At 44.8% G+C, this 72089-nt stretch overlaps 2 protein-coding genes across 3 annotated transcripts in view; both read right to left on the reverse strand.

Moving 5' to 3' along the window:
• Positions 1–5414: 5414 nt before the first annotated feature.
• tmem237a (transmembrane protein 237a) lies at positions 5415–54345 on the reverse strand. 2 transcript variants are annotated; one of them, XM_031806330.1, is made up of 11 exons: positions 53859–54342; positions 51075–51149; positions 33715–33873; positions 19009–19105; positions 18675–18829; positions 16880–17006; positions 16598–16789; positions 14065–14138; positions 13847–13934; positions 5806–5927; positions 5415–5641 (listed from the first exon to the last, which is right to left on the reverse strand). In XM_031806330.1, the coding sequence occupies exons 1-11, from the start codon at positions 53890–53892 to the stop codon at positions 5571–5573; spliced, it is 1194 nt and encodes a 397-aa protein (XP_031662190.1). In that variant the 5' UTR covers positions 53893–54342; the 3' UTR covers positions 5415–5570. The 2 variants fall into 2 exon arrangements, with proteins under 2 accessions (XP_031662190.1, XP_031662191.1); XM_031806331.1 differs by having other exon boundaries at positions 5421–5641; positions 33715–33849; positions 53859–54345.
• A 16577-nt stretch (positions 54346–70922) lies between these two features.
• The window catches only part of mpp4a (MAGUK p55 scaffold protein 4a), a 54479-nt gene continuing 53312 nt past the window's right edge, over positions 70923–72089 (reverse strand). Inside the window, exon 21 of the mRNA XM_031806225.1 lies at positions 70923–71144. Within this exon, the coding sequence (XP_031662085.1) occupies positions 70959–71144 (186 nt within the window). The 3' untranslated portion in view covers positions 70923–70958. The remainder of the gene's footprint in view (positions 71145–72089) is intronic.

The following is a 72089-nucleotide window of genomic DNA, read 5'->3' on the forward strand; positions in this document are numbered from 1 at the left end:
GCAGGTAGCCTAGCGGTTAGAGCATTGGGCGGCAGGTAGCCTAGCGGTTAGAGCGTCGGGCGGCAGGTAGCCTAGCGGTTAGAGCGTCGGGCGGCAGGTAGCCTAGCGGTTAGAGCGTCGGGCGGCAGGTAGCCTAGCGGTTAGAGCGTCGGGCGGCAGGTAGCCTAGCGGTTAGAGCGTCGGGCGGCAGGTAGCCTAGCGGTTAGAGCGTCGGGCGGCAGGTAGCCTAGCGGTTAGAGCGTCGGGCGGCAGGTAGCCTAGCGGTTAGAGCGTCGGGCGGCAGGTAGCCTAGCGGTTAGAGCGTCGGGCGGCAGGTAGCCTAGCGGTTAGAGCGTCGGGCGGCAGGTAGCCTAGCGGTTAGAGCGTCGGGCGGCAGGTAGCCTAGCGGTTAGAGCGTCGGGTGGCAGGTAGCCTAGCGGTTAGAGCGTCGGGTGGCAGGTAGCCTAGCGGTTAGAGCGTCGGGCGGCAGTTAGCCTAGCGGTTAGAGCGTTGGGCGGCAGGTAGCCTAGCGGTTAGAGAGTCCCTTTAGAAGGCCTGGTTATACACCTGCTGGAGCTCGTTCCCCATTATCCCTTTAGAAGGCCTGGAAACACCTGCACACCCATCCCAGACCAGTCCCACAGAGCCCAGGTACAGATCCACTGTGTTAAAGACAGCCTCTGGCCAGTCCCACAGAGCCCAGGTACAGATCCACTGTGTTAAAGACAGCCTCTGGCCAGTCCCACAGAGCCCAGGTACAGATCCACTGTGTTAAAGACAGCCTCTGACCAGTCCCACGGAGCCCAGGTTCATATGCTCCTCGATGTTATTAATTATCCCAGACACTGGAAGGGAACTGCTCCTCGGTGTTATTAATTATCCCAGACACTGGAAGGGAACTACTCCTCGATGTTATTAATTATCCCAGACACTGGAAGGGAACTACTCCTCGATGTTATTAATTATCCCAGACACTGGAAGGGAACTACTCCTAGATGTTAATAATTATCCCAGACACTGGAAGGGAACTACTCCTAGATGTTAATAATTATCCCAGACACTGGAAGGGAACTACTCCTCTGTGTTATTAATTATCCCAGACGTGTCTGACAGACCCATTAGAAGGGCATGGTTAGCCACATCTGTTGATTCATCCAGCTGCAGTGTGTAATGGCCGTTTTCACTGATGCGCTCTGATGTCTGGCGTGTTATGACCTCAGACATGTCCTGGATTCTCCTCCTCATGGTGTTCTCAGACATGTCCTGGATTCTCCTCCGCATGGTGTCCCGAGACATGTCCTGGATTCTCCTCATGGTGTCCTCAGACATGTCCTGGATTCTCCTCATGGTGTCCTCAGACATGTCCTGGATTCTCCTCATGGTGTCCTCAGACATGTCCTGGATTCTGGATTCTCCTCATGGTGTCCTCAGACATGTCCTGGATTCTGGATTCTCCTCATGGTGTCCTCAGACATGTCCTGGATTCTGGATTCTCCTCATGGTGTCCTCAGACATGTTCTGGATTCTCCTCATGGTGTCCTCAGACATTCAGACATGTCCTGGATTCTCCTCCTCATGGTGTCCTCAGACATGTCCTGGATCCTCCTCATGGTGTCCTCAGACATGTCCTGGATTCTCCTCCTCATTGTGTCCCCAGACATGTCCTGGATTCTCCTCCTCATGGTGTCCTCATGGTGTCCTCAGACATGTCCTGGATTCTCCTCCTCGTGGTGTCCCCAGACATGTCCTGGATTCTCCTCCTCGTGGTGTCCTCAGACATGTCCTGGATTCTCCTCCTCGTGGTGTTCTCAGACATGTCCTGGATTCTCCTCATGGTGTTCTCAGACATGTCCTGGATTCTCCTCCTCATGGTGTTCCCAGACATGTCCTGGATTCTCCTCCTCATGGTGTCCTCAGACATGTCCTGGATTCTCCTCCTCATGGTGTCCTCAGACATGTCCTGGATTCTCCTCCTCATGGTGTCCCCAGACATGTCCTGGATTCTCCTCCTCATGGTGTCCTCAGACATGTCCTGGATTTTCCTCATGGTGTCCTCAGACATGTCCTGGATTCTCCTCCTCATGGTGTCCTCAGACATGTCCTGGATTCTCCTCATGGTGTGCTCAGACATATCCTGGATTCTCCTCCTCATGGTGTCCTCAGACATGTCCTGGATTCTCCTCCTCGTGGTGTCCCCAGACATGTGCTGGATTCTCCTCCTCGTGGTGTCCTCAGACATGTCCTGGATTCTCCTCCTCATGGAGGACCTCCACTACACTACTTTGATACTGAACATGGGATCATCATGTACTTCACTGCGGTATCAGACGATCCCACTAGAGGTCTGTTCCATCAACCTTATACAGCGTGAACCTCCACTACACTACTGTGATACTGAACATGGGATCATCATGTACTTCACTGCGGTATCAGACGATCCCACTAGAGGTCTGTTCCATCAACCTTATACAGCGTGAACCTCCACTACACTACTGTGATACTGAACATGGGATCATCAAGTATTTCACTGCAGTATCAGACGATGCCACTAGAGGTCTGTTCCATCAACCTTATACAGCGTGAACCTCCACTACACTACTGTGATACTGAACATGGGATCATCATGTACTTCACTGCGGTATCAGACGATCCCACTAGAGGTCTGTTCCATCAACCTTATACAGCGTGATTCTCCACTACACTACTGTGATACTGAACATGGGATCATCATGTACTTCACTGCGGTATCAGACGATCCCACTAGAGGTCTGTTCCATCAACCTTATACAGCGTGAACCTCCACTACACTACTGTGATACTGAACATGGGATATTCAAGTATTTCACTGCGGTTTCAGACGATCCCACTAGAGGTCTGTTCCATCAACCTTATACAGCGTGAACCTCCACTACACTACTGTGATACTGAACATGGGATCATCATGTACTTCACTGCGGTATCAGACGATCCCACTAGAGGTCTGCTCCATCAACCTTATACAGCGTGAACCTCCACTACACTACTGTGATACTGAACATGGGATCATCAAGTATTTCACTGCGCTATCAGACGATGCCACTAGAGGTCTGTTCCATCAACCTTATACAGCGTGAACCTCCACTACACTACTGTGATACTGAACAAGGGATCATCATGTACTTCACTGCGGTATCAGACGATGCCACTAGAGGTCTGTTCCATCAACCTTATACAGCGTGAACCTCCACTACACTACTTTGATACTGAACATGAGATCATCATGTACTTCACTGCAGTATCAGACGATCCCACTAGAGGTCTGCTCCATCAACCTTATACAGCGTGAACCTCCACTACACTACTGTGATACTGAACATGGGATCATCATGTACTTCACTGCGGTATCAGACGATCCCACTAGAGGTCTGCTCCATCAACCTTATACAGCGTGAACCTCCACTACACTACTTTGATACTGAACATGGGATCATCATGTACTTCACTGCAGTATCAGACGATGCCACTAGAGGTCTGTTCCATCAACCTTATACAGCGTGAACCTCCACTACACTACTGTGATACTGAACATGGGATCATCAAGTATTTCACTGCAGTATCAGACGATGCCACTAGAGGTCTGTTCCATCAACCTTATACAGCGTGATTCTCCACTACACTACTGTGATACTGAACATGGGATCATCATGTACTTCACTGCGGTATCAGACGATCCCACTAGAGGTCTGTTCCATCAACCTTATACAGCGTGAACCTCCACTACACTACTGTGATACTGAACATGGGATATTCAAGTATTTCACTGCGGTTTCAGACGATCCCACTAGAGGTCTGTTCCATCAACCTTATACAGCGTGAACCTCCACTACACTACTGTGATACTGAACATGGGATCATCATGTACTTCACTGCGGTATCAGACGATCCCACTAGAGGTCTGCTCCATCAACCTTATACAGCGTGAACCTCCACTACACTACTGTGATACTGAACATGGGATCATCATGTACTTCACTGCGGTATCAGACGATCCCACTAGAGGTCTGCTCCATCAACCTTATACAGCGTGAACCTCCACTACACTACTTTGATACTGAACATGGGATCATCATGTACTTCACTGCAGTATCAGACGATGCCACTAGAGGTCTGCTCCATCAACCTTATACAGCGTGAACCTCCACTACACTACTGTGATACTGAACATGGGATCATCATGTACTTCACTGCGGTATCAGACGATCCCACTAGAGGTCTGCTCCATCAACCTTATACAGCGTGAACCTCCACTACACTACTGTGATACTGAACATGGGATCATCATGTACTTCACTGCGGTATCAGACGATCCCACTAGAGGTCTGCTCCATCAACCTTATACAGCGTGAACCTCCACTACACTACTTTGATACTGAACATGGGATCATCATGTACTTCACTGCAGTATCAGACGATGCCACTAGAGGTCTGCTCCATCAACCTTATACAGCGTGAACCTCCACTACACTACTGTGATACTGAACATGGGATCATCATGTACTTCACTGCGGTATCAGACGATCCCACTAGAGGTCTGTTCCATCAACCTTATACAGCGTGAACCTCCACTACACTACTGTGATACTGAACATGGGATCATCATGTACTTCACTGCGGTATCAGACGATCCCACTAGAGGTCTGCTCCATCAACCTTATACAGCGTGAACCTCCACTACACTACTGTGATACTGAACATGGGATCATCATGTACTTCACTGCGGTATCAGACGATCCCACTAGAGGTCTGTTCCATCAACCTTATACAGCGTGAATCTCCACTACACTACTTTGATACTGAACATGAGATCATCATGTACTTCACTGCGGTATCAGACGATCCCACTAGAGGTCTGCTCCATCAACCTTATACAGCGTGAACCTCCACTACACTACTGTGATACTGAACATGGGATCATCAAGTATTTCACTGCGGTATCAGACGATGCCACTAGAGGTCTGTTCCATCAACCTTATACAGCGTGAACCTCCACTACACTACTGTGATACTGAACAAGGGATCATCATGTACTTCACTGCGGTATCAGACGATGCCACTAGAGGTCTGTTCCATCAACCTTATACAGCGTGAACCTCCACTACACTACTGTGATACTGAACATGGGATCATCATGTACTTTACTGCGGTATCAGACGATGCCACTAGAGGTCTGCTCCATCAACCTTATACAGCGTGAACCTCCACTACACTACTGTGATACTGAACATGGGATCATCATGTACTTCACTGCGGTATCAGACGATCCCACTAGAGGTCTGTTCCATCAACCTTATACAGCGTGAACCTCCACTACACTACTGTGATACTGAACATGGGATCATCATGTACTTCACTGCAGTATCAGACGATGCCACTAGAGGGCAGCAGTAAACAGAAAGTTATTTTGATCCCCTTTTTATTTCATGTTTAAATGACATTGTGGAATGAATCTCTATCATGTATCACACATAATACAAAACAAAAAGAACACACTTTTTTAAAAATTATTTTTTCCCAACTGCTTTGGAACCAAATAGAACGTAACGGACTGAGTTTCAGGCTGAAAGATCTGGGTTATCGTCATGTCTTGGGTAGAGGTCTTCAACTGCCATCGCCATTAAAAACTCTGTCGACACAAGACACGGGAATAATTGTCACTCGGGAATAGTTGATAGTTATGAACCAGACCGTTAGACATTTGTAATTAGTGCTAGTTATTATGATAATTAACTAGTTATTGTGGTTAATGATAATTCACATGACAACTTGAGTTGAGTATAAAGCTCTCACCTTCGGTGTAGTCCATGTCTGGTCGCGTTGAGACGAAGGCCCAGGCCAGACCCACTAACAGGGCTATCACCAGGTTGACCACAATCCAGGGCTGGAGGATTTGGTGCTCTGAACCAGGGGGCCTGGAGGGAGGGAGAGAGACCGGAGGGGGTTAGAGAGAAGAGGAGAGAGAGAGACAGAAGTAATATCTACCTCACTTGCTTTGACAATATTAACATATGTTTCCCATGCCAATAAAGCCTCTTGAAATGAATTGAATTGAGAGAGAAGGAGGGGCGCTGGGGGACAGAGACAACACAAAGCTCAGACTCAAGACAGTTTCCTGCAGGTAATTAAGATTGTCCTAGCTACAGATGGAAGATGACGTAACAGGTGACCCATGATGAGTGCTTGTGTCCACACGTCCTGTTGTATGTCTCCAATCTCCTGTACTCAGCTGTTCTGCTTTAAATAATGTCTCTGTTGTACCTTGTGCTCTTTGTTATGTATATATATATATATATACACAGTGTTGATTACGCTTGTTGTTGCTGTTTTCTTTTTATTTCCAAAGGGAAGGGAAGTCTGAAGCTCCAGTATTAGTAACCCAATAGCAGACTACAGCCATGTGTCTGGGGTAACAGTCTCCAGTATTAGTAACCCAATAGCAGACTACAGCCATGTGTCTGGGGTAACAGTCTCCAGTATTAGTAACCCAATAGCAGACTACAGCCATGTGTCTGGGGTAACAGTCTTCAGTATTAGTAACCCAATAGCAGACTACAGCCATGTGTCTGGGGTAACAGTCTTCAGTATTAGTAACCCAATAGCAGACTACAGCCATGTGTCTGGGGTAACAGTCTCCAGTATTAGTAACCCAATAGCAGACTACAGCCATGTGTCTGGGGTAACAGTCTCCAGTATTAGTAACCCAATAGCAGACTACAGCCATGTGTCTGGGGTAACAGTCTTCAGTATTAGTAACCCAATAGCAGACTACAGCCATGTGTCTGGGGTAACAGTCTTCAGTATTAGTAACCCAATAGCAGACTACAGCCATGTGTCTGGGGTAACAGTCTTCAGTATTAGTAACCCAATAGCAGACTACAGCCATGTGTCTGGGGTAACAGTCTCCAGTATTAGTAACCCAATAGCAGACTACAGCCATGTGTCTGGGGTAACAGTCTTCAGTATTAGTAACCCAATAGCAGACTACAGCCATGTGTCTGGGGTAACAGTCTTCAGTATTAGTAACCCAATAGCAGACTACAGCCATGTGTCTGGGGTAACAGTCTCCAGTATTAGTAACCCAATAGCAGACTACAGCCATGTGTCTGGGGTAACAGTCTCCAGTATTAGTAACCCAATAGCAGACTACAGCCATGTGTCTGGGGTAACAGTCTTCAGTATTAGTAACCCAATAGCAGACTACAGCCATGTGTCTGGGGTAACAGTCTTCAGTATTAGTAACCCAATAGCAGACTACAGCCATGTGTCTGGGGTAACAGTCTTCAGTATTAGTAACCCAATAGCAGACTACAGCCATGTGTCTGGGGTAACAGTCTCCAGTATTAGTAACCCAATAGCAGACTACAGCCATGTGTCTGAGGTAACAGTCTTCAGTATTAGTAACCCAATAGCAGACTACAGCCATGTGTCTGGGGTAACAGTCTTCAGTATTAGTAACCCAATAGCAGACTACAGCCATGTGTCTGGGGTAACAGTCTCCAGTATTAGTAACCCAATAGCAGACTACAGCCATGTGTCTGGGGTAACAGTCTCCAGTATTAGTAACCCAATAGCAGACTACAGCCATGTGTCTGGGGTAACAGTCTCCAGTATTAGTAACCCAATAGCAGACTACAGCCATGTGTCTGGGGTAACAGTCTTCAGTATTAGTAACCCAATAGCAGACTACAGCCATGTGTCTGGGGTAACAGTCTTCGTAACCCAATAGCAGACTACAGCCATGTGTCTGGGGTAACAGTCTCCAGTATTAGTAACCCAATAGCAGACTACAGCCATGTGTCTGGGGTAACAGTCTTCAGTATTAGTAACCCAATAGCAGACTACAGCCATGTGTCTGGGGTAACAGTCTCCAGTATTAGTAACCCAATAGCAGACTACAGCCATGTGTCTGGGGTAACAGTCTTCAGTATTAGTAACCCAATAGCAGACTACAGCCATGTGTCTGGGGTAACAGTCTTCAGTATTAGTAACCATAAGATAGCAGACTACAGCCATGTGTCTGGGGTAACAGTCTTCAGTATTAGTAACCCAATAGCAGACTACAGCCATGTGTCTGGGGTAACAGTCTTCAGTATTAGTAACCCAATAGCAGACTACAGCCATGTGTCTGGGGTAACAGTCTTCAGTATTAGTAACCCAATAGCAGACTACAGCCATGTGTCTGGGGTAACAGTATTCAGTATTAGTAACCCAATAGCAGACTACAGCCATGTGTCTGGGGTAACAGTCTTCAGTATTAGTAACCCAATAGCAGACTACAGCCATGTGTCTGGGTTAACAGTCTCCAGTATTAGTAACCCAATAGCAGACTACAGCCATGTGTCTGGGGTAACAGTCTTCAGTATTAGTAACCCAATAGCAGACTACAGCCATGTGTCTGGGGTAACAGTCTTCAGTATTAGTAACCCAATAGCAGACTACAGCCATGTGTCTGGGGTAACAGTCTCCAGTATTAGTAACCCAATAGCAGACTACAGCCATGTGTCTGGGGTAACAGTCTCCAGTATTAGTAACCCAATAGCAGACTACAGCCATGTGTCTGGGGTAACAGTCTCCAGTATTAGTAACCCAATAGCAGACTACAGCCATGTGTCTGGGGTAACAGTCTTCAGTATTAGTAACCCAATAGCAGACTACAGCCATGTGTCTGGGGGTAACAGTCTTCAGTATTAGTAACCCAATAGCAGACTACAGCCATGTGTCTGGGGTAACAGTCTTCAGTATTAGTAACCCAATAGCAGACTACAGCCATGTGTCTGGGGTAACAGTCTTCAGTATTAGTAACCCAATAGCAGACTACAGCCATGTGTCAGGGGTAACAGTCTTCAGTATTAGTAACCCAATAGCAGACTACAGCCATGTGTCTGGGGTAACAGTCTTCGTAACCCAATAGCAGACTACAGCCATGTGTCTGGGGTAACAGTCTCCAGTATTAGTAACCCAATAGCAGACTACAGCCATGTGTCTGGGGTAACAGTCTTCAGTATTAGTAACCCAATAGCAGACTACAGCCATGTGTCTGGGGTAACAGTCTCCAGTATTAGTAACCCAATAGCAGACTACAGCCATGTGTCTGGGGTAACAGTCTTCAGTATTAGTAACCCAATAGCAGACTACAGCCATGTGTCTGGGGTAACAGTCTTCAGTATTAGTAACCCAATAGCAGACTACAGCCATGTGTCTGGGGTAACAGTATTCAGTATTAGTAACCCAATAGCAGACTACAGCCATGTGTCTGGGGTAACAGTCTTCAGTATTAGTAACCCAATAGCAGACTACAGCCATGTGTCTGGGTTAACAGTCTCCAGTATTAGTAACCCAATAGCAGACTACAGCCATGTGTCTGGGGTAACAGTCTTCAGTATTAGTAACCCAATAGCAGACTACAGCCATGTGTCTGGGGTAACAGTCTTCAGTATTAGTAACCCAATAGCAGACTACAGCCATGTGTCTGGGGTAACAGTCTCCAGTATTAGTAACCCAATAGCAGACTACAGCCATGTGTCTGGGGTAACAGTCTTCAGTATTAGTAACCCAATAGCAGACTACAGCCATGTGTCTGGGGTAACAGTCTTCAGTATTAGTAACCCAATAGCAGACTACAGCCATGTGTCTGGGGTAACAGTCTCCAGTATTAGTAACCCAATAGCAGACTACAGCCATGTGTCTGGGGTAACAGTCTTCAGTATTAGTAACCCAATAGCAGACTACAGCCATGTGTCTGGGGTAACAGTATTCAGTATTAGTAACCCAATAGCAGACTACAGCCATGTGTCTGGGGTAACAGTCTTCAGTATTAGTAACCCAATAGCAGACTACAGCCATGTGTCTGGGTTAACAGTCTCCAGTATTAGTAACCCAATAGCAGACTACAGCCATGTGTCTGGGGTAACAGTCTTCAGTATTAGTAACCCAATAGCAGACTACAGCCATGTGTCTGGGGTAACAGTCTTCAGTATTAGTAACCCAATAGCAGACTACAGCCATGTGTCTGGGGTAACAGTATTCAGTATTAGTAACCCAATAGCAGACTACAGCCATGTGTCTGGGGTAACAGTCTTCAGTATTAGTAACCCAATAGCAGACTACAGCCATGTGTCTGGGTTAACAGTCTCCAGTATTAGTAACCCAATAGCAGACTACAGCCATGTGTCTGGGGTAACAGTCTTCAGTATTAGTAACCCAATAGCAGACTACAGCCATGTGTCTGGGGTAACAGTCTTCAGTATTAGTAACCCAATAGCAGACTACAGCCATGTGTCTGGGGTAACAGTCTCCAGTATTAGTAACCCAATAGCAGACTACAGCCATGTGTCTGGGGTAACAGTCTTCAGTATTAGTAACCCAATAGCAGACTACAGCCATGTGTCTGGGGTAACAGTCTTCAGTATTAGTAACCCAATAGCAGACTACAGCCATGTGTCTGGGGTAACAGTCTCCAGTATTAGTAACCCAATAGCAGACTACAGCCATGTGTCTGGGGTAACAGTCTTCAGTATTAGTAACCCAATAGCAGACTACAGCCATGTGTCTGGGGTAACAGTATTCAGTATTAGTAACCCAATAGCAGACTACAGCCATGTGTCTGGGGTAACAGTCTTCAGTATTAGTAACCCAATAGCAGACTACAGCCATGTGTCTGGGTTAACAGTCTCCAGTATTAGTAACCCAATAGCAGACTACAGCCATGTGTCTGGGGTAACAGTCTTCAGTATTAGTAACCCAATAGCAGACTACAGCCATGTGTCTGGGGTAACAGTCTTCAGTATTAGTAACCCAATAGCAGACTACAGCCATGTGTCTGGGGTAACAGTCTCCAGTATTAGTAACCCAATAGCAGACTACAGCCATGTGTCTGGGGTAACAGTCTTCAGTATTAGTAACCCAATAGCAGACTACAGCCATGTGTCTGGGGTAACAGTCTTCAGTATTAGTAACCCAATAGCAGACTACAGCCATGTGTCTGGGTTAACAGTCTCCAGTATTAGTAACCCAATAGCAGACTACAGCCATGTGTCTGGGGTAACAGTCTTCAGTATTAGTAACCCAATAGCAGACTACAGCCATGTGTCTGGGGTAACAGTCTTCAGTATTAGTAACCCAATAGCAGACTACAGCCATGTGTCTGGGGTAACAGTCTCCAGTATTAGTAACCCAATAGCAGACTACAGCCATGTGTCTGGGGTAACAGTCTTCAGTATTAGTAACCCAATAGCAGACTACAGCCATGTGTCTGGGGTAACAGTCTTCAGTATTAGTAACCCGATAGCAGACTACAGCCATGTGTCTGGGGTAACAGTCTTCAGTATTAGTAACCCGATAGCAGACTACAGCCATGTGTCTGGGGTAACAGTCTCCAGTATTAGTAACCCAATAGCAGACTACAGCCATGTGTCTGGGGTAACAGTCTTCAGTATTAGTAACCCAATAGCAGACTACAGCCATGTGTCTGGGGTAACAGTCTTCGTAACCCAATAGCAGACTACAGCCATGTGTCTGGGGTAACAGTCTCCAGTATTAGTAACCCAATAGCAGACTACAGCCATGTGTCTGGGTTAACAGTCTCCAGTATTAGTAACCCAATAGCAGACTACAGCCATGTGTCTGGGGTAACAGTCTCCAGTATTAGTAACCCAATAGCAGACTGCAGCCATGTGTCTGGGGTAACAGTCTCCAGTATTAGTAACCCAATAGCAGACTACAGCCATGTGTCTGGGGTAACAGTCTTCAGTATTAGTAACCCAATAGCAGACTACAGCCATGTGTCTGGGGTAACAGTCTTCAGTATTAGTAACCCAATAGCAGACTACAGCCATGTGTCTGAGGTAACAGTCTTCAGTATTAGTAACCCGATAGCAGACTACAGCCATGTGTCTGGGGTAACAGTCTTCAGTATTAGTAACCCAATAGCAGACTACAGCCATGTGTCAGGGGTAACAGTCTTCAGTATTAGTAACCCAATAGCAGACTACAGCCATGTGTCTGGGGTAACAGTCTTCAGTATTAGTAACCCAATAGCAGACTACAGCCATGTGTCTGGGGTAACAGTCTTCAGTATTAGTAACCCAATAGCAGACTGTTACCCCAGACACATGGCTGTAGTCTGCTATTGGGTTACTAATACTGAAGACTGTTACCTCAGACACATGGCTGTAGTCTGCTATCGGGTTACTAATACTGGAGACTGTTAACCCAGACACATGGCTGTAGTCTGCTATTGGGTTACTAATACTGGAGACTGTTAACCCAGACACATGGCTGTAGTCTGCTATTGGGTTACTAATACTGAAGACTGTTACCCCAGACACATGGCTGTAGTCTGCTATTGGGTTACTAATACTGAAGACTGTTACCCCCAGACACATGGCTGTAGTCTTCAGTATTAGTAACCCGATAGCAGACTACAGCCATGTGTCTGGGGTAACAGTCTTCAGTATTAGTAACCCAATAGCAGACTACAGCCATGTGTCTGGGGTAACAGTCTTCAGTATTAGTAACCCAATAGCAGACTACAGCCATGTGTCTGGGGTAACAGTCTTCGTAACCCAATAGCAGACTACAGCCATGTGTCTGCGGTAACAGTCTCCAGTATTAGCAACCCAATAGCAGACTACAGCCATGTGTCTGGGGTAACAGTCTTCAGTATTAGTAACCCAATAGCAGACTACAGCCATGTGTCAGGGGTAACAGTCTCCAGTATTAGTAACCCGATAGCAGACTACAGCCATGTGTCTGGGGTAACAGTCTTCAGTATTAGTAACCCAATAGCAGACTACAGCCATGTGTCTGGGGTAACAGTCTTCAGTATTAGTAACCCAATAGCAGACTACAGCCATGTGTCTGGGGTAACAGTCTGCAGTATTAGTAACCCAATAGCAGACTACAGCCATGTGTCAGGGGTAACAGTCTTCAGTATTAGTAACCCAATAGCAGACTACAGCCATGTGTCTGGGGTAACAGTCTTCAGTATTAGTAACCCAATAGCAGACTACAGCCATGTGTCTGGGGTAACAGTCTTCAGTATTAGTAACCCAATAGCAGACTACAGCCATGTGTCTGGGGTAACAGTCTTCAGTATTAGTAACCCAATAGCAGACTACAGCCATGTGTCTGGGGTAACAGTCTTCAGTATTAGTAACCCAATAGCAGACTACAGCCATGTGTCAGGGGTAACAGTCTTCAGTATTAGTAACCCAATAGCAGACTACAGCCATGTGTCTGGGGTAACAGTCTTCAGTATTAGTAACCCAATAGCAGACTACAGCCATGTGTCTGGGGTAACAGTCTTCAGTATTAGTAACCCAATAGCAGACTACAGCCATGTGTCTGGGGTAACAGTCTTCAGTATTAGTAACCCAATAGCAGACTACAGCCATGTGTCTGGGGTAACAGTCTTCAGTATTAGTAACCCAATAGCAGACTACAGCCATGTGTCTGGGGTAACAGTCTTCAGTATTAGTAACCCAATAGCAGACTACAGCCATGTGTCTGGGGTAACAGTCTTCAGTATTAGTAACCCAATAGCAGACTACAGCCATGTGTCTGGGGTAACAGTCTTCAGTATTAGTAACCCAATAGCAGACTACAGCCATGTGTCAGGGGTAACAGTCTTCAGTATTAGTAACCCAATAGCAGACTACAGCCATGTGTCAGGGGTAACAGTCGCATAGATAATAATACCTGCATCCCAATTAGGACCCTATTCCCTTTGGAATTGTGCACTATGTAAGGGATAGGTTGCTATGGGTCCTGGTCACTATATAGGGATAGGTTGCCATTGTAGACCTCCACCACAGAGCTGTGCAGTGCTCACCACAGGGTCTCGTTGGCAGTGGGGTAGAGGTTAATACGATCGCTGGTCATCTGCTGACTGAGGGACAGGATGAGCGCTGTAAAGTACACTGGAAACACCAGAGAAGGAAGGAGAAAACATCATATCTCACAGAATATGTTTTGTCTTTGTCTATTACGTGGTTAACTAACAGAAGAGGCTACAGATGTTGTAATGAACTAGTAAGGAGAGGAACCTACAGAAGGAGGCCAGAGCAGCCGGGTCCAGAGTGAGGAATCCCCTTAGAGCCATGGAGGCCTTCGCCAGGTTCACCCTGCAACACAGAGCATGGAGATCAGACAGGAGCAGCTAGACTACAGGAACAGTATAGAAACTAGACTACAGGAACAGTATAGAAACTAGACTACAGGAACAGTATAGAAACTAGACTACAGGAACAGTGTAGAAACTAGACTACAGGAACAGTAAGAACTAGACTACAGGAACAGTATAGAAACTAGACTACAGGAACAGTATAGAAACTAGACTACAGGAACAGTATAGAAACTAGACTACAGGAACAGTATAGAAACTAGACTACAGGAACAGTATAGAAACTAGACTACAGGAACAGTATAGAAACTAGACTACAGGAACAGTATAGAAACTAGACTACAGGAACAGTATAGAAACTAGACTACAGGAACAGTATAGAAACTAGACTACAGGAACAGGATAGAAACTAGACTACAGGATAGAAACTAGACTACAGGATAGAAACTAGACTACAGGATAGAAACTAGACTACAGGAACAGGATAGAAACTAGACTACAGGAACAGTATAGAAACTAGACTACAGGAACAGTATAGAAACTAGACTACAGGATAGAAACTAGACTACAGGAACAGTATAGAAACTAGACTACAGGAACAGTATAGAAACTAGACTAAAGGAACAGGATAGAAACTAGACTACAGGAACAGTATAGAAACTAGACTACAGGAACAGTATAGAAACTAGACTACAGGAACAGTATAGAAACTAGACTACAGGAACAGTATAGAAACTAGACTACAGGAACAGTATAGAAACTAGACTACAGGAACAGTATAGAAACTAGACTACAGGAACAGGATAGAAACTAGACTACAGGAACAGGATAGAAACTAGACTACAGGAACAGTATAGAAACTAGACTACAGGAACAGTATAGAAACTAGACTACAGGATAGAAACTAGACTACAGGAACAGTATAGAAACTAGACTACAGGAACAGTGTAGAAACTAGACTACAGGAACAGTATAGAAACTAGACTACAGGAACAGTATAGAAACTAGACTACAGGAACAGTATAGAAACTAGACTACAGGAACAGTATAGAAACTAGACTACAGGAACAGGATAGAAACTAGACTACCGGATAGAAACTAGACTACAGGATAGAAACTAGACTACAGGAACAGGATAGAAACTAGACTACAGGAACAGTATAGAAACTAGACTACAGGATAGAAACTAGACTACAGGAACAGGATAGAAACTAGACTACAGGAACAGTATAGAAACTAGACTACAGGATAGAAACTAGACTACAGGATAGAAACTAGACTACAGGAACAGTATAGAAACTAGACTACAGGAACAGTATAGAAACTAGACTACAGGAACAGGATAGAAACTAGACTACAGGATAGAAACTAGACTACAGAAACAGTATAGAAACTAGACTACAGGAACAGTATAGAAACTAGACTACAGGAACAGTATAGAAACTAGACTACAGGAACAGGATAGAAACTAGACTACAGGATAGAAACTAGACTACAGGAACAGTATAGAAACTAGACTACAGGAACAGTATAGAAACTAGACTACAGGAACAGGATAGAAACTAGACTACAGGAACAGTATAGAAACTAGACTACAGGAACAGTATAGAAACTAGACTACAGGAACAGTATAGAAACTAGACTACAGGAACAGTATAGAAACTAGACTACAGGAACAGGATAGAAACTAGACTACAGGATAGAAACTAGACTACAGGAACAGTATAGAAACTAGACTACAGGAACAGTATAGAAACTAGACTACAGGAACAGGATAGAAACTAGACTACAGGAACAGTATAGAAACTAGACTACAGGAACAGTATTGAAAACTGGTACTACTGTGATTCAATCCCCCGCTGTTGGGGGGGGGGGGCATGTGTAGTCCAGGGGGGGGACATGTGTTGACCCCTAGACCAACCTGTTTGAACCTGTTTGGGGGGGGGGGGGGGGGGCGGCATGTGTAGTCCGGGGGGGCTGTGTTGACCCCTAGACAAACCTCTGACACGAGAGGACAACGTTTCTATATCAAAGTGCTCACAGAGAGATACAGAAACAGAAGGTTTGACCCATGATCCTTACCTGTCGAAGGCAGACACTGTGCTGAGAATAGACATTGAGCAGGGTAGGACCTTACCTGTCGAAGGCAGACACTGTGCTGATAGCCAACAGTAGGTAGAGGAGAGACTGGGCAGGGTAGGACCTTACCTGTCGAAGGGAGACACTGTGCTGATAGCCAACAGTAGGTAGAGGAGAGACTGAGCAGGGTAGGACCTTACCTGTCGAAGGGAGACACTGTGCTGAGAATAGACATTGAGCAGGGTAGGACCTTACCTGTCGAAGGCAGACACTGTGCTGATAGCCAACAGTAGGTAGAGGAGAGACTGAGCAGGGTAGGACCTTACCTGTCGAAGGGAGACACTGTGCTGAGAATAGACATTGAGCAGGGTAGGACCTTACCTGTCGAAGGCAGACACTGTGCTGATAGCCAACAGTAGGTAGAGGAGAGACTGAGCAGGGTAGGCCAAGGAGTGGTACTGCTGTAGCAGGTTAGGTAGGGTGGTGAACTGCTCCCCAGCCAAAACATACACCACCACAGTGTTCCACACTGCATAGCCAGCCAGGAAGCCATGGGAAAACAGACCTATCACTCTGGAGAGAGAGAATTAGATAAAGTGTCAGTTATCACATCCAAGCCCTCTGCAAGGCATGTAGCTCACCTGAAGCTACTGTGTAACTCACCTGAACCCACTGTGTACTCTCATAGCTACGTCCCTGGTCGTCCAGAGGGGTCTGACCTCCATGTAATCCTCCATGTGGTCAGGTAGATGTGCGTTGTGTTTGGGCGGGTCAGTCGCCTGGAAACGCTCTGAAAGAACATCGAGACAACAACTGGTTAAACTCCTGACCAGGGTCTGAGTTCAAAAGTAGAGAGACAGTTTCCCCGGACACAGATGTAGTCTAGTCCAGGACTACGAAGCATGCTCTCCGTTGAAATACTTTATTAGTCCTAGACTAGTTTCAGGCAGACCACTAGTCTAGGCCAGGACTACGAAGCATGCTCTCCGTTGAAATAGTTTTAGTCCTAGACTAGTTTCAGGCAGACCACTAGTCTAGGCCAGGACTACGAAGCATGCTCTCCGTTGAAATAGTTTTAGTCCTAGACTAGTTTCAGGCAGACCACTAGTCTAGGCCAGGACTACGAAGCATGCTCTCCGTTGAAATACTTTATTAGTCCTAGACTAGTTTCAGGCAGACCACTAGTCTAGGCCAGGACTACGAAGCATGCTCTCCGTTGAAATAGTTTTAGTCCTAGACTAGTTTCAGGCAGACCACTAGTCTAGGCCAGGACTACGAAGCATGCTCTCCGTTGAAATAGTTTATTAGTCCTAGACTAGTTTCAGGCAGACCACTAGTCTAGGCCAGGACTACGAAGCATGCTCTCCGTTGAAATAGTTTATTAGTCCTAGACTAGTTTCAGGCAGACCACTAGTCTAGGCCAGGACTACGAAGCATGCTCTCCGTTGAAATAGTTTTAGTCCTAGACTAGTTTCAGGCAGACCACTAGTCTAGGCCAGGACTACGAAGCATGCTCTCCGTTGAAATAGTTTATTAGTCCTAGACTAGTTTCAGGCAGACCACTAGTCTAGGCCAGGACTACGAAGCATGCTCTCCGTTGAAATAGTTTATTAGTCCTAGACTAGTTTCAGGCAGACCACTAGTCTAGGCCAGGACTACGAAGCATGCTCTCCGTTGAAATAGTTTATTAGTCCTAGACTAGTTTCAGGCAGACCACTAGTCTAGGCCAGGACTACGAAGCATGCTCTCCGTTGAAATAGTTTATTAGTCCTAGACTAGTTTCAGGCAGACCACTAGTCTAGGCCAGGACTACGAAGCATGCTCTCCGTTGAAATAGTTTATTAGTCCTAGACTAGTTTCAGGCAGACCACTAGTCTAGGCCAGGACTACGAAGCATGCTCTCCGTTGAAATAGTTTTAGTCCTAGACTAGTTTCAGGCAGACCACTAGTCTAGGCCAGGACTACGAAGCATGCTCTCCGTTGAAATAGTTTTAGTCCTAGACTAGTTTCAGGCAGACCACTAGTCTAGGCCAGGACTACGAAGCATGCTCTCCGTTGAAATAGTTTATTAGTCCTAGACTAGTTTCAGGCAGACCACTAGTCTAGGCCAGGACTACGAAGCATGCTCTCCGTTGAAATAGTTTATTAGTCCTAGACTAGTTTCAGGCAGACCACTAGTCTAGGCCAGGACTACGAAGCATGCTCTCCGTTGAAATAGTTTATTAGTCCTAGACTAGTTTCAGGCAGACCACTAGTCTAGGCCAGGACTACGAAGCATGCTCTCCGTTGAAATAGTTTATTAGTCCTAGACTAGTGATTTACTTTAAGAAGTTAAATACTTTGTGAGAGTTTGCAGCGCCGTTGTACCGTTGTTTAGAGATATAAGTCTCTGCCGACACCTCAAGATTTGGTTGCCCGTTCCGATTTTATGTTAATATAAGAGAGACAGGACACTCACTGTTTCTCTCCACAAACACTTTGCCGACAGGCTGGCTGTGGCCCAGAGGAGAAGAAAACAGGGAATGCTGGGGGATGGCATGGTGCAAACCACTGACGATGTCACCTTCCTCCACACCCAGGTCATTGGCGTAATGCATGTCAATCTTGGACTTCCTGTTGTGAGGAAGAAAAAGAGGCGGGTGCAGATAGTAACGTGTCAAGATGGAGATTATGAAGACGTTCCAGGCCGCTTACCGCGCAGATATATCAATCAACAGGTCATTAAGGCATTTCGATGGGGGTTCCTGAAACACATATTCAATGTAGGCGAGATTCAACAGTCCAGAACTCACTTCTTCCTCTTGGTTTTTGTCCTGGTGACGGCGTGTTCCTCCCCATCCGTGTGCTGGTCCATCACATCCCCATTCACCAGCTCCGGCTCCTCCATGTCTGAGATAGATAAGATAGATAGATAGATAGATAATATAGATACATAGATAAGATAGATAAGATAGATAATATAGATAAGATAGATATCTAAGATAAGATAGATAGATAAGATAGATAGATAGATAGATAATATAGATAAGATAGATAAGATAGATATCTAAGATAAGATAGATAGATAAGATAGATAGATAGATAATATAGATAAGATAGATAAGATAGATATCTAAGATAAGATAGATAAGCTAGATAAGATGAGATAGATAGATAGATAGATAGATAGATAGATAAGATAGATATATAAGATAAGATAGATAAGCTAGATAAGATGAGATAGATAAGATAAGATAGATAAGATACATAGATAAGATAGATAAGATAGATAAGATAGATAGATAGATAATATAGATAAGATAGATATATAAGATAAGATAGATAAGATAGATAAGATGAGATAGATAGATAGATAGATAGATAAGATAGATATATAAGATAAGATAGATAAGATAGATAAGATGAGATAGATAGATAAGATAGATAGATAGATAGATAAGATAGATATATAAGATAAGATAGATAGATAATATAGATAAGATAGATAAGATAGATAAGATAGATAGATTAGATAGATAGATAGATAGATAAGATAGATAATATAGATAGATAAGATAGATAAGATAAGATAAGATAGATAGATAGATAAGATAGATAGATAGATAATATAGATAAGATAGATAAGATAGATAAGATAAGATAGATAGATACCTAGACACAGATTAAACATGCAGTCTACACACCAGGCAGAGTATCTCTTTGGGCTGTCTGTAGTCTGATAAATAAGCTACCTAGACACAGATTAAACATGCAGTCTACACACCAGGCAGAGTATCTCTTTGGGCTGTCTGTAGTCTGATAAATAAACTACCTAGACACAGATTAAACATGCAGTCTACACACCAGGCAGAGTATCTCTTTGGGCTGTCTGTAGTCTGATAAATAAGCTACCTAGACACAGATTAAACATGCAGTCTACACACCAGGCAGAGTATCTCTTTGGGCTGTCTGTAGTCTGATAAATAAGCTACCTAGACACAGATTAAACATGCAGTCTACACACCAGGCAGAGTATCTCTTTGGGCTGTCTGTAGTCTGATAAATAAGCTACCTAGACACAGATTAAACATGCAGTCTACACACCAGGCAGAGTATCTCTTTGGGCTGTCTGTAGTCTGATAAATAAGCTACCTAGACACAGATTAAACATGCAGTCTACACACCAGGCAGAGTATCTCTTTGGGCTGTCTGTAGTCTGATAAATAAGCTACCTAGACACAGATTAAACATGCAGTCTACACACCAGGCAGAGTATCTCTTTGGGCTGTCTGTAGTCTGATAAATAAGCTACCTAGACACAGATTAAACATGCAGTCTACACACCAGGCAGAGTATCTCTTTGGGCTGTCTGTAGTCTGATAAATAAGCTACCTAGACACAGATTAAACATGCAGTCTACACACCAGGCAGAGTATCTCTTTGGGCTGCCTGTAGTCTGATAAATAAGCTACCTAGACACAGATTAAACATGCAGTCTACACACCAGGCAGAGTATCTCTTTGGGCTGTCTGTAGTCTGATAAATAAGCTACCTAGACACAGATTAAACATGCAGTCTACACACCAGGCAGAGTATCTCTTTGGGCTGTCTGTAGTCTGATAAATAAACTACCTAGACACAGATTAAACATGCAGTCTACACACCAGGCAGAGTATCTCTTTGGGCTGTCTGTAGTCTGATAAATAAGCTACCTAGACACAGATTAAACATGCAGTCTACACACCAGGCAGAGTATCTCTTTGGGCTGTCTGTAGTCTGATAAATAAGCTACCTAGACACAGATTAAACATGCAGTCTACACACCAGGCAGAGTATCTCTTTGGGCTGTCTGTAGTCTGATAAATAAGCTACCTAGACACAGATTAAACATGCAGTCCGTGGGTCTTAAGCACTTACAAATTCAGAACTTATTTTACGAACATATATTATTATTTATTTTGTAGGATGTAACATATATGAAATTGATGACGTAGTGCACAATTATGAGGGACCCATTTAGGCTTTGTAAGCACTACTTTCAGAACTACTGGCCTAAAAGGATACAAAAGCTCAAAAGCATGTCCTTTCTCAATGGAGATCTCTTTAGTCCAGGCAACATCTGGAAAACCAGGCCACAAAGCAGGAGGGTTACCGTCAGGAGGGTTACCGTGTTACCGTTAGGAGTGTTACCGTGTTACCGTCAGGAGGGTTACCGTTAGGAGGGTTACCGTTAGGAGGGTTACCGTCAGGAGGGTTACCGTCAGGAGGGTTACCGTCAGGAGGGTTACCGTCAGGAGGGTTACCGTCAGGAGGGTTACCGTCAGGAGGGTTACCGTTAGGAGGGTTACCGTCAGGAAGATGTGACGCCAGACAACGTGACCGACCGACCGGTCCAGGCAACATCTGGAAAACCAGGCCACAAAGCAGCAGGGTTACCGTTAGGAGGGTTACCGTTAGGAGGTTTACCGTTAGGAGGGTTACCATCAGGAGGGTTACCGTCAGGAGGGTTACCGTGTTACCGTTAGGAGGGTTACCGTCAGGAGGGTTACCGTCAGGAGGGTTACCGTCAGGAGGGTTACCGTTAGGAGGGTTACCGTGTTACCGTTAGGAGGGTTACCGTCAGGAGGGTTACCGTCAGGAGGGTTACCGTCAGGAGGGTTACCGTCAGGAGGGTTACCGTCAGGAGGGTTACCGTTAGGAGGGTTACCGTTAGGAAGATGTGATGTCAGACAACGTGACCGGGAAGATAGCTTTGAGAAATGTACCGGATCCATATGTATTGGGGTGTAAAACCCACAGCGTTCAGAATGACAGAAATCACATTATGGTGATGTATCTAACAGAACATTAACATTATGGTGATGTATCTAACAGAACATTATGGTGATGTATCTAACAGAACATTATGGTGATGTATCTAACAGAACATTATGGTGATGTATCTAACAGAACATTATGGTGATGTATCTAACAGAACATTGTGGTGATGTATCTAACAGAACATTATGGTGATGTATCTAACAGAACATTATGGTGATGTATCTAACAGAACATTATGGTGATGTATCTAACAGAACATTATGGTGATGTATCTTAACAGAACATTATGGTGATGTATCTAACAGAACATTATGGTGATGTATCTAACAGAACATTATGGTGATGTATCTAACAGAACATTATGGTGATGTATCTTAACAGAACATTAACATTATGGTGATGTATCTAACAGAACATTAACATTATGGTGATGTATCTAACAGAACATTATGGTGATGTATCTTAACAGAACATTATGGTGATGTATCTAACAGAACATTATGGTGATGTATCTAACAGAACATTATGGTGATGTATCTAACAGAACATTATGGTGATGTATCTAACAGAACATTAACATTATGGTGATGTATCTAACAGAACATTATGGTGATGTATCTAACAGAACATTATGGTGATGTATCTAACAGAACATTATGGTGATGTATCTAACAGAACATTATGGTGATGTATCTAACAGAACATTATGGTGATGTATCTAACAGAACATTATAGTGATGTATCTAACAGAACATTATGGTGATGTATCTAACAGAACATTATGGTGATGTATCTAACAGAACATTAACATTATGGTGATGTATCTAACAGAACATTATGGTGATGTATCTAACAGAACATTATAGTGATGTATCTAACAGAACATTATGGTGATGTATCTAACAGAACATTAACATTATGGTGATGTATCTAACAGAACATTATGGTGATGTATCTAACAGAACAGTATGGTGATGTATCTAACAGAACATTATGGTGATGTATCTTAACAGAACATTAACATTATGGTGATGTATCTAACAGAACATTATGGTGATGTATCTAACAGAACATTATGGTGATGTATCTTAACAGAACATTAACATTATGGTGATGTATCTAACAGAACATTATGGTGATGTATCTAACAGAACATTATGGTGATGTATCTAACAGAACATTATGGTGATGTATCTAACAGAACATTATGGTGATGTATCTAACAGAACATTATGGTGATGTATCTAACAGAACATTATGGTGATGTATCTAACAGAACAGTATGGTGATGTATCTAACAGAACATTATGGTGATGTATCTTAACAGAACATTAACATTATGGTGATGTATCTAACAGAACATTATGGTGATGTATCTAACAGAACATTATGGTGATGTATCTTAACAGAACATTATGGTGATGTATCTAACAGAACATTATGGTGATGTATCTAACAGAACATTATGGTGATGTATCTAACAGAACATTATGGTGATGTATCTAACAGAACATTATGGTGATGTATCTTAACAGAACATTAACATTATGGTGATGTATCTAACAGAACATTATGGTGATGTATCTTAACAGAACAGTATGGTGATGTATCTAACAGAACATTATGGTGATGTATCTAACAGAACATTATGGTGATGTATCTAACAGAACATTAACATTATGGTGATGTATCTAACAGAACATTATGGTGATGTATCTTAACAGAACATTAACATTATGGTGATGTATCTAACAGAACATTATGGTGATGTATCTAACAGAACATTATGGTGATGTATCTAACAGAACATTATGGTGATGTATCTAACAGAACATTAACATTATGGTGATGTATCTAACAGAACATTAACATTATGGTGATGTATCTAACAGAACATTATGGTGATGTATCTAACAGAACATTATGGTGATGTATCTAACAGAACATTATGGTGATGTATCTAACAGAACATTATGGTGATGTATCTAACAGAACATTATGGTGATGTATCTAACAGAACATTATGGTGATGTATCTAACAGAAAACACCATTCTAAACAGTACACCTGGAAAACACCATTTTAAACAGTACACCTGGAAAACACCATTCTAAACAGCCCACCTGGGACAACACCATTCTAAACAGCCCACCTGGGACAACACCATTCTAAACAGAACACCTGGGGAAAACACCATTCTAAACAGCACACACCTGGGGAACACCATTCTAAACAGAACACCTGGGGAAACACCATTCTAAACAGTACACCTGGAAAACACCATTCTAAACAGTACACCTGGAAAACACCATTCTAAACAGCACACCTGGAAAACACCATTCTAAACAGTACACCTGGAAAGCACCATTCTAAACAGCACACCAGGAAAACACCATTCTAAACAGCACACCTGGAAAACACCATTCTAAACAGCACACACCTGGGGAAAACACCATTCTAAACAGCCCACCTGGGACAACACCATTCTAAACAGCCCACTTGGGACAACACCATTCTAAACAGCCCACTTGGGACAACACCATTCTAAACAGCCCACCTGGGACAACACCATTCTAAACAGCCCACCTGGGACAACGCCATTCTAAACAGCACACCTGGAAAACACCATTCTAAACAGTACACCTGGAAAACACCATTCTAAACAGTACACCTGGAAAACACCATTTTAAACAGTACACCTGGAAAACACCATTCTAAACAGCCCACCTGGGACAACACCATTCTAAACAGAACACCTGGGACAACACCATTCTAAACAGACCACCTGGGGAAAACACCATTCTAAACAGCCCACCTGGGGAAAACACCATTATAAACAGCCCACCTGGGACAACACCATTCTAAACAGCCCAACTTGGGAAACAGCATTCTAAACAGCCCACCTGGGACAACACCATTCTAAACAGCCCACCTGGGACAACACCATTCTAAACAGCCCACTTGGGACAACACCATTCTAAACAGCCCACCTGGGACAACACCATTCTAAACAGCCCACCTGGGGAAAACACCATTCTAAACAGCCCACCTGGAAAACACCATTTTAAACAGCCCACCTGGGACAACACCATTCTAAACAGCCCAACTTGGGAAACAGCATTCTAAACAGCCCACCTGGGACAACAACATTCTAAACAGCCCACCTGGGACAACACCATTCTAAACAGCCCACCTGGGACAACACCATTCTAAACAGCCCACTTGGGACAACACCATTCTAAACAGCCCACCTGGGACAACACCATTCTAAACAGCCCACCTGGGACAACACCATTCTAAACAGCACACATGGGGAAACACCATTCTAAACAGCCCACCTGGGAAACACCATTCTAAACAGCACACCTGGGGAAAACACCATTCTAAACAGCACACCTGGAAAACACCATTCTAAACAGTACACCTGGAAAACACCATTTTAAACAGCACACCAGGAAAACACCATTCTAAACAGCACACCTGGAAACACCATTATAAACAGTACACCTGGAAAACACCATTCTAAACAGCACACACCTGGGAAACACCATTCTAAACAGCCCACCTGGGACAACACCATTCTAAACAGCCCACCTGGAAAACACCATTCTAAACAGCACACCTGGAAAACACCATTTTAAACAGCCCACCTGGAAAACACCATTTTAAACAGCCCACCTGGGACAACACCATTTTAAACAGCCCAACTGGGACAACACCATTTTAAACAGCCCACCTGGGACAACACCATTCTAAACGGACCACCTGGGGAAAACACCATTCTAAACGGACCACCTGGGGAAAACACCATTCTAAACAGACCACCTGGGGAAAACACCATTCTAAACAGACCACCTGGGGAAAACACCATTCTAAACAGCCCACCTGGGGAAAACACCATTATAAACAGCCCACCTGGGACAACACCATTCTAAACAGCACACCTGGGGAAAACAACATTCTAAACAGCACACCTGGGACAACACCATTCTAAACAGCACACCTGGGGAAAACACCATTTTAAACAGCCCACCTGGGACAACACCATTCTAAACAGCCCAACTGGGACAACGCCATTCTAAACAGCCCACCTGGGACAACACCATTCTAAACAACCCACCTGGGACAACACCATTCTAAACAACCCACCTGGGACAACACCATTCTAAACAGCCCACCTGGAAAACACCATTCTAAACAGCACACCTGGGAAACACCATTCTAAACAGCACACCTGGAAAACACCATTCTAAACAGCACACCTGGAAAACACCATTCTAAACAGCACACCTGGAAAACACCATTCTAAACAGTACACCTGGAAAACACCATTCTAAACAGCACACCAGGAAAACACCATTCTAAACAGCACACCTGGAAACACCATTATAAACAGTACACCTGGAAAACACCATTCTAAACAGCACACACCTGGGAAACACCATTCTAAACAGCCCACCTGGGACAACACCATTCTAAACAGCCCACCTGGAAAACACCATTCTAAACAGCACACCTGGAAAACACCATTTTAAACAGCCCACCTGGAAAACACCATTTTAAACAGCCCACCTGGGACAACACCATTTTAAACAGCCCAACTGGGACAACACCATTTTAAACAGCCCACCTGGGACAACACCATTCTAAACGGACCACCTGGGGAAAACACCATTCTAAACGGACCACCTGGGGAAAACACCATTCTAAACGGACCACCTGGGGAAAACACCATTCTAAACAGACCACCTGGGGAAAACACCATTCTAAACAGCCCACCTGGGGAAAACACCATTATAAACAGCCCACCTGGGACAACACCATTCTAAACAGCACACCTGGGGAAAACAACATTCTAAACAGCACACCTGGGACAACACCATTCTAAACAGCACACCTGGGGAAAACACCATTTTAAACAGCCCACCTGGGACAACACCATTCTAAACAGCCCAACTGGGACAACACCATTCTAAACAGCCCACCTGGGACAACACCATTCTAAACAGCCCACCTGGGACAACACCATTCTAAACAACCCACCTGGGACAACACCATTCTAAACAACCCACCTGGGACAACACCATTCTAAACAGCCCACCTGGGACAACACCATTCTAAACAGCCCACCTGGGACAACACCATTCTAAACAACCCACCTGGGACAACACCATTCTAAACAGCCCACCTGGGACAACACCATTCTAAACAGCACACCTGGAAAACACCATTCTAAACAGTACACCTGGAAAACACCATTCTAAACAGCACACCAGGAAAACACCATTCTAAACAGCACACCTGGAAACACCATTATAAACAGTACACCTGGAAAACACCATTCTAAACAGCACACACCTGGGAAACACCATTCTAAACAGCCCACCTGGGACAACACCATTCTAAACAGCCCACCTGGAAAACACCATTCTAAACAGCACACCTGGAAAACACCATTTTAAACAGCCCACCTGGAAAACACCATTTTAAACAGCCCACCTGGGACAACACCATTTTAAACAGCCCAACTGGGACAACACCATTTTAAACAGCCCACCTGGGACAACACCATTCTAAACGGACCACCTGGGGAAAACACCATTCTAAACGGACCACCTGGGGAAAACACCATTCTAAACAGACCACCTGGGGAAAACACCATTCTAAACAGACCACCTGGGGAAAACACCATTCTAAACAGCCCACCTGGGGAAAACACCATTATAAACAGCCCACCTGGGACAACACCATTCTAAACAGCACACCTGGGGAAAACAACATTCTAAACAGCACACCTGGGACAACACCATTCTAAACAGCACACCTGGGGAAAACACCATTTTAAACAGCCCACCTGGGACAACACCATTCTAAACAGCCCAACTGGGACAACGCCATTCTAAACAGCCCACCTGGGACAACACCATTCTAAACAGCCCACCTGGGACAACACCATTCTAAACAGCCCACCTGGGACAACACCATTCTAAACAGCCCACCTGGGACAACACCATTCTAAACAGCACACCTGGAAAACACCATTCTAAACAGTACACCTGGAAAACACCATTCTAAACAGCACACCAGGAAAACACCATTCTAAACAGCACACCTGGAAACACCATTATAAACAGTACACCTGGAAAACACCATTCTAAACAGCACACACCTGGGAAACACCATTCTAAACAGCCCACCTGGGACAACACCATTCTAAACAGCCCACCTGGAAAACACCATTCTAAACAGCACACCTGGAAAACACCATTTTAAACAGCCCACCTGGAAAACACCATTTTAAACAGCCCACCTGGAAAACACCATTTTAAACAGCCCAACTGGGACAACACCATTTTAAACAGCCCACCTGGGACAACACCATTCTAAACGGACCACCTGGGGAAAACACCATTCTAAACGGACCACCTGGGGAAAACACCATTCTAAACAGACCACCTGGGGAAAACACCATTCTAAACAGACCACCTGGGGAAAACACCATTCTAAACAGCCCACCTGGGGAAAACACCATTATAAACAGCCCACCTGGGACAACACCATTCTAAACAGCACACCTGGGGAAAACAACATTCTAAACAGCACACCTGGGACAACACCATTCTAAACAGCACACCTGGGGAAAACACCATTTTAAACAGCCCACCTGGGACAACACCATTCTAAACAGCCCAACTGGGACAACGCCATTCTAAACAGCCCACCTGGGACAACACCATTCTAAACAGCCCACCTGGGACAACACCATTCTAAACAGCCCACCTGGGACAACACCATTCTAAACAACCCACCTGGGACAACACCATTCTAAACAACCCACCTGGGACAACACCATTCTAAACAGCCCACCTGGAAAACACCATTCTAAACAGCACACCTGGGAAACACCATTCTAAACAGCACACCTGGAAAACACCATTCTAAACAGCACACCTGGAAAACACCATTCTAAACAGCACACCTGGAAAACACCATTCTAAACAGTACACCTGGAAAACACCATTCTAAACAGCACACCAGGAAAACACCATTCTAAACAGCACACCTGGAAACACCATTATAAACAGTACACCTGGAAAACACCATTCTAAACAGCACACACCTGGGAAACACCATTCTAAACAGCCCATCTGGGACAACACCATTCTAAACAGCCCACCTGGAAAACACCATTCTAAACAGCACACCTGGAAAACACCATTTTAAACAGCCCACCTGGAAAACACCATTTTAAACAGCCCACCTGGGACAACACCATTTTAAACAGCCCAACTGGGACAACACCATTTTAAACAGCCCACCTGGGACAACACCATTCTAAACGGACCACCTGGGGAAAACACCATTCTAAACGGACCACCTGGGGAAAACACCATTCTAAACAGACCACCTGGGGAAAACACCATTCTAAACAGACCACCTGGGGAAAACACCATTCTAAACAGCCCACCTGGGGAAAACACCATTATAAACAGCCCACCTGGGACAACACCATTCTAAACAGCACACCTGGGGAAAACAACATTCTAAACAGCACACCTGGGACAACACCATTCTAAACAGCACACCTGGGGAAAACACCATTTTAAACAGCCCACCTGGGACAACACCATTCTAAACAGCCCAACTGGGACAACGCCATTCTAAACAGCCCACCTGGGACAACACCATTCTAAACAGCCCACCTGGGACAACACCATTCTAAACAGCCCACCTGGGACAACACCATTCTAAACAACCCACCTGGGACAACACCATTCTAAACAACCCACCTGGGACAACACCATTCTAAACAGCCCACCTGGGACAACACCATTCTAAACAGCCCACCTGGGACAACACCATTCTAAACAACCCACCTGGGACAACACCATTCTAAACAGCCCACCTGGGACAACACCATTCTAAACAGCACACCTGGAAAACACCATTCTAAACAGTACACCTGGAAAACACCATTCTAAACAGCACACCAGGAAAACACCATTCTAAACAGCACACCTGGAAACACCATTATAAACAGTACACCTGGAAAACACCATTCTAAACAGCACACACCTGGGAAACACCATTCTAAACAGCCCACCTGGGACAACACCATTCTAAACAGCCCACCTGGAAAACACCATTCTAAACAGCACACCTGGAAAACACCATTTTAAACAGCCCACCTGGAAAACACCATTTTAAACAGCCCACCTGGGACAACACCATTTTAAACAGCCCAACTGGGACAACACCATTTTAAACAGCCCACCTGGGACAACACCATTCTAAACGGACCACCTGGGGAAAACACCATTCTAAACGGACCACCTGGGAAAAACACCATTCTAAACAGACCACCTGGGGAAAACACCATTCTAAACAGACCACCTGGGGAAAACACCATTCTAAACAGCCCACCTGGGGAAAACACCATTATAAACAGCCCACCTGGGACAACACCATTCTAAACAGCACACCTGGGGAAAACAACATTCTAAACAGCACACCTGGGACAACACCATTCTAAACAGCACACCTGGGGAAAACACCATTTTAAACAGCCCACCTGGGACAACACCATTCTAAACAGCCCAACTGGGACAACGCCATTCTAAACAGCCCACCTGGGACAACACCATTCTAAACAGCCCACCTGGGACAACACCATTCTAAACAGCCCACCTGGGACAACACCATTCTAAACAACCCACCTGGGACAACACCATTCTAAACAACCCACCTGGGACAACACCATTCTAAACAGCCCACCTGGGACAACACCATTCTAAACAGCCCACCTGGGACAACACCATTCTAAACAACCCACCTGGGACAACACCATTCTAAACAGCCCACCTGGGACAACACCATTCTAAACAGAACACCTGGGACAACACCATTCTAAACAGCCCACCTGGGACAACACCATTATAAACAGCCCACCTGGGACAACACCATTCTAAACAGAACACCTGGGACAACACCATTCTAAACAGCCCACCTCATAGCGGTTCCATATGTGACAGAGGTGACAATCTCTGTTAGAAACTTAGAAAGAGGGGAAATCTAAACTAGGACAACTAGAATGGGTTGATAATATGACTGGGGATAATGACTGGAATAATGGGTTGTTATTATGACTGGGATAATGACTGGAATAATGGGTTGTTAATATGACTGGGATAATGGGTTGTTAATATGACCAGGATAATGGGTTGATAATGTGACCAGGATTGTTCCTTTGGCTTCTGGACAACGAAAAAAAGATTACATAGTGGTGGGTCCAACAGAACAGGAGAGAGATGACATAGTGGTGGGTCTAATAGAACAGGAGAGAGATGACATAGTGGTGGATCCAATAGAACAGGAGAGAGATGACATAGTGGTGGGTCTAATAGAACAGGAGAGAGATGACATAGTGGTGGGTCCAATAGAACAGGAGAGAGATGACATAGTGGTGGGTCTAATAGAACAGGAGAGAGATGACATAGTGGTGGGTCTAATAGAACAGGAGAGAGATGACATAGTGGTGGATCCAATAGAACAGGAGAGAGATGACATAGTGGTGGGTCCTATAGAACAGGAGAGAGATGACATAGTGGTGGGTCCAATAGAACAGGAGAGAGATGACATAGTGGTGGGTCCAATAGAACATGAGAGAGATGACATAGTGGTGGGTCCTATAGAACAGGAGAGAGATTACATAGTGGTGGATCCAATAGAACAGAAGAGAGATGACATAGTGGTGGGTCCAACAGAACAGGAGAGAGATGACATAGTGGTGGGTCTAATAGAACAGGGAAGAGATGACATAGTGGTGGGTCCAACAGGAGAGAGATGACATAGTGGTGGGTCCAACAGGAGAGAGATGACATAGTGGTGGGTCCAACAGGAGAGAGATGACATAGTGGTGGGTCTAATAGAACAGGAGAGAGATGACATAGTGGTGGCTCCAATAGAACAGGAGAGAGATGACATAGTGGTGGGTCCAATAGAACAGGAGAGAGATGACATAGTGGTGGGTCCAACAGGAGAGAGATGACATAGTGGTGGGTCCAACAGAACAGGAGAGAGATGACATAGTGGTGGGTCTAATAGAACAGGAGAGAGATGACATAGTGGTGGATCCAATAGAACAGGAGAGAGATGACATAGTGGTGGGTCCTATAGAACAGGAGAGAGATGACATAGTGGTGGGTCCAATAGAACAGGAGAGAGATGACATAGTGGTGGGTCCAATAGAACAGGAGAGAGATGACATAGTGGTGGGTCCTATAGAACAGGAGAGAGATTACATAGTGGTGGATCCAATAGAACAGAAGAGAGATGACATAGTGGTGGGTCCAACAGAACAGGAGAGAGATGACATAGTGGTGGGTCTAATAGAACAGGGAAGAGATGACATAGTGGTGGGTCCAACAGGAGAGAGATGACATAGTGGTGGGTCCAACAGGAGAGAGATGACATAGTGGTGGGTCCAACAGGAGAGAGATGACATAGTGGTGGGTCTAATAGAACAGGAGAGAGATGACATAGTGGTGGGTCCAATAGAACAGGAGAGAGATGACATAGTGGTGGGTCCAATAGAACAGGAGAGAGATGACATAGTGGTGGGTCCAACAGGAGAGAGATGACATAGTGGTGGGTCCAACAGAACAGGAGAGAGATGACATAGTGGTGGGTCTAATAGAACAGGGAAGAGATGACATAGTGGTGGGTCCAACAGGAGAGAGATGACATAGTGGTGGATCCAATAGAACAGAAGAGAGATGACATAGTGGTGGGTCCAACAGGAGAGAGATGACATAGTGGTGGGTCCAACAGGAGAGAGATGACATAGTGGTGGGTTCAACAGGAGAGAGATGACATAGTGGTGGGTCCAATAGTGTAGTAAATGGAAATACATTTTCCAACATTATATAATTACTCCTGTCTATACAGAGTTGCCTCCAATGCTCCTTATAGGACACATCACTTCACTCTATACTCCTCTGTAAACTGGTCATCTCTGTATACCCGTCGCAAGACCATTGGTTGATGCTTATTTATAAAACCTTCTTAGGCCTCACTCCCCCCTAACTGAGATCTCTACTGCAGCCCTCATCCTCCACATACAACACCCGTTCTGCCAGTCACATTCTGTTAAAGGTCCCCAAAGCACACACATCCATGGGTCGCTCCTCTCTACAGCTAGCGACTGGAACAAGCTGCAACAAACACTCAAACTGGACAGTTTTATCTCCATCTCTTCATTCAAAGATTCAATCATGGACACTCTTACTGACAGTTGTGGCTGCTTTGTGTGATGTATTGTTGTCTCTACCTTCTTGCCCTTTATGCTGTTGTCTGGGCCCAATAATGTTTGTAACATGTTTGGTCCTGCTACCATGTTGTTGTCATGTTGTGTTGCTACCATGTTGTTGACATGTTGTGTTGTTACCATGCTGTGTTGTCATGTGTTGCTGCCTTGCTATGTTGTTGTCTTGTCTCTTGTCATGATGTTTAGTCCTATATTTATATGTTAAATATATATTTATTTATTTTTTAAATCCCAGCCCCCGTCCCCACAGGACACCTTTTGTGCTAGGTTGTCATTGTAAATACAGTACCTAGGTTAACAGAACCTAGGGTGCTAGGGTAACAGATCCTAGGGTAACAGAACCTAGGGTACTAGAGTAACAGAACCTAGGGTACCTTGGGTCTGAGCTTTCTTTTTCTTCTTCCTCTTCTGTGGTGGGACTTCCTGTGGTTCAGGGGTCAGAGGGATCGTCTCTGACTGCCTCCTACTGGCCAGTCCCTCCATCTCAATACCTGGCTCTGGAGGGCTGCCTGGGTAGCAGACAGCAGAACACACTGAGGAGGACACTTAGTTCAGTATACAGACATGAGGTGGCAAAAGGTTTCCAGTAAAGTAGCAGAATTGTGAAAACTTTTAGGATTTGATGGATTTTTTATAACATGTAAAGTCAATTTAAAATAATAAACAATACAATAATATTAGTATACAAAATAGAATGACACAGCTGTAAAACATGTTCCTAAATATAACCAATCTACTTAGTGAATACGGTTCATGTTTAATATGTTTCAGCATAAAATATCATATCAATGTTTACACACTTTTATTTATTTTAACTAATATGATCCGTTTTTGCTGGAGTCAATAGTTGGAGGAGTTCATTGGAAATGATGTCATCCCAGCAAACCAGGAACATTCCCAATGACATTAGTTAATAAGATTCCCAGTAAGTTCTAGTTAGGGTTTTATGTAACACTGCGATGATAACATCACCTACTTCTACTAATTAGCTGCTCAACAAAGACCTTAACTAGCTGAATCAGATATATTAAATTAGGTTTGGACTGAGGACCTACAGGACAGTAGATCTCCAGGAAGAGGGTTGGACTGATAACCTACAGGACAGTAGATCTCCAGGAAGAGTGTTGGACTCATAACCTACAGGACAGTAGATCTCCAGGAAGAGGGTTGGACTGATAACCTACAGGACAGTAGATCTCCAGGAAGAGTGTTGGACTCATAACCTACAGGACAGTAGATCTCCAGGAAGAGGGTTGGACTCATAACCTACAGGACAGTAGATCTCCAGTGTTGGACTCTCAAAACACAAAAAAAACTGTCCAGTTGTGCAGATGATTCTACAATGTTTATTTTTTGGGGTTCAAAAAACAGTCACCTGATGTTACAATAAAGTTCCCAGATAATTTTTTTTTTTTTTGATTCTGGTAAAATTGTGAATAGATGAGTATCCCAAACATTAAGAACCCTTTAATGCCGAGTTCTATCAGGGTGAACAAAACACTCCTTTGATGTTGACATAACCACCTTTGAGTTCTTTAAAGGTTCCCAGAACATTTCATTATGTCGTGGGAACATTGCGGGTACATTACGTTCAACACAATATGCTCAGTTGCGATCACATTCATATAATGTTTAGGTTACGTTAGGCACAGGACATTCCCTTAATGTTGTAAGAATGTTGACCGGGTCACCTGTTACTTCATATGGTCACAACTCTTAATGCAAACCTCCAAACTGGTCACAGGTGTAACGCAGTCTTTTTCATTCAGAACCTGTCATTCTCCATTCATTTGGATTGTAAACATCTCACACCACACAACCATTGATTCAGAATATAAGTTTACTGTGACCTGTAATGAGAACATCACCATACATAACATGTATGGTGATGTTTACATAATGCTATATTTTCAATTTAGTCTTTTTTTGTTGTTGAATTTTACCCCCTTTTTTCCCCAATTTCGTGGTGTCCAATTGTTAGTAATTACTATCTTAGTCTCATCGCTACAACTCCCGTACGGGCTCGGGAGAGACGAAGGTCGAAAGCCATGCGTCCTCCGATACACAACCCAACCAAGCCGCACTGCTCCTTAACACAGCGCGTATCCAACCCGGAAGCCAGCCGCACCAATGTGTCAGAGGAAACACCGTGCGACCTGCACTGCGCCCGGCCCGCCACAGGAGTCGCTAGTGTGCGATGAGACAAAGATATCCCTACCCCGCCAAAACCTCCCTAACCCATACGACGCTAGGCCAATTGTGCGTCGCCCCATGGACCTCCCGGTCGCGGCCGGCTGCAACAGAGCCTGAGCTCAAACCCAGAGTCTCTGGTGACACAGCTAGCACTGCGATGCAGTGCCCTAGACCACTGCGCCACCCGGGAGGCCCCAATTTAGTCATTTTTAACAACCAGTTAATCCAATAGCAAACAATGCAACATTTCAAATCGCCCTTAGAAGTGCTGAATGTAACATGCTACAGTACTGTAGATTACATTATACAGTTTTTCACATTAGGCAATACACTTATATTACCTTATATTACCCAACACAAATGAAAGAAAGTCTCCAACTTCCATTATATCTATCTGATGTGTAATTAAAGGTGTGATCATGGAAGACATCCTCTACAATCATTCACGCCCCCAAAAAAACTCAACTAAATGTATTTTTCAGATATAATTGCAACATGGGTGTCACTGTAATGGGTGTCACTGTAATCAAATGAAACAAATTAAATGACTGAAAACATAACGTTTAGCACCCAGTAATTTGCGTCAAGCCTGTCTTGAACATTTGGCCATAAATTCTCATCCACATCACAGTAAATGTCCTCATTGTTCATGCACCATAGGAACAAGGTTTTGGCATGGCGAATCCAAGCTTTACATTGGTCTGCATTGACGTCGTCGCATGCCTCAGGAGGGGGATGACGATCGTACACCTTCCAGCTCCAAGCAGAAAACAATTCCTCAATAGGGTTGAGGAAAGGAGAGTATAGCGGCTTTCTCCAAACAATTTGCGGGATTGCGCACACGTGGCTATTCTGTGTTGAGTGGTTAACAAAGAAATGCTTAATGTAGAGTTATTAACTTTAGTTGTTCTACAAACGTTCTATATGTTTAGATTTTTAATACATAATACAAGGCTGATGATTTGAAAAAGGTTTGTTTCGTTTTTTGCTCAGGCTGTACACACTTCATCAGTCTCTCATTCACAATTTGACAAGCACTTGATAATGCCTCGATTTCCCCCGCGGCTTCCCCTTTGTGTGGCCGTAATTCCCCCTACCAAAAAAATCCAGGCCTTTTTTGCGGCCAGTGGCCGTTGTGCCCTTGGACTGAATATACTAATTATAATTCCTCGAATCACATCTCACTCACACTCTCCATCGGCTCTTTCTCACAGGCTACAAGTGAAGAGAGACACATCGGAGACGCAATTGTGCACGTCCTTATCCAATTCCGAGGTGCATATTGAAAATATTAGAAGAAATGTCCAGATTTACTTTTTTAGCCAACAAAATGAGTAGGCCTAACAAACAGCAAAAGCACTAGTCACTGTCGATCTACTATCCCTCATATTACAAAAGTCGACCTATTCTGTGAAAGAAAGAAATATTCCCAACAAAGGACAGTTGTGGGATGCGATAGATCCCAAATTAATACAATCAATGGCATCAAAACATTTTGAAACAACAGATCAGAACTTTTAGCTTAAAATGTTGATTAGGCCATTTCTCCACATTATAAGCGCAGCAATGTGCAGTAACTGCATGTTCCATTAGAAAAAAATACAGGTTATTAAAAGTGAGATTATGCTTTTATTATAATGGTGCATTTTTAAGGTGAAAAATATCTTCCCCCAAAACATGAAACTCACTCGCTGCTTAGGTATGCCAGTTAGACTGTACAGCCATTATAAAGCTTAGGTATGCCAGTTAGACTCTACACCCATTATAAAGCTTAGGTATGCCAGTTAGACTCTACACCCATTATAAAGCTTAAGTATGCCAGTTAGACTCTACACCCAACCTTATAGGACTATGGACTAGACTACATGAGGTGTGATACTAACCTTATAGGACTATGGACTAGACTACATGAGGTGTGATACTAACCTTATAGGACTATGGACTAGACTACATGAGGTGTGATACTAACCTTATAGGACTATGGACTAGACTACATGAGGTGTGATACTAACCTTATAGGACTATGGACTAGACTACATGAGGTGTGATACTAACCTTATAGGACTATGGACTAGACTACATGAGGTGTGATACTAACCTTATAGGACTATGGACTAGACTACATGAGGTGTGATACTAACCTTATAGGACTATGGACTAGACTACATGAGGTGTGATACTAACCTTATCAAACTATGGACTAGACTACATGAGGTGTGATACTAACCTTATAGGACTATGGACTAGACTACATGAGGTGTGATACTAACCTTATAGGACTATGGACTAGACTACATGAGGTGTGATACTAACCTTATAGGCCTATGGACTAGACTACATGAGGTGTGATACTAACCTTATAGGACTATGGACTAGCCTACATGAGGTGTGATACTAACCTTATAGGACTATGGACTAGACTACATGAGGTGTGATACTAACCTTATAGGACTATGGACTAGACTACATGAGGTGTGATACTAACCTTATAGGCCTATGGACTAGACTACATGAGGTGTGATACTAACCTTATAGGACTATGGACTAGACTACATGAGGTGTGATACTAACCTTATAGGACTATGGACTAGACTACATGAGGTGTGATACTAACCTTATAGGCCTATGGACTAGACTACATGAGGTGTGATACTAACCTTATAGGACTATGGACTAGACTACATGAGGTGTGATACTAACCTTATAGGCCTATGGACTAGACTACATGAGGTGTGATACTAACCTTATAGGACTATGGACTAGACTACATGAGGTGTGATACTAACCTTATAGGACTATGGACTAGACTACATGAGGTGTGATACTAACCTTATAGGCCTATGGACTAGCCTACATGAGGTGTGATACTAACCTTATAGGCCTATGGACTAGCCTACATGAGGTGTGATACTAACCTTATAGGACTATGGACTAGCCTACATGAGGTGTGATACTAACCTTATAGGACTATGGACTAGACTACATGAGGTGTGATACTAACCTTATAGGACTATGGACTAGACTACATGAGGTGTGATACTAACCTTATAGGACTATGGACTAGCCTACATGAGGTGTGATACTAACCTTATAGGACTATGGACTAGACTACATGAGGTGTGATACTAACCTTATAGGCCTATGGACTAGACTACATGAGGTGTGATACTAACCTTATAGGACTATGGACTAGCCTACATGAGGTGTGATACTAACCTTATAGGACTATGGACTAGCCTACATGAGGTGTGATACTAACCTTATAGGCCTATGGACTAGCCTACATGAGGTGTGATACTAACCTTATAGGACTATGGACTAGCCTACATGAGGTGTGATACTAACCTTATAGGACTATGGACTAGCCTACATGAGGTGTGATACTAACCTTATAGGACTATGGACTAGCCTACATGAGGTGTGATACTAACCTTATAGGACTATGGACTAGCCTACATGAGGTGTGATACTAACCTTATAGGCCTATGGACTAGCCTACATGAGGTGTGATACTAACCTTATAGGCCTATGGACTAGCCTACATGAGGTGTGATACTAACCTTATAGGACTATGGACTAGCCTACATGAGGTGTGATACTAACCTTATAGGACTATGGACTAGCCTACATGAGGTGTGATACTAACCTTATAGGACTATGGACTAGCCTACATGAGGTGTGATACTAACCTTATAGGACTATGGACTAGCCTACATGAGGTGTGATACTAACCTTATAGGCCTATGGACTAGCCTACATGAGGTGTGATACTAACCTTATAGGACTATGGACTAGCCTACATGAGGTGTGATACTAACCTTATAGGACTATGGACTAGACTACATGAGGTGTGATACTAATAATGTACTTTTTACTCCATACATTTTCCCTGACACTCAAAAGTAGTCTTTACATTTTGAATGCTTAGCAGGACCGAACATGGTCCAAATCACACACTAAACAGAGAACATCCCTGGTCATCCCTACTGACTCTGATCTGGAGGACTCACTAAACAGAGAACATCCCTGGTCATCCCTACTGCCTCTGATCTGGAGGACGCACTAAACAGAGAACATCCCTGGTCATCCCTACTGCCTCTGATCTGGAGGACCCACTAAACAGAGAACATCCCTGGTCATCCCTACTGACTCTGATCTGGAGGACTCACTAAACAGAGAACATCCCTGGTCATCCCTACTGCCTCTGATCTGGAGGACTCACTAAACAGAGAACATCCCTGGTCATCCCTACTGCCTTCACTAAACAGAGAACATCCCTGGTCATCCCTATTGCCTCTGATCTGGAGGACTCACTAAACAGAGAACATCCCTGGTCATCCCTATTGCCTCTGATCTGGAGGACTCACTAAACAGAGAACATCCCTGGTCATCCCTATTGCCTCTGATCTGGCAGACTCACTAAACAGAGAACATCCCTGGTCATCCCTATTGCCTCTGATCTGGCAGACTCACTAAACAGAGAACATCCCTGGTCGTCCCTACTGCCTCTGATCTGGAGGACTCACTAAACAGGGGAACATCCCTGGTCATCCCTACTGCCTCTGATCTGGAGGACTCACTAAACAGAGAACATCCCTGGTCATCCCTACTGACTCTGATCTGGAGGACTCACTAAACAGAGAACATCCCTGGTCATCCCTACTGCCTCTGATCTGGTGGACTCACTAAACAGAGAACATCCCTGGTCATCCCTACTGACTCTGATCTGGAGGACTCACTAAACAGAGAACATCCCTGGTCATCCCTACTGCCTCTGATCTGGAGGACCCACTAAACAGAGAACACCCCTGGTCATCCCTACTGCCTCTGATCTGGAGGACTCACTAAACAGAGAACATCCCTGGTCATCCCTACTGCCTCTGATCTGGTGGACTCACTAAACAGAGAACATCCCTGGTCATCCCTACTGCCTCTGATCTGGAGGACTCACTAAACAGAGAACATCCCTGGTCGTCCCTACTGCCTCTGATCTGGAGGACTCACTAAACAGAGAACATCCCTGGTCGTCCCTACTGCCTCTGATCTGGAGGACTCACTAAACAGAGAACATCCCTGGTCGTCCCTACTGCCTCTGATCTGGAGGACTCACTAAACAGAGAACATCCCTGGTCATCCCTACTGCATCTGATCTGGAGGACTCACTAAACAGAGAACATCCCTGGTCATCCCTACTGCCTCTGATCTGGAGGGCTCACTAAACAGAGAACATCCCTGGTCATCCCTACTGCCTCTGATCTGGAGGACCCACTAAACAGAGAACATCCCTGGTCGTCCCTACTGCCTCTGATCTGGAGGACTCACTAAACAGAGAACATCCCTGGTCATCCCTACTGCATCTGATCTGGAGGACTCACTAAACAGAGAACATCCCTGGTCATCCCTACTGCCTCTGATCTGGTGGACTCACTAAACAGAGAACATCCCTGGTCATCCCTACTGCCTCTGATCTGGAGGACTCACTAAACAGAGAACATCCCTGGTCATCCCTACTGCATCTGATCTGGAGGACTCACTAAACAGAGAACATCCCTGGTCATCCCTACTGCATCTGATCTGGAGGACTCACTAAACAGAGAACATCCCTGGTCATCCCTACTGCCTCTGATCTGGAGGACTCACTAAACAGAGAACATCCCTGGTCATCCCTACTGACTCTGATCTGGAGGACTCACTAAACAGAGAACATCCCTGGTCATCCCTACTGCCTCTGATCTGGTGGACTCACTAAACAGAGAACATCCCTGGTCATCCCTACTGACTCTGATCTGGAGGACTCACTAAACAGAGAACATCCCTGGTCATCCCTACTGCCTCTGATCTGGAGGACCCACTAAACAGAGAACACCCCTGGTCATCCCTACTGCCTCTGATCTGGAGGACTCACTAAACAGAGAACATCCCTGGTCATCCCTACTGCCTCTGATCTGGTGGACTCACTAAACAGAGAACATCCCTGGTCATCCCTACTGCCTCTGATCTGGAGGACTCACTAAACAGAGAACATCCCTGGTCGTCCCTACTGCCTCTGATCTGGAGGACTCACTAAACAGAGAACATCCCTGGTCGTCCCTACTGCCTCTGATCTGGAGGACTCACTAAACAGAGAACATCCCTGGTCGTCCCTACTGCCTCTGATCTGGAGGACGCACTAAACAGAGAACATCCCTGGTCATCCCTACTGCCTCTGATCTGGAGGACCCACTAAACAGAGAACATCCCTGGTCATCCCTACTGACTCTGATCTGGAGGACTCACTAAACAGAGAACATCCCTGGTCATCCCTACTGCCTCTGATCTGGAGGACTCACTAAACAGAGAACATCCCTGGTCATCCCTACTGCCTTCACTAAACAGAGAACATCCCTGGTCATCCCTATTGCCTCTGATCTGGAGGACTCACTAAACAGAGAACATCCCTGGTCATCCCTATTGCCTCTGATCTGGAGGACTCACTAAACAGAGAACATCCCTGGTCATCCCTATTGCCTCTGATCTGGCAGACTCACTAAACAGAGAACATCCCTGGTCATCCCTATTGCCTCTGATCTGGCAGACTCACTAAACAGAGAACATCCCTGGTCGTCCCTACTGCCTCTGATCTGGAGGACTCACTAAACAGGGGAACATCCCTGGTCATCCCTACTGCCTCTGATCTGGAGGACTCACTAAACAGAGAACATCCCTGGTCATCCCTACTGACTCTGATCTGGAGGACTCACTAAACAGAGAACATCCCTGGTCATCCCTACTGCCTCTGATCTGGTGGACTCACTAAACAGAGAACATCCCTGGTCATCCCTACTGACTCTGATCTGGAGGACTCACTAAACAGAGAACATCCCTGGTCATCCCTACTGCCTCTGATCTGGAGGACCCACTAAACAGAGAACACCCCTGGTCATCCCTACTGCCTCTGATCTGGAGGACTCACTAAACAGAGAACATCCCTGGTCATCCCTACTGCCTCTGATCTGGTGGACTCACTAAACAGAGAACATCCCTGGTCATCCCTACTGCCTCTGATCTGGAGGACTCACTAAACAGAGAACATCCCTGGTCGTCCCTACTGCCTCTGATCTGGAGGACTCACTAAACAGAGAACATCCCTGGTCGTCCCTACTGCCTCTGATCTGGAGGACTCACTAAACAGAGAACATCCCTGGTCGTCCCTACTGCCTCTGATCTGGAGGACTCACTAAACAGAGAACATCCCTGGTCATCCCTACTGCATCTGATCTGGAGGACTCACTAAACAGAGAACATCCCTGGTCATCCCTACTGCCTCTGATCTGGAGGGCTCACTAAACAGAGAACATCCCTGGTCATCCCTACTGCCTCTGATCTGGAGGACCCACTAAACAGAGAACATCCCTGGTCGTCCCTACTGCCTCTGATCTGGAGGACTCACTAAACAGAGAACATCCCTGGTCATCCCTACTGCATCTGATCTGGAGGACTCACTAAACAGAGAACATCCCTGGTCATCCCTACTGCCTCTGATCTGGTGGACTCACTAAACAGAGAACATCCCTGGTCATCCCTACTGCCTCTGATCTGGAGGACTCACTAAACAGAGAACATCCCTGGTCATCCCTACTGCATCTGATCTGGAGGACTCACTAAACAGAGAACATCCCTGGTCATCCCTACTGCATCTGATCTGGAGGACTCACTAAACAGAGAACATCCCTGGTCATCCCTACTGCCTCTGATCTGGAGGACTCACTAAACAGAGAACATCCCTGGTCATCCCTACTGACTCTGATCTGGAGGACTCACTAAACAGAGAACATCCCTGGTCATCCCTACTGCCTCTGATCTGGTGGACTCACTAAACAGAGAACATCCCTGGTCATCCCTACTGACTCTGATCTGGAGGACTCACTAAACAGAGAACATCCCTGGTCATCCCTACTGCCTCTGATCTGGAGGACCCACTAAACAGAGAACACCCCTGGTCATCCCTACTGCCTCTGATCTGGAGGACTCACTAAACAGAGAACATCCCTGGTCATCCCTACTGCCTCTGATCTGGTGGACTCACTAAACAGAGAACATCCCTGGTCATCCCTACTGCCTCTGATCTGGAGGACTCACTAAACAGAGAACATCCCTGGTCGTCCCTACTGCCTCTGATCTGGAGGACTCACTAAACAGAGAACATCCCTGGTCGTCCCTACTGCCTCTGATCTGGAGGACTCACTAAACAGAGAACATCCCTGGTCGTCCCTACTGCCTCTGATCTGGAGGACTCACTAAACAGAGAACATCCCTGGTCATCCCTACTGCATCTGATCTGGAGGACTCACTAAACAGAGAACATCCCTGGTCATCCCTACTGCCTCTGATCTGGAGGGCTCACTAAACAGAGAACATCCCTGGTCATCCCTACTGCCTCTGATCTGGAGGACCCACTAAACAGAGAACATCCCTGGTCGTCCCTACTGCCTCTGATCTGGAGGACTCACTAAACAGAGAACATCCCTGGTCATCCCTACTGCATCTGATCTGGAGGACTCACTAAACAGAGAACATCCCTGGTCATCCCTACTGCCTCTGATCTGGAGGACTCACTAAACAGAGAACATCCCTGGTCATCCCTACTGCCTCTGATCTGGTGGACTCACTAAACAGAGAACATCCCTGGTCATCCCTACTGCCTCTGATCTGGAGGACTCACTAAACAGAGAACATCCCTGGTCATCCCTACTGCCTCTGATCTGGTGGACTCACTAAACAGAGAACATCCCTGGTCATCCCTACTGCCTCTGATCTGGAGGACTCACTAAACAGAGAACATCCCTGGTCGTCCCTACTGCCTCTGATCTGGAGGACTCACTAAACAGAGAACATCCCTGGTCGTCCCTACTGCCTCTGATCTGGAGGACTCACTAAACAGAGAACATCCCTGGTCATCCCTACTGCATCTGATCTGGAGGACTCACTAAACAGAGAACATCCCTGGTCATCCCTACTGCCTCTGATCTGGAGGGCTCACTAAACAGAGAACATCCCTGGTCATCCCTACTGCCTCTGATCTGGAGGACCCACTAAACAGAGAACATCCCTGGTCGTCCCTACTGCCTCTGATCTGGAGGACTCACTAAACAGAGAACATCCCTGGTCATCCCTACTGCATCTGATCTGGAGGACTCACTAAACAGAGAACATCCCTGGTCATCCCTACTGCCTCTGATCTGGAGGACTCACTAAACAGAGAACATCCCTGGTCATCCCTACTGCCTCTGATCTGGTGGACTCACTAAACAGAGAACATCCCTGGTCATCCCTACTGCCTCTGATCTGGAGGACTCACTAAACAGAGAACATCCCTGGTCATCCCTACTGCATCTGATCTGGAGGACTCACTAAACAGAGAACATCCCTGGTCATCCCTACTGCATCTGATCTGGAGGACTCACTAAACAGAGAACATCCCTGGTCATCCCTACTGCCTCTGATCTGGTGGACTCACTAAACAGAGAACATCCCTGGTCATCCCTACTGCCTCTGATCTGGAGGACTCACTAAACAGAGAACATCCCTGGTCATCCCTACTGCATCTGATCTGGAGGACTCACTAAACAGAGAACATCCCTGGTCATCCCTACTGCATCTGATCTGGAGGACTCACTAAACAGAGAACATCCCTGGTCATCCCTACTGCCTCTGATCTGGAGGACTCACTAAACAGAGAACATCCCTGGTCATCCCTACTGCATCTGATCTGGAGGACTCACTAAACAGAGAACATCCCTGGTCATCCCTACTGCATCTGATCTGGAGGACTCACTAAACAGAGAACATCCCTGGTCATCCCTACTGCCTCTGATCTGGTGGACTCACTAAACAGAGAACATCCCTGGTCATCCCTACTGCCTCTGATCTGGTGGACTCACTAAACAGAGAACATCCCTGGTCATCCCTACTGCCTCTGATCTGGAGGGCTCACTAAACAGAGAACATCCCTGGTCATCCCTACTGCCTCTGATCTGGAGGGCTCACTAAACAGAGAACATCCCTGGTCATCCCTACTGCCTCTGATCTGGAGGACTCACTAAACAGAGAACATCCCTGGTCGTCCCTACTGCCTCTGATCTGGAGGACTCACTAAACAGAGAACATCCCTGGTCATCCCTACTGCATCTGATCTGGAGGACTCACTAAACAGAGAACATCCCTGGTCATCCCTACTGCCTCTGATCTGGTGGACTCACTAAACAGAGAACATCCCTGGTCATCCCTACTGCCTCTGATCTGGAGGGCTCACTAAACAGAGAACATCCCTGGTCATCCCTACTGCCTCTGATCTGGAGGGCTCACTAAACAGAGAACATCCCTGGTCATCCCTATTGCCTCTGATCTGGAGGGCTCACTAAACAGAGAACATCCCTGGTCATCCCTACTGCCTCTGATCTGGAGGGCTCACTAAACAGAGAACATCCCTGGTCATCCCTATTGCCTCTGATCTGGAGGACCCACTAAACAGAGAACATCCCTGGTCATCCCTACTGCCTCTGATCTGGAGGGCTCACTAAACAGAGAACATCCCTGGTCATCCCTACTGCCTCTGATCTGGAGGACTCACTAAACAGAGAACATCCCTGGTCGTCCCTACTGCCTCTGATCTGGAGGACTCACTAAACAGAGAACATCCCTGGTCATCCCTACTGCATCTGATCTGGAGGACTCACTAAACAGAGAACATCCCTGGTCATCCCTACTGCATCTGATCTGGAGGACTCACTAAACAGAGAACATCCCTGGTCATCCCTACTGCCTCTGATCTGGTGGACTCACTAAACAGAGAACATCCCTGGTCATCCCTACTGCCTCTGATCTGGAGGACTCACTAAACAGAGAACATCCCTGGTCGTCCCTACTGCCTCTGATCTGGAGGACTCACTAAACAGAGAACATCCCTGGTCATCCCTACTGCCTCTGATCTGGAGGACTCACTAAACAGAGAACATCCCTGGTCATCCCTACTGCCTCTGATCTGGAGGACTCACTAAACAGAGAACATCCCTGGTCGTCCCTACTGCCTCTGATCTGGAGGACTCACTAAACAGAGAACATCCCTGGTCATCCCTACTGCCTCTGATCTGGAGGACTCACTAAACAGAGAACATCCCTGGTCGTCCCTACTGCCTTCACTAAACAGAGAACATCCCTACTGCCTCTGATCTGGAGGACTCACTAAACACAGATGCTTCATTTGTGTGCCGCAGTATCCGTACATTAACATAACAAGAAAACAGTGCAGTCTGATTTGCTTAATAAGGAATTTTAAAATGATTTATAGTTTTACTTTTGATACTTAACCTCTCTTGGGTAAGGGGCAGTATTTTCACCTCCAGATGAAAAGCGTGCCCAAAGTAAACTGCCTGTTACTCAGGCCTAGAAGCCAGGATATGCATATAATTCGTAGATTTGGATAGAAAACACTCTAAAGTTTCCAAAACTGTTAAAATAATGTCTGTGAGTATAACAGAACTGATTTGGCAGGCGACAATCTGAGAAAAATCCATCCAGGAAGTGGAATTATTTTCATGTGGCTGTTTTTCAACTCCATGCCTATAGAGAATCCAATGGGTTAAGAATCATATTGCAGTTCCTGTGGCTTCCACTAGATGTCAACAGTCTTTAGACATGGTTTCAGGCTTTTATTTTGAAAACCGATGAGTTAAAAGCCATTTTGGTCAGAGGACGTATGCAGACCTGATTTGCGTGCAGTTTGTTATTTTTCCTTTACAAGAAGTTCATCTTTAAGCCGATGTATGACACTTGTATTTTTTATGAATGTTTATGATGACTTTCTGTAGTTTGAATTTGGCGCTCTGCAATTTCACGCGTACCACATACCCTAGAGAGGTTTTAAGCATATTTTAGCAATTCGATTTCCTTTTGATACTTAACTATCTTTAAAACTAAATACTTTTAGACTTTTACTCAAGTAGTATTTTACTGGGTCACTTTCACTTTTACTTGAGTCATTTACTATCTTTACTTTTACAGAAGTATGACAACTGGTTACTTTTTCCACCATAAATAAATAAAATCACTCTGGACTGTCCACATTTAAACTGTGTAACTAAATTCAGTCAAATCGGGGGGAGTTATTTGTGCCAGAAGGGCATAGGCCTATATGGACACGCTGAAGGCAACGGCCTCAACCACTACACCACCCCAGGCCACGATTGAACTCAAATTTGACCTTAGTATACACTTGACACTAGTATGTTGTAGCCTAGTGGAAACCAATATCTATCTTGTGTTATTAAGCTGTATAAAACTACGATTGTTGATGTGCTGCATTTCAGATTTTTTTTAAATGACATTTGAATGTTGCAGTAGTAGGACCTAGCGTTTGAGCGAGCGAGATAAAATATTATTTTGATAACAGGCCTGATGACTAGACATCCTCCGCATGGAAAGATACCTGCTCATTTTCAAGAATTGACGAGGCTCATTTGAACAGGAAAATTCTCTGTGACAAACGAGTGATCACGTTACGATCTAACATCTGTAGAATCATTCGCACAACTGTACAGTTTTTTGTGAACATGTTTTTTTGTGAACATGTTTTTGTGAACATGTTTTTGTGAACATGTTTTTTTGTGAACATGTTTTTGTGAACATGTTTTTGTGAACATGTTTTTGTGAACATGTTTTTGTGAACATGTTTTTGTGAACATGTTTTTGTGTGAACATGTTTTTTTGTGATGTCCCAACAATGTTCTCAGCAGACTGTTCCTACAGATGATATTACCAAACGAAGATAAATGACATAAAACACAATGGAAAAAGACGTTGAGTACCTTTAAATTATATAATGTGCAGAAAACTACATTTACGGCCATTGTCCATTGAAGTTGATGGGTCATTTATAACAAAATCTTTAGATATTGACAATCATTTCAATGACTATTTCACTAGGAAAGTGTAAAAAAACTCTAAGCAAAAAATACAATAGTCATATTTCTGTGTAGAAGAAAAGAGAAGGATTGCTGAGGTGGCAGGTTGCCTTGGGCCGAAAGGTTGCTGGATCGAATCTCTGAGCTGACAAGGTAAAAGATCTGTTGTTCTGCCCCTGAACAAGGCAGTTAATCCACTGTTCCTTAGTAGGCTTTCATTGTAAATAAGAATTTGTTCAACTGACTTGCCTAGTTAAATAAAGGTCAACATAATTTAATTTGGTCAAGTTAGTGTGGAAAAATGATTGTTTTACAGTACCAGTCAAAAGTTTGGACACACATTCAATGGTATTTCTTTATTTTCTAATAGTGAAGACATCAAAACTATGAAGTAACCAAAAAAGTATTAAACAAATCAAAATATATTTTATATTTGAGATTCTTCAAAGTAGCCACCCGTTGCCTTGGTGACAGCTTTGCACACTCTTGGCATTCTCTCAACCAGCTTCATGAGGAATGCTTTTCCAACTGTCTTGAAGGAGTTCCCACATATGCTGAGCACTTGTTGGCTACTTTTTATTCACTTTATTCAGTCCAACTCATCCCTAACCATCTCAACTGGGTTGAGGTCGGGTGATTGTGGAGGACAGGTCATCTAATTCAGCACTCCATCACTCTCTTTGGTGAAATAGCCCTTACACAGCCTGGAGGTGTGTTTTGGGTCATTGTCCTGTTGAGAAACAAATGATTGTCCCACTAAGCGCAAACCAGATGGGATGGCGTATCGCTGCAGAATGCTGTGGTAACCATGCTGATTCCTTGTCACCAACACACCTCCTCCTCCATGCTTCACGGTGGAAACCACACATGCGGAGATTATCCGTTTACCTACTCTGCATCTCACAAAGACACGGCGGTTGGAACCAAAAATCTCAAATTTGGACTCATCAGACCAAAGGACAAATTTCCAATTGCTCGTGTTTCTTGGCCCAAGCAAGTATCATCTTTTTGGTGTCCTTTAATAGTGGTTTCTTTGCAGCAATTCAACCATGAAGGTCTGATCCACACAGTCTCCTCTGAACAGTTGATGTTGAGATGTGTCTGTTACTTGAACTTTGTGAAGCTTTTATTTGGTCTGCAATTTCTGAGGCTCCAATGAACGTATCCTCTGCAGCAGAGATAACTCTGGGTCTTCCATCCCTGAGGCTGGGTCCTCATGAGAGCCAGTTTCATCATAGCGCTGGATGGTTTTTGCGACTGCACTTGAAGAAACTTTCAAAGTTCTTGACATTTTCCAGATTGACTGACCTTCATGTCTTAAAGTAATGATGGACTGTCATTTCTCTTTGCTTATCTGAGCAGTTCTTACCATAATATGGACTTGGTATTTTACCAAATAGGGCTATCTTCTGTATATCACCCCTACCTTGTCACAACACAACTGATTGGCTCACAGATGAACTTTTAACAAGGCAAGTTCCAGGTGACTACCTCATGAAGCTATTTGTTTCACACTTGTTTTGGTTACTACATGATTCCATATGTGTTATTTCATTAGTTTTGATGTCTTCACTATTATTCTACAATGTAGAAAATAGTTTAAAAAAATAAAGAAAAACCCTTGAATGAGTAGGTGTTGTAAACCTTTTGATGGGTAATATATATATATCAGCCAGGTACAGATAACCATGAAGGGAAACTATAGGGCAGACTGTATTACCACCAGGTACAGATAACCATGAAGGGAAACTATAGGGCAGACTGTATTACCACCAGGTACAGATAACCATGAAGGGAAACTATAGGGCAGACTGTATTACCACCAGGTACAGATAACCATGAAGGGAAACTATAGGGCAGACTGTATTACCACCAGGTACAGATAACCATGAAGGGAAACTATAGGGCAGACTGTATTACCACCAGGTACAGATAACCATGAAGGGAAACTATAGGGCAGACTGTATTACCACCAGGTATAGATAACCATGAAGGGAAACTATAGGGCAGACTGTATTACCACCAGGTATAGATAACCATGAAGGGAAACTATAGGGCAGACTGTATTACCACCAGGTACAGATAACCATGAAGGTAAACTATAGAGAATGGTAGCAGACTGTATTACCACCAGGTATAGATAACCATGAAGGTAAACTATAGAGAATGGTAGCAGACTGTATTACCACCAGGTATAGATAACCATGAAGGTAAACTATAGAGAATGGTAGCAGACTGTATTACCACCAGGTATAGATAACCATGAAGGTAAACTATAGAGAATGGTAGCAGACTGTATTACCACCAGGTATAGATAACCATGAAGCCGTCCAATCAGATTGCTTCCTGCTCTTAGTAAAATGGAGAGAATTGTCTTTGACCAAAATGCAATGCTATTTTTTTTCAGAGAACAAGTGAACTACTTACTTTCACATAGAGAAGGGCAATACACGTGTACCGACTCAGATGACTGATGATTGGTTAAAAGAAAGCTTCTTTTTTTTTTACCAAAGCAGAAGCGGGGCGGTGTGTCCACTTAGTTATTGTTTGAATTGCAGAGTGGCCCTTTAATCAGAGTATATATTCTTTATCAGCCCACCCACCTTCTGGGTCCTCCACATCACCGGCTTCCTTCTTCCATTTCTTCTTCTTGGTTGATTTGGTGATTGGCATCACGTCTGGATGGATCAATCAAACAATTCAGTTCATTGATCAAACTTTTTAATAGGGTTGAAGTAGCTACAGTGCCTTGCGAAAGTATTCGGCCCCCTTGAACTTTGCGACCTTTTGCCACATTTCAGGCTTCAAACATAAAGATATAAAACTGTATTTTTTTGTGAAGAATCAACAACAAGTGGGACACAATCATGAAGTGGAACGACATTTATTGGATATTTCAAACTTTTTTTTTAAATCAAAAACTGAAAAATTGGCCGTGCAAAATTATTCAGCCCCTTTACTTTCAGTGCAGCAAACTCTCTCCAGAAGTTCAGTGAGGATCTCTGAATGATCCAATGTTGACCTAAATGACTAATGATGATAAATACAATCCACCTGTGTGTAATCAAGTCTCCGTATAAATGCACCTGCACTGTGATAGTCTCAGAGGTCCGTTAAAAGCGCAGAGAGCATCATGAAGAACAAGGAACACACCAGGCAGGTCCGAGATACTGTTGTGAAGAAGATTAAAGCCGGATTTGGATACAAAAAGATTTCCCAAGCTTTAAACACCCCAAGGAGCACTGTGCAAGCGATAATATTGAAATGGAAGGAGTATCAGACCACTGCAAATCTACCAAGACCTGGCCGTCCCTCTAAACTTTCAGCTCATACAAGGAGAAGACTGATCAGAGGTGCAGCCAAGAGGCCCATGATCACTCTGGATGAACTGCAGAGATCTACAGCTGAGGTGGGAGACTCTGTCCATAGGACAACAATCAGTCGTATATTGCACAAATCTGGCCTTTATGGAAGAGTGGCAAGAAGATAGCCATTTCTTAAAGATATCCATAAAAAGTGTTGTTTAAAGTTTGCCACAAGCCACCTGGGAGACACACCAAACATGTGGAAGAAGGTGCTCTGGTCAGATGAAACCAAAAATTGAACATTTGGCAACAATGCAAAACGTTATGTTTGGCGTAAAACAAACACAGCTCATCACCCTGAACACACCATCCCCACTGTCAAACATGGTGGTGGCAGCATCATGGTTTGGGCCTGCTTTTCTTCAGCAGGGACAGGGAAGATGGTTAAAATTGATGGGAAGATGGATGGAGCCAAATACAGGACCATTCTGGAAGAAAACCTGATGGAGTCTGCAAAAGACCTGAGAATGGGACGGAGATTTGTCTTCCAACAAGACAATGATCCAAAACATAAAGCAAAATCTACAATGGAATGGTTCAAAAATAAACATATCCAGGTGTTAGAATGGCCAAGTCAAAGTCCAGACCTGAATCCAATCGAGAATCTGTGGAAAGAACTGAAAACTGCTGTTCACAAATGCTCTCCATCCAACCTCACTGAGCTCAAGCTGTTTTGCATGGAGGAATGGGAAAAAAATTCAGTCTCTCGATGTGCAAAACTGATAGAGACATACCCCAAGCGACTTACAGCTGTAATCGCAGCAAAAGGTGGCGCTACAAAGTATTAACTTAAGGGGGCTGAATAATTTTGCATGCCCAATTTTTCAGTTTTGATTTGTTAAAAAAGTTTGAAATATCCAATAAATGTCGTTCCACTTCATGATTGTGTCCCACTTGTTGTTGATTCTTCACAAAAAATACAGTTTTATATCTTTATGTTTGAAGCCTGAAATGTGGCAAAAGGTCGCAAAGTTCAAGGGGGCCGAATACTTTCGCAAGGCACTGTATCTCTCATTAACATAAGGTATCTGAGGGCAGCGACACAATAGACCTTGCAGACACCTGAACACACTAAACACATGTCTATGCAGTCAATCTACACTGAGTGTACCAAACATTAGGAACACCTTCCTAATATTAAGTTGAACCCCCCTTTTCCCCTCAGAACAGCCTCAATTCGTCAGGGTCATGGACTCTACAAGGTGTTGATAGCGTTCCACAGTGATGCTGGTCCCATGTTGACTCTACAAGGTGTTGAAAGCGTTCCACAGGGATGCTGTTCCATGTTGACTCTACAAGGTGTTGAAAGGGTTCCACAGGGATGCTGGTCCCATGTTGACTCTACAAGGTGTCTAAAGTGTTCCACAGGGATGCTGGCCCATGTTGACTCTACAAGGTGTTGAAAGTGTTCCACGGGGATGCTGGCCCATGTTGACTACAATGCTTCCCACAGTTGTGTCAAGTTGGCTGTATGTCCTTTGGGTGGTGGACCATTCTTGATACACACAGGAAACTGTTGTGTGAAAAACCCCAGAAATGTTGCAGTTCTTGACACAAACCGGTGCGCCTGGCACCTACTACCATACCCCGTTCAAAGGCACTTCAATCTTTAGTCTTCCCCATTCACCCTCTGAACGACACACATACACAATCCATGTCTCAATTGTCTCAAGGCTTGTCAATCCTTCTTTAACCTGTCTCATCACCTTCATCTACATTGAGTGATGTGGATTTAACAAGTGACATCAATAAGGGATCATAGCTTTTACCTGGTCAGTCTCTGTCATGGAAAGAGTAGGTGTCCCTAATGTTTTGTCCACTCAGTGTATATATGACACGTACAGTACATCTAGTAAGTATAGACCGTCTGGTAAACACAGAAACGTGTCTTTCAGAGTAACGCAACGTTACAATACAATGACAGACAGACAGACAGACAGACAGACAGACAGACAGACAGACAGAGCAGACAGAGCAGACAGAGCAGACAGACAGAGCAGACAGACTGACAGACCTACTCACCGGCTCGGTCTTGACTGCGTTCGGCAACAACCATGAAAAGAGTCCAGAGGAGAAAACAACAACAATAATAATATCAGATACAAATCAACAAAAGTATCTTGGTCCACTTCAGTCCTCCAAAAGGAACCACTTCCTTCCCTCTCCGACCGCCTCCTATGGTGTCATCCACTGGACTGTCTCCTAGCACTGAGACGAGACTGTCTCTTCTCAGAAACAGCTTAGATTGACCCGAGGATAAGCAGGTTGGTTGTGACAGCCTATTGGTTGGCTATAAGCAGGTTGATTAGGTTGTGACAGCCTATTGGTTGGCTATAAGCAGGTTGATTAGGTTGTGACAGCCTATCGGTTGGCTAGCTGTCAAACCTGTACCAGACCCGTAGCTGATAGAGAACACAATAAGTGTATTAACTAGGTAACTAGGTAAACTAGGTCTATGATAATTACCTCCTCCCTATTCCACCTACGGAGAGGCCTACTCTACCTGGGCTTCAGAGAGAAACGGGAGGCAGCTAGCGAGAGAGAAGGGAGAGTGAGTGAGAGAGAGAGGGACCACTAGAACCATTTAGGTCTATAGGAAGTGATCCTATTATCTCTCCTATAGTCTGCTTTTCAAGGGCTCAATGATGACACTATGGTGACATCAGCTGGCACCACGAGGGTGGAACATATCAGCTGGCACCACGAGGGTGGATGGTGACATCAGCTGGCACCACGAGGGTGGAACATATCAGCTGGCACCACGAGGGTGGAACATATTAGCTGGCACCACGAGGGTGGATGGTGACATCAGCTGGCACCACGAGGGTGGAACATATCAGCTGGCACCACGAGGGTGGATGGTGACATCAGCTGGCACCACGAGGGTGGATGGTGACATCAGCTGGCACCACGAGGGTGGATGGTGACATCAGCTGGCACCACGAGGGTGGAACATATTAGCTGGCACCACGAGGGTGGAACATATTAGCTGGCACCACGAGGGTGGAACATATTAGCTGGCACCACGAGGGTGGAACATATTAGCTGACCCTATGAGGGTGGCACCACATCAGCTGACAGTTTGCTGACAACACCAACACAATTACATATCTAGGGTACAAATGGTCATTTTGGATCGTGCTGGTCAGAGAGAAAATAAATAACGAGATGTTTTAAAATAGAACCACTAACCTGGACATGGGATTAGAAGCACTAACCTGGGCATGGGAATAGAACCATTAACCTGGGCATGGGAATAGAACCACTAACCTAGACATGGGAATAGAACCACTAACCTGGACATGGGAATAGAACCACTAACCTGGACATGTGAATAGAACCACTAACCTGAGCATGGGAATAGAACCACTAACCTGGACATGGGAATAGAACCACTAACCTGGACATGGGATTAGAACCACTAACCTGGACATGGGATTAGAACCACTAACCTGGACATGGGAATAGAACCACTAACCTGGACATGGGAATAGAACCACTAACCTGGACATGGGAATAGAACCACTAACCTGGGCATGGGAATAGAACCACTAACCTGGGCATGGGAATAGAACCACTAACCTGGGCATGGGAATAGAACCACTAACCTGGACATGGGAATAGAACCACTAACCTGGGCATGGGAATAGAACCACTAACCTGGGCATGGGAATAGAACCACTAACCTGGGCATGGGAATAGAACCACTAACCTGGGCATGGGAATAGAACCACTAACCTGGACATGGGATTAGAACCACTAACCTGGGCATGGGAATAGAACCACTAACCTGGGCATGGGAATAGAACCACTAACCTGGGCATGGGAATAGAACCACTAACCTGGACATGGGAATAGAACCACTAACCTGGACATGGGAATAGAACCACTAACCTGGGCATGGGATTAGAACCACTAACCTGGACATGGGAATAGAACCACTAACCTGGGCATGGGAATAGAACCACTAACCTGGGAATAGAACCACTAACCTGGGAATAGAACCACTAACCTGGGAATAGAACCACTAACCTGGGCATGGGAATAGAACCACTAACCTGGGCATGGGATTAGAACCACTAACCTGGGCATGGGAATAGAACCACTAACCTGGGCATGGGATTAGAACCACTAAACTGGACATGGGATTAGAACCACTAACCTGCACATGGGAATAGAACCACTAACCTGGGCATGGGAATAGAACCACTAACCTGGGCATGGGAATAGAACCACTAACCTGGGAGTGGGAATAGAACCACTAACCTGGGCATGGGAATAGAACCACTAACCTGGACATGGGAATAGAACCACTAACCTGGACATGGGAATAGAACCACTAACCTGGGCATGGGAATAGAACCACTAACCTGGGCATGGGAATAGAACCACTAACCTGGACATGGGATTAGAACCACTAACCTGGGCATGGGATTAGAACCACTAACCTGGGAGTGGGAATAGAACCACTAACCTGGGCATGGGAATAGAACCACTAACCTGGGAGTGGGAATAGAACCACTAACCTGGGCATGGGAATATAACCACTAACCTGGACATGGGAATAGAACCACTAAGCTGGACATGGGATTAGAACCACTAACCTGGACATGGGAATAGAACCACTAACCTGGGCATGGGAATAGAACCACTAACCTGGACATGGGAATAGAACCACTAACCTGGACATGGGAATAGAACCACTAACCTGGGCATGGGAATAGAACCACTAACGTGGACATGGGAATAGAACCACTAACCTGGACATGGGAATAGAACCACTAACCTGGGCATGGGAATAGAACCACTAACCTGGACATGGGAATAGAACCACTAACCTGGACATGGGAATAGAACCACTAACCTGGACATGGGAATAGAACCACTAACCTGGACATGGGAATAGAACCACTAACCTGGACATGGGAATAGAACCACTAACCTGGACATGGGAATAGAACCACTAACCTGGACATGGGAATAGAACCACTAACCTGGGCATGGGAATAGAACCACTAACCTGGACATGGGAATAGAACCACTAACCTGGACATGGGATTAGAACCACTAACCTGGGAGTGGGAATAGAACCACTAACCTGGACATGGGAATAGAACCACTAACCTGGACATGGGATTAGAACCACTAACCTGGGAGTGGGAATAGAACCACTAACCTGGGAGTGGGAATAGAACCACTAACCTGGGAGTGGGAATAGAACCACTAACCTGGGAGTGGGAATAGAACCACTAACCTGGGAGTGGGAATAGAACCACTAACCTGGGCATGGGATTAGAACCACTAACCTGGACATGGGAATAGAACCACTAACCTGGACGTGGGATTAGAACCACTAACCTGGGAGTGGGAATAGAACCACTAACCTGGGAGTGGGAATAGAACCACTAACCTGGGCATGGGATTAGAACCACTAACCTGGGAGTGGGAATAGAACCACTAACCTGGGAGTGGAATTAGAACCACTAACCTGGACATGGGAATAGAACCACTAACCTGGGAGTGGGATTAGAACCACTAACCTGGGAGTGGGATTATAACCACTAACCTGGGAGTGGGATTAGAACCACTAACCTGGGAGTGGGAATAGAACCACTAACCTGGGCATGGGAATAGAACCACTAACCTGGGCATGGGATTAGAACCACTAACCTGGGAGTGGGAATAGAACCACTAACCTGGGAGTGGGATTAGAACCACTAACCTGGGCATGGGATTAGAACCACTAACCTGGGCATGGGATTAGAACCACTAACCTGGGAGTGGGAATAGAACCACTAACCTGGACATGGGATTAGAACCACTAACCTGGGAGTGGGAATAGAACCACTAACCTGGACATGGGATTAGAACCACTAACCTGGGAGTGGGAATAGAACCACTAACCTGGGCATGGGATTAGAACCACTAACCTGGACATGGGATTAGAACCACTAACCTGGGAGTGGGAATAGAACCACTAACCTGGACATGGGATTAGAACCACTAACCTGGGAGTGGGAATAGAACCACTAACCTGGGAGTGGGATTAGAACCACTAACCTGGACATGGGATTAGAACCACTAACCTGGGAGTGGGAATAGAACCACTAACCTGGACATGGGATTAGAACCACTAACCTGGACATGGGATTAGAACCATTAACCTGGGAGTGGGAATAGAACCACTAACCTGGACATGGGATTAGAACCACTAACCTGGGAGTGGGAATAGAACCACTAACCTGGACATGGGATTAGAACCACTAACCTGGGCATGGGATTAGAACCACTAACCTGGGCATGGGATTAGAACCACTAACCTGGGCATGGGAATAGAACCACTAACCTGGGAGTGGGATTAGAACCACTAACCTGGGAGTGGGAATAGAACCACTAACCTGGGCATGGGATTAGAACCACTAACCTGGACATGGGAATAGAACCACTAACCTGGGCATGGGATTAGAACCACTAACCTGGGAGTGGGATTAGAACCACTAACCTGGGCATGGGATTAGAACCACTAACCTGGGAGTGGGAATAGAACCACTAACCTGGGAGTGGGATTAGAACCACTAACCTGGGAGTGGGATTAGAACCATTAACCTGGGAGTGCACGTTTTGAACAATCAGCAATATGCTTAATATGGCAGTGTATGAGGCACAAAGACAAAAGACAATTGTTTTGTTGACTAATAACTGTACAACAAAGTCTTACAGGGCTTCAATCACTGACAGCAGATGTTAATCAAACTACACACTAAACATGCAACACTGGATTTTTGCATATACAAAACAACAACTGTTGTGGATCCTTGCAACCACATAAAAAAAACTCTAACAAAACGAACCAATAACTAAAGCCTAATAACTCAGGTCTACCTGACGTCTCTGTATTCAACCCAGTTAAATAATTAGCCACAAACATGAGACCCACCTCCTCCTACAGCCCAGGTCTCCAGAGGAGGAAAAAGTGTGTGACTTAACGTCTGTTCTTACCGTCTGTGACTTAACGTCTGTTCTTACCACCTGTGACTTAACGTCTGTTCTTATCACCTGTTACTTACCACCTGTGACTTAACGTCTGTTCTTACCACCTGTGACTTAACGTCTGTTCTTACCACCTGTTACTTACCACCTGTGACTTAACGTCTGTTACTTACCACCTGTGACTTAACGTCTGTTCTTACCACCTGTTACTTACCACCTGTGACTTACCACCTGTGACTTACCGCCTGTGACTTACCGCCTGTGACTTAACGCCTGTTACTTAACGCCTGTTCTTACCACTTGTTACTTAATGTCTGTTCTTACCACCTGTGACTTAACGTCTGTTCTTACCACCTGTTACTTACCACCTGTGACTTAACGTCTGTTACTTACCACCTGTGACTTAACGTCTGTTCTTACCACCTGTTACTTAACGTCTGTTCTTACCACCTGTTACTTACCACCTGTGACTTAACGTCTGTTCTTACCACTTGTTACTTACGGCCTGTGACTTAACGTCTGTTCTTACCACCTGTTACTTAACGTCTGTTCTTACCGCCTGTGACTTAACGTCTGTTCTTACCACCTGTTACTTACCGCCTGTGACTTAACGTCTGTTTTTACCACCTGTTACTTACCGTATGTGACTTAACGTCTGTTCTTACCACCTGTGACTTAACATCTGTTCTTACCACCTGTGACTTAACGTCTGTTCTTACCACCTGTGACTTAACGTCTGTTCTTACCACCTGTTACTTACCACCTGTGACTTAACGTCTGTTCTTACCACTTGTTACTTACGGCCTGTGACTTAACGTCTGTTCTTACCACCTGTTACTTAACGTCTGTTCTTACCGCCTGTGACTTAACGTCTGTTCTTACCACCTGTTACTTACCGCCTGTGACTTAACATCTGTTTTTACCACCTGTTACTTACCGTATGTGACTTAACGTCTGTTCTTACCGCCTGTGACTTAACATCTGTTCTTACCACCTGTGACTTAACGTCTGTTCTTACCACCTGTGACTTAACGTCTGTTCTTACCGTCTGTGACTTACCACCTGTGACTTACCACCTGTGACTTACCGCCTGTGACTTAACGCCTGTTACTTAACGTCTGTTCTTACCACTTGTTACTTACTGCCTGTGACTTAACGTCTGTTCTTACCACCTGTTACTTAACGTCTGTTCTTACCGCCTGTGACTTAACGTCTGTTCTTACCACCTGTTACTTACCGCCTGTGACTTAACGTCTGTTCTTACCACCTGTTACTTACCGTATGTGACTTACCGCCTGTGACTTAACATCTGTTCTTACCACCTGTGACTTAACGTCTGTTCTTACCACCTGTGACTTACCACCTGTGACTTACCGCCTGTTACTTAACGTCTGTTCTTACCACTTGTTAGTTAACGTCTGTTCTTACCGCCTGTTACTTACCGCCTGTGACTTAACATCTGTTACTTACCGCCTGTGACTTAACGTCTGTTCTTACCGCCTGTGACATAACGTCTGTTCTTACCACCTGTGACTTAACGTCTGTTCTTACCGTCTGTGACTTACCACCTGTGACTTACCGCCTGTTACTTACCGCCTGTTACTTAACGTCTGTTCTTACCACTTGTTACTTAACATCTGTTCTTACCGCCTGTGACTTAACGTCTGTTCTTACCACCTGTGACTTAACGTCTGTTACTTACCGCCTGTGACTTAACGTCTGTTCTTACCGCCTGTGACTTAACGTCTGTTCTTACCACCTGTGACTTAACGTCTGTACTTACCACATGTGACTTAACGTCTGTTCTTACCACCTGTTACTTACCGCCTGTGACTTAACATCTGTTTTTACCACCTGTTACTTACCGTATGTGACTTAACGTCTGTTCTTACCGCCTGTGACTTAACATCTGTTCTTACCACCTGTGACTTAACGTCTGTTCTTACCACCTGTGACTTACCACATGTGACTTACCGCCTGTGACTTAACGCCTGTTACTTAACGTCTGTTCTTACCACTTGTTACTTACTGCCTGTGACTTAATGTCTGTTCTTACCACCTGTTACTTAACGTCTGTTCTTACCGCCTGTGACTTAACGTCTGTTCTTACCACCTGTTACTTACCGCCTGTGACTTAACGTCTGTTCTTACCACCTGTTACTTACCGTATGTGACCTAACGTCTGTTCTTACCGCCTGTGACTTAACATCTGTTCTTACCACCTGTGACTTAACGTCTGTTCTTACCACCTGTGACTTACCACCTGTGACTTACCGCCTGTTACTTAACGTCTGTTCTTACCACTTGTTACTTAACGTCTGTTCCTACCGCCTGTTACTTACCGCCTGTGACTTAACATCTGTTACTTACCGCCTGTGACTTAACGTCTGTTCTTACCGCCTGTGACATAACGTCTGTTCTTACCACCTGTGACTTAACGTCTGTTCTTACCACCTGTGACTTAACGTCTGTTCTTACCGTCTGTGACTTACCACCTGTGACTTACCGCCTGTTACTTACCGCCTGTTACTTAACGTCTGTTCTTACCACTTGTTACTTAACATCTGTTCTTACCACCTGTTACTTACCGCCTGTGACTTAACGTCTGTTCTTACCACCTGTGACTTAACGTCTGTTACTTACCGCCTGTGACTTAACGTCTGTTCTTACCGCCTGTGACTTAACGTCTGTTCTTACCACCTGTGACTTAACGTCTGTACTTACCACATGTGACTTAACGTCTGTTCTTACCACCTGTTACTTACCGCCTGTGACTTAACATCTGTTCTTACCACTTGTGACTTAACGTCTGTTCTTACCACCTGTGACTTAACGTCTGTTCTTACCACCTGTGACTTAACGTCTGTTCTTACCACCTGTGACTTAACGTCTGTTCTTACCGCCTGTGACTTACCACCTGTGACTTACCGCCTGTTACTTACCGCCTGTGACTTAACATCTGTTCTTACCACTTGTGACTTAACGCCTGTTCTTACCACCTGTGACTTAACGTCTGTTCTTACCACCTGTGACTTAACGTCTGTTCTTACCACCTGTGACTTAACGTCTGTTCTTACCACCTGTGACTTAACGTCTGTTCTTACCACCTGTGACTTAACGTCTGTTCTTACCACCTGTGACTTAACGTCTGTTCTTACCACCTGTGACTTAACGTCTGTTCTTACCACCTGTTACTTACCGCCTGTGACTTAACATCTGTTCTTACCACTTGTGACTTAACGTCTGTTCTTACCACCTGTGACTTAACGTCTGTTCTTACCACCTGTGACTTAACGTCTGTTCTTACCACCTGTGACTTACCGCCTGTGACTTACCGCCTGTTACTTAACATCTGTTCTTACCACTTGTGACTTACCGCCTGTGACTTACCACCTGTGACTTACCGCCTGTTACTTAACGTCTGTTCTTACCACCTGTGACTTAACGTCTGTTCTTACCGCCTGTGACTTACCACCTGTGACTTACCGCCTGTTACTTACCGCCTGTTACTTACCGCCTGTGTCTTACCACCTGTTCTCTCCTCATTCTAGCACGGCTCAGGGCCTGGCTGAGGATATCAAGGTTAAGTCCCAAACGGCACCCTTTTCTTCCTGTACAGTGTACTACAGGGAACATGGTGTCATAGGTCTGCCTACCTCAGTAGTTGGTGGGGGAGGACAGCTCTGAGCCCCAGCTGAGGATACTGCTGCCTAATCCTGGTTAAATCCTCACAGGAGAGGATTACTCCTGAGGTATCTGAGGCAGAGATCACACTGACTACAGGTCTGGTGATGGAGAAGGGTTAGCCTGGTCCATGGATCTGTTGTTGCGGTGTTGCCAACTCCTGTGGTCATTGTCACGTGTGGGATTGTGAACTGGAAAAGTAGGATAGGGGAGAATCACAGACTGCCTTGTCTGAGTTGCCTGGTAACAGCAGCCCGACATGGTCATCACCGTCCTCTGGTCTCTTCTTCCCAAGACCGCATGACCTCATTCTGTTTCAACAGAAGACTTTAGTCTTGTGTCACATTCTCATATTTTTTTAAATACACTGTAACCATAGCAACTGAAAAAGACAACGTTTCGATGACATTTAATTAATACATTAATACATGTAATATGTAACATGTAATATGTAATATGTAACATGTAACATGTAATATGTAACATGTAACATGTCATATGTAATATGTAATATGTAACATGTAACATGTAATATGTAATATGTCACATGTAATATGTAATATGTAATATGTAACATGTAATATGTAATATGTCACATGTAACATGTAACATGTAATATGTAATACATAAAAAAAGACACTGAAACAGAAACATACATTGTGATAATAAGCTACATGGACAGATATTCTGCACTAGATAGCAGTACATTACATTCTCATGTCTGAAACTCAGTAGGAGTCCGGTTTTTCCAGTTTATCAAACTAGTCACTTCAAACAAGTACTATGATAGAAAACACAACATGACCACAGTCTGTGGGCGTGTCCTCAACGCCAACCGGATCAATAGATCTGACCAATAGAATCGCATTATATAAAATTAATTAATTGTATTTATTTAACCTTTTATTTAAACATTGGAGTCATTTTGAGATGAAAATTCTCTTTACAAAACAATAAACATACATATATGTGTGTGTAAAACAATATAATTCAGCACACAATAACTAAATAAACATATTTAATGAAATCCCATTCAACTACATAGAGGTCCTCAATCAATAATGTAAACTGCCTGAGTGGCACCAGCACATCTAACTGCAGTGAACTCTGCAGATTATTCCATAAATTAGGGGCAAAAATATACAAAACGAAGATTTTTCCCAAATCTGTGGAGACTGGAGGGGATCTCTTGTGTTGTCCATTCTTGAGAACGGGTTTGGTAACTTATGATTCTTATCTTAGTTAATGATGTTACATCTATACATTCATGTATATACGACCTCAATTGGGCCGACCAACCAGTGCGAAGATTGGCACAGTGGCTAACCGGGCTATCTGCATTGTGTCCCGCCACCCACCAACCCCTCTTTACGCTACTGCTACTCTCTGTTCATCATATATACATAGTCACTTTAACCATATCTACATGTACATACTACCTCAATCAGCCTGACTAACCGGTGTCTGTATATAGCCTCGCTACTGTATATAGCCTCTCTACTGTATATAGCCTCGCTACTGTATATAGCCTCGCTACTGTATATAGCCTCGCTACTGTATATAGCCTCGCTACTGTATATAGCCTCTCTACTGTATATAGCCTCGCTACTGTATATAGTCTCTCTACTGTATATAGCCTCGCTACTGTATATAGCCTCTCTACTGTATATAGCCTCGCTACTGTATATAGCCTCTCTACTGTATATAGCCTCGCTACTGTATATAGCCTCTACTGTATATAGCCTCTCTACTGTATATAGCCCCGCTACTGTATATAGCCCCGCTACTGTATAGAGCCCCTCTACTATATAGAGCCCCTCTACTATATAGAGCCCCTCTACTGTATATAGCCTCTACTGTATATAGCCTCTACTGTAAATAGTCTCTACTGTATATAGCCTCTACTGTATATAGCCTCTCTACTGTATATAGCCTCTCTACTGTATATAGCCTCTCTACTGTATATAGTCTCTCTACTGTATATAGCCTCTCTACTGTATGTAGCCTCTCTACTGTATATAGCCTCTCTACTGTATATAGTCTCTCTACTGTATATAGCCTCTCTACTGTATATAGCCTCTCTACTGTATATAGCCTCTCTACTGTATATAGTCTCTCTACTGTATATAGCCTCTCTACTGTATGTAGCCTCTCTACTGTATGTAGCCTCTCTACTGTATATAGTCTCTACTGTATATAGCCTCTACTGTATATATCCTCTCTACTGTATATATCCTCTCTACTGTATATATCCTCTCTACTGTATATAGCCTCTCTACTGTATATAGCCTCTCTACTGTATATAGCCCCTCTACTGTATATAGCCTCTCTACTGTATATAGCCTCTCTACTGTATATAGCCCCTCTACTGTATATAGCCTCTACTGTATATAGCCTCTCTACTGTATATAGCCTCTCTACTGTATATAGCCTCTCTACTGTATATAGCCTCTCTACTGTATATAGCCCCTCTACTGTATATAGCCTCTCTACTGTATATAGCCTCTCTACTGTATATAGCCCCTCTACTGTATATAGCCTCTCTACTGTATATAGCCCCTCTACTGTATGTAGCCTCTCTACTGTATATAGCCTCTCTACTGTATATAGCCTCTCTACTGTATATAACCTCTCTACTGTATATAGCCTCTCTACTGTATATAGCCTCTCTACTGTATATAGCCCCTCTACTGTATATAGCCCCTCTACTGTATATAGCCCCTCTACTGTATATAGCCTCTACTGTATATAGCCTCTACTGTATATAGCCTCTCTACTGTATATAGCCTCTACTGTATATAGCCTCTACTGTATATAGCCTGTATTTTTACTGTTGTTTTATTTCTTTACCTAACTATTGTTCACCTAATACCTTCTTTGCACTATTGGTTAGAGCCTGTAAGTAAGCATTTCACTGTAAGGTCTATTACACCTGTTGTATTCAGCATTTCACTGTGAGGCCTACTACACCTGTTGTATTCAGCATTTCACTGTAAGGTCTACTACACCTGTTGTATTCAGCACGTGACAAATAAACGTTGATTTGATACATTTAGAGGAAGTGTCTGAACCCACCTTAGACCCCAGTAAAACAGAGCCCACCTTAGACCCCAGTAAAACAGAGTCCACCATAGACCCCAGTGAAACAGAGCCCACCTTAGACCCCGGTGAAACAGAACCCACAGTAGACCCCAGTAAAACAGAGCCCACCGTAGACCCCAGTAAAACAGAGCCCACCGTAGACCCCAGTAAAACAGAACCCACCGTAGACCCCAGTAAAACAGAGCCCACAGTAGACCCCAGTAAAACAGAGCCCACTGTAGACCCCAGTAAAACAGAGCCCACCTTAGACCCCAGTAAAACAGAGCCCACCGTAGACCCCAGTAAAACAGAGCCCACTGTAGACCCCAGTAAAACAGAGCCCACTGTAGACCCCAGTAAAACAGAGCCCACTGTAGACCCCGGCGATGCCATCACAACACCTCCGACGCTCCATGAAAAGATGACGCCGAGACTTCAGGGTCCAGAGCAGTGAAGCTATTTGATGTCGGCAGCCCATTCATGAATCCCGTCACTGCAGAGGGCTCAGAAAGTGGAGGATGCCACCCTGACTTCCACGATGAAAGGTGACATGTCTCCCTGTCCAGCCAGCCAGGTCCAGGAGAGGATCATCCCGTGATTCAGCAACAAAGGTCCCGCTGACTCCATTCTCCGTCAGTGAGCGAACAATTCTGAGCAGCGGCCAGTCCACCAAAGATAGCCTGCCCGAAAGCAAAACTCCCATCAACCCAGCGTGATGCACGGCCCTCGGAGTCAAGGAAAACAGGTCTTGGCTTTCCCAGTAGCCTGTGCAAATTAGCTATTTGTATACCCAGCGTAGCGACTTCTTCTCTGTAGCCCTCCGCGAGCAGGCAGTTATCGCACTGAAAGTCAGGTTGTTTGACTTCATCCCGGAACAGGGCGAAATATATACAACTCCTGCAGCATTGGTAGTGCAACGAGTCCTCCATTTTATCAATACAACGCAGGAAGCTCCCGACGAACAGTTATTGTGCTGATGTTGCTTCCAGAGGCAGTTTGGAACTTGGTGAATCAAATAAACCCCCAAAACATTTTTTCTCTCTCTCACAGACACTCCAGCCGCCTGCTGCTGGTCCACTTGGGACGCAGCCTGTATGTCTGATAGTGTGTAAATGATACAAGACGACAGATACCCTGTTTCTAGATTTCCTAGCTAACAGGTGACGGTGCCATCAGCCCCTGGAAGCCCCCAGGCACTGCTTCAGAGTTACTCCCTAACGTTCAATCACTGGATGATAAAGTAGACGAGCTCAGGGCGAGGATCTCCTTTCCAGAGAAACATCTGACAACATACTCTGTTTGACGGAATCACGGCTCTCTCAGGATATATTGTCCCCGTCCATTCAGCCTGCGGGGTTTTCTTGTACGGCAACTCCTGTTGTTCACCCGATTTGTAATACCTCACCATCAAATGCCAACCGCATTACCTCCCGTGAGAATTTTCTTTGATCATCAATCTCCCCCTATTGCTCAGTTTGGCAGCCAGCTCAGATATTATTATTATTATTATTATTATTTTCTAGGTGTTATTTCTGCCCTCCTCCTCCCCCTCTTCCTCCTCTCCTGCCCTCCTCCCCCTCTCCTCTCATGCCCTCCCCCTCCTCCTCTCCTGCCCTCCTCCACCTCCTCTCCTGCCCTCTCCCCTCCTGCCCTAGCATTCTTCCTCCTCTCCTGCCCCCCCCTCCTCTCCTGCCCTCTCCCCTCCTGCCCTAGCATTCTTCCTCCTCTCCTGCCCCCCCCTCCTCTCCTGCCCACCCCCTCCTCCTATCCTGCCCTCTTTCCCCTCTCCTGCCCTCCTCCTCCTCCTCTCCTGCCCCCCCCCTCCCTCTCCTGCCCTCCTCCTCCCCCTCCTGCCCTCCTCCATCTCCTCCTCCTCCTCCTCGCCTGCCCTCCTCCTTCCCCTCTCCTGCCCTCTCCCTCCTCCTCTCCTGCCCTCCCCCTTCTCCCCCTAGGTGTTATTTCTGCCCTGTTGGACCTAGAAACACAAGAATTTCACTGCAAATCTGTGTGCGCCGACCAATAAACTTTGATTTTATTTGAAATATACAGTACATCACCTGAGAAATACATCATAGTGAGTATTAGATGAATCCATGACAGTCACAGATTTAGAGGAGCCAGGACATAAACTGCTTCGGAGGATACAACACAGATAAAAGAGGTACAGTGGGGCAAAAAAGTATTTAGTCAGCCACCAATTGTGCAAGTTCTCCCACTTAAAAAGATGAGAGGCCTGTAATCTCTATCTCGATATATATATGTGTGTGTGTAGATATATATATATACACACACACACTGCTCAAAAAAATAAAGGGAACACTAAAATCACACATCCTAGATCTGAGTGAATGAAATACTTTTTTCTTTACATAGTTGAATGTGCTGACAACAAAATCACACAAATTATCAATGGAAATCAAATTTATCAACCCATGGAGGTCTGGATTTGGAGTCACACTCAAAATTAAAGTGGAAAACCACACTACAGGCTGATCCAACTTTGATGTTATGTCCTTAAAACAAGTCAAAATGTGTTTGTGGCCTCCACGTGCCTTTATGACCTACCTACAACGCCTGGGCATGCTCCTGATGAGGTGGCAGATGGTCTCCTGAGGGATCTCCTCCCAGACCTGGACTAAAGCATCCGCCAACTCCTGGACAGTCTGTGGTGGATGGAGCGAGACATGATGTCCCAGATGTGCTCAATTGGATTCAGGTCTGGGGCACGGGCGGGCCAGTCCATAGCATCAATGCCTTCCTCTTGCAGCAACTGCTGACACACTCCAGCCACATGAGGTCTAGCATTGTCTTGCATTAGGAGGAACTCAGGGCCAACCGCACCAGCATATGGTCTCACAAGGGGTCTGAGGATCTCATCTCGGTACCTAATGGCAGTCAGGCTACCTCTGGAAAGCACATGGAGGGCTGTGCGGCCCCCCAAAGAAATGCCACCCCACACCATGACTGACCCACCTCCAAACCGGTCATGCTGGAGGATGTTGCAGGCAGCAGAACGTTCTCCATGGCATCTCCAGACTCTGTCACGTCTGTCACATGTGCTCAGTGTGAACCTGCTTTCATCTGTGAAGAGCACAGGGCGCTAGTGGCGAATTTGCCAATCTTGGTGTTCTCTGGCAAATGCCAAACGTCCTGCACATTGTTGGGCTGTAAGCACAACCCCCACCTGTGGACGTTGTGCCCTCATACCACCCTCATGGAGTCTGTTTCTGACTGTTTGAGCAGACACATGCATATTTGTGGCCTGCTGGAGGTCATTTTGCAGGGCTCTGGCAGTGTTCCTCCTGCTCCTCCTTGCACAAAGGCGGAGGTAGCGGTCCTGCTGCTGGGTTGTTGCTCCTACGGCCTCCTCCATGTCTCCTGATGTACTGGCCTGTCTCCTGGTAGCGCCTCCATGCTCTGGACACTATGCTGACAGACACAGCAAACCTTCTTGCCACAGCTCGCATTGATGTGCCATCCTGGATGAGCTGCACTACCTGAGCCACTTGTGTGGGTTGTAGACTCCGTCTCATGCTACCACTAGAGTGAAAGCACCGCCAGCATTCAAAAGTGACCAAAACATCAACCAGGAAGCATAGGAACTGAGAAGTGGTCTGGTCACCACCTGCAGAACCAGTCCTTTATTGGTGGTGTCTTGCTAAATGCCTATAATTTCCACCTGTTGTCTATTCCATTTGCACAACAGCATGTGAAATTTATTGTCAATCAGTGTTGCTTCCTAAGTGGACAGTTTGATTTCACAGAAGTGTGATTGACTTGGAGTTACATTGTGTTGTTTAAGTGTTCCCATATTTTTTGGAGCAGTGTATGTATATATATGTAGATATAAAGAGAGATGTCTCTATCAGTGTTATAAGTGTTTACTATGATGGCACAACACAGCCTCTCTGCTCAGCACTCAATCCAAACTAAACCAACCTTAATAACACAGAACATTACTAAAATATATATATATATATAAATATATAAAGTACCAGTCAAAAGTTTTGGGAAACATCTACTCATTAAAGGGTTTTTCTTTTTTCTACATTGTGGAATAATACTGAAGACGTCAACACTATGAAAATATCACACATGGAATCATGTAGTAAACAAACAAAAAGTGTTTAATAAATCAAAATATATTTTATATTTGAGATTCTTCAAAGTAGCCACCTCTTTGCCTTGATGACAGCTTTGCACACTTGGGATTGTGTCCAATTTTTGTAGAATAGTTTGTAGAAATAGTAAACATAAAGAAAAACCCTTGAATGAGCAGCTGTGTCCAAACATTTGACTGGTACTATATATATATATATATATATATATATGTGTGTGTGTGTATATATGAAAACATATATGTGTGTTTTATTGTCACATACATCTGAGGTACAATACAAATATACATAAAAGGCACCTTCTAACTATACTGGACTCTACTTTCCAGTTTTAATTTCAACATTCAATGTATCGTTGGCTGTCTCTCCCTCCTAGTTGGTCTGAAACATTCGCCATCTGAATTATACTGTTCAACAACGCCTGTTTATATCCTCTATATCCCCCATCTTCTCTCTCTGTATACACTGTATATCCCTCACCCCCTCTCTCTCTGTATATGTATATATATATCCCTCACCCCCTCTCTCTCTGTATATATATATATATATCCCTCACCCCCTCTCTCTCTGTATATATATATATATATCCCTCACCCCCCTTCTCTCTGTATATATATATCCCTCATCCCCTCTCTCTCTGTATGTATATATATATCCTGTATATCCCTCACCCCCCTTCTCTCTGTATATATATATCCCTCATCCCCTCTCTCTCTGTATGTATATATATATCCTGTATATCCCTCACCCCCCCTCTCTCTGTATATATATATATATCCTGTATATCCTCCATCTCCTATATATATATATATATCCCTCACCCCCTCTCTCTGTATATATATATATCCCCCATCTTCTCTCTCTGTATACACTGTATATCCCTCACCCCCTCTCTCTCTGTATGTATATATATATCCCTCACCCCCTCTCTCTCTGTATGTATATATATATATCCCTCACCCCCTCTCTCTGTATATATATATATATCCTGTATATCCCTCATCCCCTCTCTCCCGATCCAAGTCATGCAGCAGGGATCCACTGTAGTTCCTCCTGGGCCATCCCTCCATCTCCTCTTCCTCTTCCTCTCCTGCCCTCCCCTCCTGCCCTCCCCCTCCTCTCCTCTCCTGCCCTCCCCCTCCTCTCCTCTCCTGCCCTCCCCCTCCCCTCCTCCCTCTCCCTCTCCCCTCCTCCCTCTCCCTCTCCCCTCCTCCCTCTCCCTCTCCCTCTCCCCCTCCCCCTCCTTTCTCTAGTCCTCAGTACTGAGCCATGCGGCAGGTATCCAATGTGGTCCCTCCTGAGCCAGCTGTATGGTATTGAACAGCTTCATACAGGCATCCTGCAGCTCCTCGTTGACTATGACGCGGTCGAAGTACTGACCATACTTCCCCTCCATGAACCTGGCAGCATCCTCCATCTCCTCAAAGTCAACATCCTGAGGGGAAGGAGGAAGAGGGGTGGGGGGAAGGAGAGGCCAGGGAGGAGGAGGGGCCAGGGAGGAGCAGAGGAGGGGCCAGGGAGGAGCAGAGGAGGGGCCAGGGAGGAGTGGAGGAGTGGCCAGGGAGGAGCGGAGGAGGGGCCAGGGAGGAGCGGAGGAGGGGCCAGGGAGGAGCCAGACAGCATTATAAAAACAGAGGAACTCAAGCGTGTCTGACAGAATATGAGCAGGCGGGTCAGTATAGTATACTATAGTATATTTGAACGCATCAACATCAAATATATACACAGTGTACAAACCATTAAGAAAACCTTCCTGCGTCTATGTCATGGAAAAAGCAGGGGGTCCATAATGTTTTATCTATAGGGATGTGCATCTGGGCTCCAATACGATACAGGAACGATACAATTCATGGGGATTTGGTTTGATTAGAGAACGATTCGAATCGGTTCGATGCAATACGATTCAATGCACTAACATTTGTTGCATAAACACATTAATGTTCCATTCTAAATTAAAACCTGCTGCTGATGGAGATCATGAGCCGGGCCTCTCTGAGCCGGGCCTCTCTGAGCCGGATCTGTCTGAGCAGGGCCTCTCTGAGTCGGGCCTGTCTGAGCCGGGCCTCTCTGAGCTGGGCCTCTCTGAGCTGGGCCTCTCTGAGCTGAATCTGTCTATGTTTGTCTACCACCCCACTACCACTATCAGATTAGAGCCATAAAGGAGACTAGACATCTACCACTATCAGATTAGGGTGGGCGATGTAGCCTATGTGTTTTTGTCCCCACAACGTTGAAATCACCATCACTAATTAACTTGTCATTTTTGCAGATGAAGTGTTTCAGTTAGTAATGTATCAATATGTACTGTTTGCGGATTAGCTATGACATAGCCTGTGAATTTATACTGTAGCACAACTTTGGATTTCACCCCTATCTCAAA

This window comes from Oncorhynchus kisutch, linkage group LG26 (assembly GCF_002021735.2).
Source record: "Oncorhynchus kisutch isolate 150728-3 linkage group LG26, Okis_V2, whole genome shotgun sequence".
Classification (NCBI taxonomy): domain Eukaryota; kingdom Metazoa; phylum Chordata; class Actinopteri; order Salmoniformes; family Salmonidae; genus Oncorhynchus; species Oncorhynchus kisutch.

What these genes read in the sequence shown, in the direction of transcription:
- tmem237a (XM_031806330.1), bottom strand. Translation starts at nt 53,892, where the DNA reads ATGGTTGTTGCCGAACGCAGTCAAGACCGAGCCG. An exon ending in ACGCAGTCAAGACCGAGCCG is followed by an intron (nt 51,150 to 53,858) that starts GTGAGTAGGTCT and finishes TGATCCATCCAG; the next exon opens with ACGTGATGCCAATCACCAAA. An exon ending in ACAGTGTCTGCCTTCGACAG is followed by an intron (nt 14,139 to 16,597) that starts GTAAGGTCCTAC and finishes TCTGTGTTGCAG; the next exon opens with GGTGAACCTGGCGAAGGCCT.